The sequence below is a fragment of the Suricata suricatta genome, chromosome 13, assembly GCF_006229205.1.
Source record: "Suricata suricatta isolate VVHF042 chromosome 13, meerkat_22Aug2017_6uvM2_HiC, whole genome shotgun sequence".
NCBI lineage: Eukaryota > Metazoa > Chordata > Mammalia > Carnivora > Herpestidae > Suricata > Suricata suricatta.
In genome coordinates, this window is record NC_043712.1 from 18,593,220 (window position 1) to 18,665,308 (window position 72,089).

At 44.2% G+C, this 72,089-nt stretch overlaps 1 protein-coding gene across 3 annotated transcripts; it reads left to right on the forward strand.

The window, feature by feature from the left end:
• Positions 1 to 35,489: 35,489 nt before the first annotated feature.
• TNFSF15 (TNF superfamily member 15) lies at positions 35,490 to 52,635 on the forward strand. 3 transcript variants are annotated; one of them, XM_029921145.1, is made up of 5 exons: positions 35,490 to 35,936; positions 36,159 to 36,415; positions 48,094 to 48,136; positions 48,876 to 48,923; positions 52,139 to 52,635. In XM_029921145.1, exons 2-5 carry the CDS (start codon positions 36,194 to 36,196, stop codon positions 52,591 to 52,593), a joined length of 768 nt encoding a protein of 255 aa, XP_029777005.1. In that variant the 5' UTR covers positions 35,490 to 35,936; positions 36,159 to 36,193; the 3' UTR covers positions 52,594 to 52,635. The 3 variants fall into 3 exon arrangements, with proteins under 3 accessions (XP_029777005.1, XP_029777004.1, XP_029777003.1); XM_029921144.1 differs by having other exon boundaries at positions 35,490 to 35,587; XM_029921143.1 differs by lacking the exon at positions 35,490 to 35,936 and having other exon boundaries at positions 35,994 to 36,415.
• The last annotated feature ends 19,454 nt before the right edge of the window (positions 52,636 to 72,089 follow it).

The following is a 72,089-nucleotide window of genomic DNA, read 5'->3' on the forward strand; positions in this document are numbered from 1 at the left end:
TCCAGGAGAAGGGATTCAAATTTGTACAGAAACCCAGAGTGGCATTCACTGAGTCACATCTGTCTGAAATCTCTGTCAAGAGTGAGGATCCCAGTGAGAACCAAAGCCTGGTGGAAACTTCCAGTCAATTTAACTTGAGCCTTGGGAGGGCTGCAGTTCATTTCTGTGGTCGAAACCCAAAGAATAGTGTCTCTTACCTCTATGCCCAGCCCTTGACTGCCAACAATGTGCCAGGCAGGCTCTCTCCAAGAAGAGTCCTGGAGAGATTGGGAGAATTTCTGAAATCTCTGGCTGCCAACAATGGTCATTAACAAGTGCATTAACAATTCAAAGGTAATGACTGACAATCAAATCTGCCCATTTTTTTTAATATTAGTATATTGTCAGATTGGTTTCCATATAACACCCAATGCTTCTTCCCACAAGTGCCCCCCTCCATGACCATTAACCCCCTTTCTCCCCCCTCCGCCTTCAGCCCTCAGTTTCTTCTCATTATTCAATAGTCTCTCCTGATTCGTGTCCCTCTCTTTCTCCAACTCTCTTTCACCTGTCCCCTCCCTATGGTCCTCTGTTAGGTTTCTCCTGTTAGACCTATGAATGCAAACATATGGTATCTGTCCTTTTCCACCTGACTTATTTCGCTTAGCATGACACCCTCAAGGTCCATCCACTTTGCTACAAATGGCCAGATTTCATTCTTTCTCATTGCCATGTAGTACTCCATTGTGTATATAAACCACATCTTCTTGATCCATTCATCAGGTGATGGACATTTAGGCTCTTTCCATGATTTGGCTATTGTTGACAGTGTTGCTATGAACATTGGGATACATGTGCTCCTATGCATCAGCACTTCTGTATTCCTTGGGTAAATCCCTAGCAGCACTATTGCTGGGTCATAGGGGAGTTCTACTGATAGTTTTTTGAGAAATCTCCATACTGTTTTCCAGAGTGACTGCACCAGTTTACATACCCACCAACAGTGTAGGAGGGTGCCAGTTTCTCCACATCCTGGCCCGCATCTATAGTCTCTTGATTTATTCATTTTAGCCACTCTGACTAGTGTAAGGTGGTATCTCGTTTGGTTTTGATTTGTATTTCCCTGATGGTGAGTGACACTGAGCATCATTTCATGTGCCTGTAGGCCATCTGGATGTCCTCTTTGGAGAAGTGTCCGTTCAGGTCTTCTGCTCATTTCTTCACTAAATTATTCATTTTTCAGGTATGGAGTTTAGTGAGTTCCTTGTAGATTTTGGATACTAGTTCTTTATCTGATAGGCCATTTGCCACTATCTTTTCGCATTCTGTTGGTTGCCTATTAGTTTTTTTTTTTTATCCTTTCCTTTGCATTGCAGAAGCTTTTTATCTTGATGAGGTCCCAGTAGTTCATTTTTGTTCTTGATTCCCTTGCCTTTGGGGATGTGTCAAGGAGGAAATCGCTGCGATTGAGGTCAAGGAGGCTATTTCCTGCTTTCTCCTCTAGGGTTTTGATGGTTTCCTGTCTCACATTCAGGTCCTTTATCCATTTTGAGTTTATTTTTGTGTATGGTGTAAGAAAGTGGTCTAATTTTATTCTTCTACATGCTGTCCAGCTCTCCCAACATCACCTGTTGAAGAGGCTGTCTTTTTTCCATTGGATACTCTTTCCTGTTTTGTCAAAGATTAACTAGCTGTACACTTGTGGGTCCAGTTCTGGGCTCTCTCTTCTATTCCATTGGCCCATGTGTCTGTTTTTGTGCCAATACCATACTGTCTTGATGATGACAGTTTTGTAGTAGAGGCTAAAGTGTGGAATTGTGATGCCTCCCATTTTGGTTTTCTTCTTCAATATTACTTTGGCTATTCAGGTTTTTTTGTGGTTCCATATGAATTTTAAGGTAGTTTGTTCTAGCTTTGAGGAGAATGCTGATGCAACTTTGATGGGGATTGCACTGAATGGATAAATTGTTTTGGGTAATAATGACATTTTAACAATGTTTATTCTTCCGATCCATGAGCACAGAATGTTTTTCCATTTCTTTGTGTCTTCTTCAATTTCCTTCATAAGTTTTCTATAGTTTTCAGAAGAAGTCAAACTTTCACTTTTCACAGATGACATGATACGCTACACGGAAAACCTGATCAACTCCACCAGAAGCCTTCTAGAACTGATCAATGAATTCAGTAAAGTTGCAGGATACAAAATCAAGGTACAGAAATCAGTTGCATTCCTATACACCAATAATGAAGCAGCAGAAGTAGAAATCAAGAAACTGATCCCATTCACAATTGCACAAAAAAACCATAAAATACCTAGGAATAAACCAAATCTGCCTGTTTCTAAGCTCCAGCCAAGTCCTGTGCTATGTGGTCTGTGGTCTGCTAGCTTATCTCATTTCATCCTCCTAGCAATACTGTGCTGCAGGTCTATTATGTTGTTGTGGTTATTACTATCCCCACTTTAAGATGAACAAACTGAGGTTCACTGATGTCATTCAAACCCGGAAGGCTAGTGAGCGGCAGATCTGGGATTCTTGTCACCTCCCTGATCTCTCCTCTCTTGGTATACTCCTCCCATTCCAGATCTATTGTCTGGTCTGGCTGAGCTATTTGCAGTTTGCTGAAGGCACCAGGCATTTCTCCACCTCTGTGCCTTCATGGAAGCCATGGCCCCTGCTGGGGGAGCCCTGCCCCTCCCCTGCCCCCTTATTTGAGCCACTGTATTCCTACCCACCATTTAACACCAGCTGGGCAGTTACTGCATCCAGGAAAACCTCCTAAACCTCAGGCTCTTCAGGTTAAATTAAACACAGAGATATTTTTGCCCTTCTCTGAATGTGTTACAACCATACTTATTTCTATGTTTTATGAATATGGTTTTCCTTCTACCTAAAACATTTTCTACTCACACACATACACACACACATGTGCATGCACAAACATGTATATCCATGTACACTCACACACCTGCACACCAACACCTCTTTTCCCTAATCCTACTCATCCTTCAGATATCCTCGAGGTCAAGACTCTGAAAAACCTTCTTTGTTTGGTGCCCACAGCACTGCCACCCCTCACCCCACCCCTACAGAGCGTGGTGTCTCTGCTTTGTAGCCCCACACAAGGGCTTCCTTCCTATCACACTCTTCACACTGGTTTGTCATTTTTTCCACATCATGACTGAACTTTTTCAAGGTGGCATCTGTCTCATTGTCCCCAGTGTCAGAGTCAGTCATGTAACAGGTGCTCCGTAAGTCTTTGCTGAATCAGTGAATGCTCACCCTGCCTGCATCCTTCTCAGCCTCTGCCCCTAGAGTGTGGAAGTAGAGAATTATGTGTTCCAGCATCCGGTTTCAGCTTTGGTTGGTATTGTCATTGAAACCAGAGGCCCCATGCTTCTATGGTGGGAAATGGAGAATCCTGAAAAAGTCAAAAGAAATTCTTGCCAGGATTACTTTTGAGAATGAAACATTCTGGCTAGACATATCACGTTTCCAACAATTAAAAATAACTTGGGATGGAGGGAAGCATTATTCAAGAGGAGGAAAGAGGGGCGCCTGGGTGGCTCAGTCAGGTAAGTGTCCGACTTTGGCTCAGGTTATTATCTCAAGGTTTGTGGATTCGAGCCCCACGTTGGGCTCTGTGCTGCCAGCTCAGAGCCTGGAGCCTGTTTAGGATTCTGTGTCTCCCTCTCTCTCTGAACCCTGCCCCCCCATGCTCATGCTGTCTCTGTCTCTCAAAAATAAATAAAACATTAAACCAAATTATTTTTAAAGAGGAGGAAAGAAAGGTCTTTCCTGAAAATTAAAGTCCCAATACTATACAAAGTCATCATGAAAAGGAAAAAGTCATAAAAAGTCATCATTTACAGGAAAACGCCACATGAGCTACTCCCTCCACTGTGACAGTTCATCAGTCACCTTGATACTAAAACACTTGGTTTGCTTTGGAAAATTGTATTAATTCACCTTATATTTGTTAAGAGAAATTAAAATTATTTATCATGCATATAATAGTTAACTCATTGATTTACAATCTCACATACCTGGTCATATCTAATCCAAGAGGTTGTTAAAATGATAGAGATTCTCTTGGAATTAGGGAAAACATGGCTGTAAGTTTGTTCTTCTGTATATAGTTTATGTACCCTTGCAAATAACAATTTCCATCTGTGGTCTTCCTCCCCCAAACCTATAACTCTAGTCTAATTGTGAGGAAAATGTCAGACAAGCTCTGACTGAGGGGTATTCCACAAAACATTTGACCAATCCATCTCAAAACTGTCAAGTTCATCAAAAACAAGAAAGTCTGGAAAACTGTCATAGCCAATGGGAGCCTAGAAGACAGGATGACTAGGGGTGCCAGTATGGCTTTGTAGGTTGAATGTCCGTGTGACTCTTGATTTCAGCTCAGGTCATGATCTCATGCTTGGTGAGGTCAAACCCCACATCGGGATCTTCTCTCTCCCTCTCCCTATGCCCCTCCTCTGTGTTCTCTCTCTCGCTCGCTCGCTCGCTTGCTCCCTCTCTCAATATAAGTAAATAAACTTTAAAAAAAAAAAAGAAAAAGACAGGACAACTAAAGGTAATGGCACACCTGGGATAGGACCCAACCTCAAGGCCGAATCATAACTTCTTTCCATAATATGTACTTTTCCCCCCTAATCCAAAATGAATGCTGTCTTGTTTCTCCACTCTTTGTTCCTTTATCGTCCTCAAGCAACTCCTTCAAGTGACCATGTCAATAGCAGTAGGATGACAACTGGAGAATATAAATGGGAGATGGGTTGCATTAGTGATCCAGTTCTTCATTCACTCACATACCATGCCCTTTGTCATGTGCTTCTTAGTTTATTTCCCCATCCCTTGAATCTAGGTTGACCTAGTTACATGCTTTGGCTAAGGAGATGTTAGCAAATAGGATGCAATCGGAGGCTTGAGAAAAGACTTGAACATTTCAACTTTCGTCTTTTACATCTGCCATTACCATGTGATCTGGCCTGAGGTAATTTGCTGAAGGATGAAAGTCATGTGGAGCAGAGCAGAGCAGAGGCACCCAGCCTTGATCAACCAACAGTCAGCCTACTCCCAGACATGTGAGCAAGCTTATCCAAGATCAGCAGAGCTACTACCTAACTGAGTCACAGCTGACCACAAATGCATATACAAGCCCAGGCAAGATCAAGCCTAACCCAGATCATCTGAATCCTACTGACTCCTGAACTAAAGAAATATTTAATGGATAATTGTTACAAAGCATTTTTTGGCAATGGAAAACTGATAATGCCCAATTGATACACAAATATGGGTCCATCCCAGCTGGAAAGAAATTTCTTGGCAGGTACCCCTTCCTCCAGAAGAAAGGACCAATAAGACATCATGACTTGGCCTTTAATTACCAACTCTGGCTTCATCTCTGACCACTTCCAGTGTTTATCCTTACTCTTAGTGGTACTAAACACCCTAAATTTCCCTACCAGTATGGGAAGTCACTCTTGTATAGTGATTAAGCTTGTCAGATTCTGGTGTCAGACTGTGTGGGTTCAACTCACCACCACTGACTTGGTTGTGTGACCCTGGGCAAGTCACCTGATTAGCTCCTTCATCTATGAAATGGTGACAATGATAGTACATACTCATAGGGTTGTGAGGTTCAAAAGATGTGTAAATTAATTTTAACTGGGCCTGGTACATATAGTGTATACTCCGTAAATGTTAACTAGTAGTTTTTGTAGTAGTAGTGCTAGTTGTAATAGTACTTGTGGTGGTGGTGGTGGTGGTATTCTCAGACTAACTTGTCTACCTAGAATGTTGAAAGAACTCTTCTTCGTCTGGATAATTTCTAATCTTCCTTTAAGACTCTTGTTGTTGGGGAGCATCTGGGTGGCTCAGTTGGTTGAATGTCCAACTCTTGAGTTCAGCTCAGGTCATGATCTCACAGTTCATGGAATCAGTCTCCACACTATTATAGTGCAGAGCCTGCTTGTGTCCTCGCTTTGCACTATTATCCATTATACATAATTCATTAACTTCCCTCCTCTGCATCCATAATGGTGCTAGTAACGAACCACCCTTGGAAGAAATGATAAAATAGTTACTCAAATTATTTTCTGTGTTTTGTGGCTCACATGAGGCTCCCTGTTATGAAAGACTAGAATAGAGGGAGGCAGGACAAAGGGGCTTGATTAGTAGATACCTTGTATAAGAAGGAGAGTTTCTTGGATATTTGAGGCCTGGGAAAAAAAGAATGATCTAGGCCTTTAAATAGTACAAGACCCTTGTGATCTCTTCACATAAACCTCTCAAATGGTTTTTCCTCTCTCAGAAAATCACATCAAGTCCCAGCTTCATGAAGAACCAACCATGTAGACTTTTTTTTTTACCTTAATTCCAATTACAGACGTACATCACAGACTAATGCTATAGTGATTGAAAGAAGGCACTCATTATACAACTTTTTACTTATGCCAATAACCAAACTGCACTCCCTAGAGAGTTTGGTGAATGCCATGTAAGTCCACAATTGGAAAGAAGAGCCCAAGAAAAATTTTCAAATCTGATTTAGATTCCTTTGCCTCATTTCTAACTAACTATTACTATTAACTATAGTAACTATTACTAACTATTATTATCTCAGTAGGCATCCAAACCTTGCTTTGCTTTTGATCATTTCAGACTAATTATTTTCTTCCACCATCATATTGGTGATGGAATAAAATACATTGTGAAAGCATCACTTAATCTGTGACACTTCACAGGACAGGAGTTGAGGATGAAGAATGTCCTTTTCTTAGGGTAATTAGGGAATGGGTGGGTAAAGAACTTGCCTTATATTGGGACATACACAGCAAAACTTTTTATAAAGGCTATCTCATCTTACGAATGGCACAAATAATATTGCAATGTATTTTTGGTGTTACAAATTCTACGTTGTTAAATCTTTACATTGAAAATAACATGAGTTCTATGTTTTTGTTTTTTATAACTTTTTTAAATGTTTTATTTATTTGTGATACAGAGAGAGACAGAGCATGAGAGGGGGAGGGGCAGAGAGAGAAGGAGACACAGAACCAGAAGCAGGCTCCAGGCTCTGAGCTAGCTGTCAGCACAGAGCCTGACGCGGGGCTCGAACCCTCGAATGTGAGATCTGACCTGAGCTGAAGTGGGAAGCTTAACCGACTGAGTCACCCAGGCACCCCTATGTTTTTGTTTTTTAATATGTATTTAAACAGTAAGTTCCCCAGCATGTAAATAAAGCCTGCCCACACCAGCCCCTCTCCCCATACACGATACCCATTCTTCTTATCTTGCCTTTTTGCTTTCTCATTCACTCAAGCAACACTCTGTAAGCCCCTGCAATCCATACTGTCTTATTAGCTCACAAACATCAAAAGACAGATTGATCTCATGTTGCCACAAGTAAATAGCATGTGAAACAAATCCATTCCATAATATTGATCATCTTCATTAACCTTAGTTATTTCTTGTTCAAATTTTTTCTTGTAGAGTTGAGTCTTTTCTCTTGCTTTCTAAACCATGCTTCAATCAGGTTCCTTTCTCAACGTCTTGAATTTTCAGATAGCTCTCAGCATGACCAAAAATGGAAAGGCTGGAATGAGCCAGACATTGAAGGGGAATTCAGGATGCTGGGCCTGCCTTAGCAGCAATTTCATGCCAGAAGATAGCGAGAGAGAATGTGCAACAAGAGAACCTGGCCAGATATTTGGACATCACTTTAGGCAGTGGGAACCCACTGAATATTTTTTAGCTGATTGCAGATGTTTAAAAAAAAAATTACAGGCCATTTACCATAATGGTTAAGACTGAATACACATGGTCTTTGGAATCAGAAAAGGCATTACATTCAGACCTGGTTGCTTAGTAACTACGGGATCTTAGACATCTCACTTCCCATAAACTTCTGTTATTTGGGTGAACATAATAATATACACCTCAGAGAGTCATTAAGTGAATTTTAAAAGACAATGAGGAGTGCCTGGATGGCTCCGTTGGTTGAGCACCCTGACTTAGGCTCAGATTACAATCTCAAGGCTTGTGAATTCTGGCCCCACACTGGACTCTGTGCTGACAGCTTGGAGCCTGGAGCCTGCTTCAGATTCTGTGTCTCCCTCTCTCTTTGCCCCTCCCCTGCTCATGCTCTATGTCTCTCTCTTTCTCTCAAAAATTAATAAACAATAAAAAAATTTTAAATAAAGTAATAAAAAATAGAAGACAATGAATATAAAATGCTAGGCATAGAACCTGGCATATAATAGGTGCTCAATAAGTGGCTACTGTCAAGTCATGTTTGAGATAAATTAATGTTTGAAGTATAAGTATGCATGAGGGATGAGAGGCAGGAAGATGATTATAATATACAGGAAAGTTTGGATAATGGCTTGGAATCTTACAAAATTTGGTGATTAAGAGGACAAGACAGAAGATAGACTAAAGATGACCAAGATGGTTAGCCAGCTAACTATCTAAGGAGTGAATGCTAGTGCCTTCCAGGAGGACTGTTGGGACAGAGGGAGAAAAAAGGATAAAAGCACTAAAGATGGCCCAAGATAGCCCAGTTAAAGAGCTAGGCAAGTGAACTTTGACCCTATTCCAAAGAAATGTCAGGGTAGGGAGAAGAAAAGGATAAACTTGCTTTGAGACACATTGAGTTTAAAATGATCTTGGTGCAGCTAAGAACATGTTCACTAGGAAGTTGAAAACATGAAACTCCCAAGAGATAAGTCACAGTAAGAGAGACTTTGGGAAGGCTTCCATTGTCCACAAAGCGGGGAACACCTGAACCACATTCAGTCCATGGGGAAGGCACTCTTACACACTTGATTTTATTCTGACTTTATTTCCTTCCCCGATCAACTCAAAGCTCCCAGGGAACAGAGAGCCTGTAAATAGGAATGCTTAACACGGAATCTCCAAAGCCAAGCCTGGATCAAGCACAGACTAGGCTCTCCTGGAACATGTTCTTCTAATCCACCAGGCAGGAGACAATGAGAGACCACAGCAAGTTTAGGTTTATACTAAGAATTTTATATTCATTGTTTTTTTAATCCACTCATCAACTCTTTGAGCTGTATATCATTATGTTGTCATTATGTTTGCCTGAATAACAGCAGCTTACGTGGAATGAGACGCCCAAGATTTTGGAGTTATTAAGTAATGAACTTGCTGTGGTCAATCTGATTATCTCATCTCATGCACTTCGGAAACTCTAATCATCCCCTTTCACACCTTCAGTTCGTGCAAACTAGGAACATAAATTACTAGTAGAAAACATCTTTCAAAACAGAGTTTTGTCAGTCAGCAGAATTGTAGAATGGTAAGACCACCTCTGTTGGGGAAGAGATGGGAGGTGCTTGGGGGCAGGGCTTTCAAAGGAGAGGGGGTGGATGCAGTCAAAAGCAATGCAAAAGTCGAGAACTCTGGATGATAGAAAGGTGTGTGATTCCAGCTTGGGAAAACAGCACCATTTACCTGGGTTACCAAAGCAGGACGCTCTTTGGAGGGCTCTGTCAAAGAAGATCTAGCCCTACCCCTGATGGAAGAGAGAAGAAGGCAGCCAGAGTTGGAAGACCAGTTTGGCTCAGACTGCACCTGCTTGTGCAGCCCCTCCCTGCCAGGTTGGGACTCTCCTTGCTCACACCCCACCAGCTCTGCAGAGTGTTTTCCTCTGTTTTGTTTCCACACTACAAGCCTGCCATGTCCCAGGGCCCATGCCACTCTCATCATCCAACTGGAATGAATGCCATCCTCCAGGCATTCTTTTCAAGTAGAATCAACACTCATCTCTTTTTACAAATGACAAGAGGGAGAAAGAAGGCAACCATGAAAAGCCCAAAATTCAGATAACTGAAAGCCAACCACATCGGAACAAGCCTGTGGTCAGACGGGCTTTTCAAGACATTTCTACCACCATCATGATAGAGGGAATAAATAACTCTACCTGGTCTAAGAAAATCACACTATATAGATCAAAATGACTGAACCTCTTCTACCTGCCAAAAGAGTTCTATTGTCTATTTCCAAGGCCAAGTACAGGCTTTAGGACATATCCCACCTTAGGCATCCTGAGTATGGCTATAGTAAAGCATTCAGAATGACCTGACCTTCCCCTTGAAGAAGCATTAAAAAAAAAAAATCCCCAACTACTAGCACTTGTGATTGGCTGGTTTATAGTAGAGGTGACTGCCAAAACTAAGGATTTAAACCACAAACCAAAATAGAAAACCACAATTTGAGGAAACCATGTACATACCTCTCTCCTAATCCTCTTGCCCCGGAAGGGGAAACAATCTAACAATCTGTGGACAGAGTCCATGCCTACTTTTCCTTCTTTAAAGCAGTAGTGAATTTGACAGTTGGTGACCAATCTTGTTTTGCAAGAAGGAAGAGAAAATTCTTGCTAACCTCAGAGGCAGAGAATGCCAGGCCTGGGCAAGGCCTGCTGATGCAGGAGAATGCATGATTATCACCCAGTTTTCTGAATATAACCTTAGAGTATTGTCTGAGGATGCACTGGAAAAGTGCCATGTCGGTGTCTCCCCAAGCTTAACGTTGACCCCTTGATTGTCCATAAGCTCTCCGAAAGCAGGGATTTTATGTCTTGCCTACAAGCCTTGATTTGTAGCTTTTGCCAATTTCCATCGTGTAAATATTCTCCCTGTGGTCAATTTCAAGCTGCCAATATGAGGCCACCAAACACAGAATAGGAGACAAATAATAACACATCATTACATGGTATTTTCACCATTCTGATACGATAGCTGTAAATAATCTCAATATGATAGATATAGATAGTAAGGAAACTGTAGTAATAGTAAAATGTAACAAAATAATTAAGATGTGATGTCTTGGAGCACCTGGGTGGCTCAGTCAGTTGAGCATTCAACTTTGGCTCAGGTCATGATCTCACAGATCGTGGGTTCAAGCCTCGTGTTGGGCTCTGGGCTGATGGCTCAGAGCCTGGAGTCTGCTTCAGATTCTATGTCTCCCTTTATCTCTGCCCCTCCCCCCATGTGTGCTCTGTCTCTATCTCTATCTTTCAAAAATAAATAAACATTAAAAAAAGATTTGATGTCTGGAATATTTTTGTCTTTGCTTCCATCATAATTCATTTGACTGGAAGTTTATAGAATTTCCCATAATGGCTATATTTCACAACCAGCCTGCAAAATTCTTGAAAATTTCACAAATGAACTGATATGAGCAGGTTCCAGCACACTGCTGATTCTAGCTCCCTCTGCCCCCGGTGTCAGTATCATCAGAATGGACTGTGGCATATGCAGTATGCTTGGACATTAAAAGACTCCAATGTCTTAGATTTCAAGAAAACTTTCAAGGAGATAAATTCTCCTTTAAATTCCTCTAAAAACACCTCCAGGTGAAAGTAGCCCTCCTCTGGGGTCCTTCAATGAGATCATTCTGTTCTGGGGTGCCACGCAAGTCAGCACACAGGCATGCCAGATGCCTAACTTGTGAAATTGGAATGATGGCATGAGTTTTGGAGAAAAGAGCCATCTCTTGTCTCTGCCGCCATGTGACCCTGTGGCTTTGAGCAAGTGACTTTATCTCCCATAGCCTTGTTTTCATCATCTGCAGAATGGGGACAGCACCTACCTATACGTGTGGTTGGAAGATTGATGAGCTCACATTTTCCCACTGGCTTTGTGAACTGTGAAGCATCATAAAAATGTAAGGCATTGCTTCTATGTGGGGGATGAGAGAGAAACCTAGAGTCAGAAAGAGATGGGTGGGGAAGGAAGGAGGAAAGAGGTAGTCAGTTTCTAAGAGGACAATGAAAGAAACCAGGAAGAAGAGGTTTGGAGTAGGAGGAGGATAAGGGAAGTGGGCGAGAAAGGGCAGCGAGCAGCCCATTGCATTTGTGGGCATTGCCTCAGCATTTGTCCAGCCCTCTAGTCACACTGCAGGTGACTCTTCCTTATTTCTTAACAGTTCCTGTGTTCATCCTAGGAAAAAGCTTTTACACCATCCTTACCACCAAGAATAAATTCTGACTTTCTCAGCCTATACCCTATACTCTTCCTGCCTGTAGGGACTCCCAGTCACAACAGAGCCATTTCAACTGCACGGTTGGCCTTAGAATTATCTGGCTCCCAGAGCTCTGTTTTGAAAAAACAATCCTTTTTGAATTCAACCATCTTTCTGTCTCTGTCTGGCATGGAGCCTGGAATACTGCTGAGACTCAAATGGGAAAAAATGAAAATCAATTTTAATCAAGGCAATGGTTTGCTTATGTCATACCTGCATTAATCAGACTTTTAAATTATTTATTTATTTCTGTGCAAGGATTCTTATGAAGGTCTCTTTTAAAAGCCACCTTCTCTGATCAACGAGGGATAGAAATGGAACAGATGGGATGATGTTCAGTGCTGAGATTTTGTACCAATGGGCTATTCAGGAAGTGAATGTCTTCTCTTTACAGGAAGGACCCAGAAGAGGCTGGACAATCTTTTGGGGAGCATGTCATAGAGGTGTCAAAAACCCCCAAAACGTTGTTTCTCAAGTTTCTCTCAGCCCTGAGGCTTTCTTGCCACCATTCACGTACTCCCTTCCTCAGGTCCCATCCTTCAAACTGCACGGCAGAGTTGTTTCACCTTGTGACAAGTCCGTTGTTTTCACGCCCCCACCCAACACACCCAGCCAATAAAGTTACAGGGAGTCCACAAAATGGTATTCCTCATGAGGCCACTAATTTCCCAGCGTGTCCCCAAATCCCAGCCATAGTTACACTCCATAGTAAACTTTGAGACTATCGTAGAAACTTGGGTTCAGAAATATTTAACTTTATAGATGGGAGAATCTGAGGCCTGGAGGATTACCTCTTAGTGTTATTTGTATCTATCCCTCTATCCTATCTCGCTGGCCCCTACCTTAATTGTCTCTCAGCTGGATAAGCGCACTAAACTACCACTGGAGGCCCTATTACCAGCCTCTCTCACCTCCAACTCATCCCCTGCACAAGACTGGAATGATTGCTCTAGAATGCAAATGTGGCCATGTTTTTCCTCCGCCTACAATATTTCCATGGCTTATCACTGTCCACAGATACAGAAGTCTTGGTAAGCCTGGTTTACTGGGTCTTTATGATACATGCCCTACCTTCCTCCCTGCTTTCTTCTCCATACAGCCTATGTGAGAGCTGTGCAAAACACAGTTCATTGGCCAAAGACACAATGCTACCTCATGCCTCCATGCTTTGTGCAAGTGACTCTCTCCTTTGAGAACAGTGCCACCTAACCCAAATCGCTCTTACTCTACCCAGTAAAAATCTCCTCTCTTAATGCCCATCTCAAACACCATCTCCATTTGAATGCCTTCCCAGAACCACTAGAGCAGATTCTGGCCCTTCCCCTTTTACACTCCCATAGAATCCAGTACACCCTCCACCTTAGCAACCATCACACTCATCTTCATTTTACCTGTCTACTTCTCCCAGAGCCATGGGGACTGAATTAAATTCATCTCTATGTCCCAGGGGCATAAAAAAATGCATAGATCCTTTAGAATTGACTTGTCCAAGGTTACCCAACTAGAAAAGGTCAAGTGTGAATCAGCTTCTAATAAACTAATTTCCTCGCTTTCTTTCTCTCAGTCCCTCAGACCTGATTTTTTTGTTGTTGTTGACCTTTCCTCATTTTCCTTTCCACCTTTTTGTAACACCCTAAAAAGAGTTGACCTGAACACCCTAAAGTTTTGCCTTTAAGCTTTACAGATTGGTTCATCCAAAGCCTCTCCATTGGATTCTCAGCTATGATCCAAACCAAACATATCTGGAGATTTTCCCAGAGAGAGATTTCAAAGAATGAAATGATGATGAAAGCCATTTATTTTTCAAAATACTTTCATATTTATTCTTGAACTCAACCCTCTTCACATCCACTCATCCCACTTCATTTTACAGATGAGTCAGCAATTCAGAGGATGGGGAAGTTGCCCAAAGTTGCACAGTTGGCCATAAGCAAGGTGACACATGCCTTCAGAGTCCATCACCAGTCCACAAAGTTCTTGTCCATTCTCTAAGAATAGTGAACTCATGAAATCGTTCCTTCATTCACTTGCTGAATCCCTACCATAAACGGGGCAGTATTCTAGGTACTGAGAGGACTGCAGTAACAAAACAAAGTCTCTGCCCTTGTGAGGCTTATATTCTAGTTCCCACACTTATTTTTTATGGATCCATTTGAATCACAGGAAAGATTTATCTTTCAAAGAAGCCATGAGCACAATGAGTTTAGAATCAGGAAACCAAAATAAACCAAACTATTGTTTTAGGTCACACAATATACCCTGGTGTTTTATAAGGCATGACTCTGATTCCCAAGGAGAATTTCTCCAAGGGAGATACAGCTAACTGATTTGGCACAACTTTGGGATAAAAAGAGGCAGAACCTGGTTGTACAATTCCACATGGTAAAAGTCAAGGTTTGCAATGTAAAAATAACCAAGATGCTTTTCCCTCCCAAACCACACAACTTGATCTAAGAATGCACTAAATTTTAGCCCAGAAGAATCCAAACACAAGCTGGTCACTGTGCAGGTGCTTATTGCCTTTGAATGCCTTAGTCTTTTTAATTCCCTGATTGACTCAGCTCCTGCCAACCAGGGAAGAGCAAGAGAATAAGGTTAGATTTCGCTGTGACTAACCACACCAAGTCAGTCTTTGAAAACCTGTTGTACCAGGTTAGAGAAAATCTTATACCAGATGATATAAAATACTGCTGAGTCCCTGTGTCAAAATGGGAAGTACTTCCCTTTCCCAGGGCCCTAGTTTCTCTTGCTGAGACGAGGTGAATATCAGTCAAAGTGGGCTCTGTAGACTCTGATGAGTTAAACTCCTGGACTCTACATTCACTTATTCCATAGGCATTTGCTCTGCACTGGCTATCACCTGTTGCTGTGACTGAGGCAGACCCAATCCTTAGCTACAAGGCTGACTCTTAGACATTCTCTTTGAAGCACGCATTTCTCTCTTATGCATTTGTTCATTCTTCCTGTTCCTTAATGCAACAACTATTTATGAGTCTCTTCTGTACAGAGCATGGCCACAATGTACTGAAGGTTCAAAACTAAGCCTTTTATGAGGCCCCTTCCAAGATGCTCAGAGTAACAGGAGAACATATAGAGACACCCAACTCAATAGAACCAGGGTAAAAAGTGGTAAGTGGCTCAAAGAGATACAGTGAAAACATCACAAGAGATCATATCATAGGAGAGCAACTTAAGGTTCCACCATGATCTAGCAATGATCTACTTCACCCAAACTCGGCAGTGCTAAGTGCTTTTGTAGACATGATCTGTTTGGGTCTTCACAACAACCACATTGCTTTCCCTAGGTTACTGATAAGGAAACTGAGGCACAGAGAGTTTCAGTGTCACTGGCCCAAGACCAGAGAGCTACTAAGTCCCAGGATTCATCCCCAGGTCTGCCTGCCTCCATCACTCCTGCTTTTATGCCCATGAAGTTTCCCATTTTACCACCAGGTGCTTATTGGGGCCTACAGTTTGGGCATCACATGGATCTCTTACAGATAAAGAGCAACAAGGTAATTGGCTTCCAATCTCATCCATTCAGTCTGAAAAAAAAACCTTGATTCTGACCCAGCCAATTTTTCACACTTGCAGGCATGGCTTTGGAAAGAAGTTCACATCAGATGAAGATAAGGTTGTGCCAAGCAGGGGACAAGGACTGAGACAGTCCAGGAAACTGTAATTCTCAGGGGTGCAAAAGGAAGAGAGGCTGGCTGGGTGCTTTGGAAGCAGGCAGGCACAACTTTAATTAGATCTCACTGCAGTTTGGCTGAAGGCTAATCTCAAGTCTCTGAGGCTGTATTGGGCAGAAATGAAGAGGGCTGAACACAAGTTTGAATTAGGAATTCAATGGGGAAAAATCACAAATTGACTCCAGTATCCTCAAGGCTGACGTGAACTCAGATGGTCCTCAAGGCACCAACCTCTGGGACAAAAAGAGATCTACTCATTAAGATGAATATTGGTTTATTTTAGTCTCAAAAGGTGAAAAGCATGCCAAGGGGATGACTCTCATCTGAGAGTTTCTGATGCTTATCCTTGGCTTGGAGTAACAGAGCGGTGAGCAGAGCCAAGGGAGCAAAAGTGTCACCAAGATAAGAATGCAAATCTTGACACTGCCCTTCCTCACTGTTGGAGCCCCACAGAGTCCTTCATCCCTCTGTGCCTCGATTTCCTTGGTGAAAATAGGGGGGAAATAATACCTCCTTCATATCAGTTTTTACAAAATTAAGCGAAATTATGTATGTAAACTGACCTAGCAGTTTGCCAACATCCCGTTAGCACTTATAAATCATAGCTGACATTCAACTAACATGAGCAACTTGTGCAAAGAGGGAGACTGAGCAACTATTAGATACTCAGTGAGTACTTGGTGCTGCACAGACATTATTTTCTTTAATCCTCACTCTGGTTCTCCTAAGGAGGTATTAGCATCCTAATTCAGCATCCTGAGAAACTGAAGTTTACAGGGGGTTATGTTATGCCTAACCTTTTTCTTTCAGTGTCAGTTTTATCACACATAATCTGGAGCCCAGTTGCCTTGGGTACAACTCCTAGCTCCTACTTTAACCTTTGTTACTTAATGTAACTTTTGGTATCTTCAGCTGAAACTCAGTTTTCTCCAATAAACTGTAAACCCTTCTTCCCACAGTTGTGTTATAGAATGAATGAGATGGCATATGTAACATGACCATCCCCCAGTGACCATTCAGAAATGATGTTATCCTGGTGCTAAATTTGCATAGCAATGAAATTGTGAAGCTAGAATTTGAACCTATGTCCAAAGCCCAGGTTCTTTCCTCTAAATCACATGATGGGAAACAACCCCAGTGTGTAACTCTGTATGTACCCAATGATAGACTACATGACCTCCAAAGATGGGGAATTTCCCAAAAGGATCTAGCTGCTCCAAAAGGTTTTCTAAACCTATCTCAGTGCTTCAAATTCCTACTGTTAGTTTCATTTCACTGGGGTCAAGCTCAATTAAAAGCCAAATGTTTCCCTTGAGAGCTCAAGTGAGCATATTAGTTCTTGCTAACCTGTTATGGACCTACTTTTGCATCACACAGCTATCACCAAGCTGAAAGCAGGATATAGGAAGTAGAAAACAAAGATGTACATTCTAACAAAATAAACAGAAACATCAGGAAAAGACTATGATAAAGACTTTCACTAAGAGGTGAACAGACATGGGGGCAGGCTCCCAGAGTAAGAAAGCACAGAACAGGAGAGTGAATACCAGACTCCTAATGATGAGACTTGGGTTATAACTGAAACCGATAAATAAGCTCTGGAGATCTACTACACAGCATAGTGGCTATAGCTAATGATACTGTATTGCATACCTAAAATCTAAGAGGGAGATCGTATGTTAAGTGTTTTAACATTATTATTACGATGATGATTATAATGATAATAATAAAGGAGACGAAGGACACTTTGAGAAGTGATGGACATGTTTATGGCTTTGATGGTAGTTAGTGATGGCTCACCCCCTAACTCGTTGAGCTGATACATGAATATGTACAGTTTTATACATGTCGATCATACATCAAGAAGCCAGTTCTTAAAAGGAAAGGAAAACACTTGTGTCAATAAAGTCTTTTACTCTAACTAACGGGGTGATCTTTGCTAAGTCTGTTCCCTTTTCCAGACTTCAGTTTCCTCCTCTGAAACAAAGGACTCAGAACAAATATTTCTATGCACTTTCCAGCTCTGGCAGTGTAAGCTACTAGAAAGCAGCCAATGACTGGATGAGTTATGTCCTCCCTGGGGCATCCTGAGAAGCTCTAAAAAGAGAGCGGGGTTGGCCTGTAGAGACAAGCCTTCCTGAGCAAGCAGGGGCCTGAATCTCATTGCCTGACTGTAGATGACAGGCTATCGATCCCTATTCCAAGGTCTGAGCTCACCCCATTTTCCAGAACTTAGAAGTATCCAAAACATGTTGGACTTGCATTATTCTATTACTTTGGATGGGAAGAGAGGTCAAAGTGATTCCCCGAAGTTAAACATCCTGAACTTGAATTCATAGAGAACTCACAAAAAACATCTCCCATCATGGCAGAGCTGGAAATGAACTTCAAATCCACCCTTCATCCAGTGATTTCTGGCTTTACCAGATGGGCTCCAATTGTATTTCCTCTGAAGTAGTGGTTCTCCACCGAGGTCAATGTTGTCCCCACAGGCAACATCTGGCAAAGTCTGGAGATATTTTTGGTTGTCCCAGTTGAAGTGAGAGGAGTACTTTTGGCATCAAATGAGTAGAAAGAAGCCAGGAAGAGTGTTAAACACCCACAATGCATAGAGTAATTCCCACAACAAACACTCATCTGGCCCAAATTGTCAGTAACGCCACAGCTGAGAAATCCTTCTCTACAGCATACAAAGGCTAATCTGGCTTTTCAAATTACATCATCAGGGAGGCTCCTTAATAAATTCTCTTAGTGGTGAAGCTAAAAGTGATGTGCAGGTCATATGACTTCTGGTTCTTTGGCTCTCTCCACCCAACATTTATATGACAAACAACAACACAGGCTCTTTTGTCAGGTACAAAGATGGTCTCTTCTCTCTCTTAATGTCAAAGATAAAGTTACCTTGAGTCACGTTTCCACTGAACTGGATAATCTTCCTGTTGAATTCTTAGAGATTCAAGATGGCAAGAGGAGCCCCAGGGCTAGATTCAAGACTGGTCAGAGACTGTTCATATGTAAGTTTCTGTAACTCACTGCCTCAATTTCTTTACTGTTTCTCACTCCTACTCTAATTTATGCAACGTGGTGGATCATTCATTTATGCTATGAATATCTATGGTGACAAGGTCCACGCTAGGCACTGGGGATTGCAGAAAAGGCACACCTGCTACTTTAAAAAAAATTGGAGTGTGGTGGGGGAGGAAGACATGTTCACAGATGGTCACAGTCTTAGTGGGGAAGCCCCAGAAGGTGCTTGACTAGAGCTAGGAATAAGAGAAGATTTCCAATGGAGAATGAACTCTAAGCCAAGACTTGCTGGAATTATCTAGGCCAAAGCAAAAGTGGCAGTGTTTTAGACTAGATGAAAACATATTCAGATGGCTAAGAGAAAGGGGAGCATAGTGAGTGCCTCCCAGAAGTTCTAAGTGTTTCAGAATGGCCTAAAGGAAGAAAAATAAGGGAAGAGAAGCCCAAAATGAGGATGAAGAGAAGATGGAGCCCAGATGAGAAATGCTCCATTGCCAGCTAAGGAACTAGGCTTTCTCCGGGCAACAAGGAGGTAGAGACCTGGTCAGATACACAGCTGGCAAGGATCATTCTGGACACACTCTCTGGATAGATTGTGAAGGCAAGAGCTGAAGCAGAGAGCATCTTTCAGCATCCAGGAGAGAAGAGTGGTGGCCTGACCCACGGAAGGAAGAAAGGAGAGATACAAGCAAACGGTTGGCAAGTGTAGTGGATGGTGCCTGGTTACTGCTTGGCCACAGGAAGTGAGAAGGTGCAAGAAGTAAAAAATGACTCCCAAAGACCTGGCTTGGGTGACTGGGGTCACTGATAAAAGGTATACAATGTGGAGGAGATTGGGGGCAATATGACTGTTTTGGTTCTGGTTATGTTGAGCATTGGTTTTCCTACAAATCCCTCTCTCCACTGGTCTGGACCTTATAAGAGAGCCCTAGACACCCAGGACAGGGTAGGACAGGGATGAGGTGATACACTGTGGTATGAGGTTTTCATATGCCCCAGGAGCACTATGACTGCGGGGAAGGAATGAAAGAAATGTCAACCATGTTCATTGTTGTCTGGTGTGTTATTTAACTGGAGAAGAACCAGGTGTACCAGGTGTCCCTCTGCCCCATTTTGTGTTCCAACAACTTATAAGGTTTGTCTTACCCTCAATTTAACAATGCAAAACTGGTGCTCAGGAGGAGATGGTGACCAGATTATCAACATGGAGTTGATATTTCAAACAGGCGCACCTGTTTCCAAGTCCTGTGCTCTTGTTGAATAAACCATATTGCTTGCTCTTCAAAAGATCACCTTGTATGTATAAACTTTTAAAGTGGTGAAACATCACAGGGTCCAATGGTGGGAAAACACGGGTTCAAATCCCAACTCCATCATTTCTCAGTAGCTCAACAGCCTCATTTGCAAAGCAGAAGGCATTAATACCCATCTCATAAGGATATTAGGAAGACTCAATATGATTCAGACATGGAACTCTCTGAGCACTGTGGTTGGCATAAAAAAAAAAAAAAAAAAAGGACCCCAGGGGCACCTGGTGGCTCAGTCAGTTAAGCATCTGACTTCAGCTCAGGTCATGATCTCGCAGTTTGTGAGTTGGAGCCCCACATCAGGCTCTGTGATGACCACTCAGAGCCTGAAGCCTGCTTCGGATTCTGTGTCTCCCTCTTTCTCTCTGTCCCTCCCCAATCATACTCTGTCTCTCTGTCTCTCAAAGATAAATATATTTTTTTTAATTTTTAAAGTACTCAATAAATGGGATCAGCATTATTATGTTTAAGTACTCTTAAGTCAATGGTTCTCAGCCAAGGTGATTTGCTGCCCCAGCCCCAAGATATCTGGCAATGTCTGTAGCATTTTGGATTGTCCAAATTTGGGGGAGAGGTGTTGCTGGCATCTAGTGGGTAGAGGCCAGAGCTGATGCTACACATTCTAGAAGGCACAGGATAGGAAAGAGTGACCTGCCTATCATGCCACTTTAATCCTGCTTTAATGTAATACAAATTATCTAAACTTGGGTAGGATGAAATGCATTCGATTATGAATGATGGGATCTAATTCATGCACCTCACAGAAGAAAAAATGGAAAACAGAAGGGGAATGGGACTGATGTCCTGAAGAGGGATTGGATGGAGAGGCAGAAGGCACTGCAGATTGAGAGCTGGCCATCTAGAAGCTTCACTATGAGAATGTTTCCATACCTTTCCTTCAGTCCCATTTTGGGATAGTTTCTGGGGCAATTCCTTTCTGACCTCTTCCAAAGAAGAAAGAGTGTTCTAGCGAGGCCTTGGTTGGGAGTATCCTGGCTCAGTCACCCTGGCAACCACACCCCAATCCAGCAGTGTCTGGCCCAATTCAGGAGAGCAAAAAGTGCCCAGCACTTTGGAAGCCTCAGGTCATTTACTCTGCACAACATAAGGTCCTGTGGTTGTCATCTCATTATGGCTGATGAGGACACCGAGGCCTAAGAAGGCAACCTGGTTTGCCTAAGGTTGCACAACTGAGGGATGCTGTGGGGACTGGCAGCCGGGCAGTGGGGTTCCCAGGTCCACACGGACACATCTCTCAAACTGTCACCAGCGAGACCCCAGCCCAGCCTTCCAAACCCACCATCTCCTCTGTATTTATGGGAAGCAGAGCTAGCTTTTTCCAAATACATGAGCTGAGTGTCACTAAAATCACCCACTCAATAAGACTCGCCAGAAAGCACATCTCCCTGGAAAAGCCTCCTCTTTTGATACCCAGACTAGAACCATGGATTTAGATGGGTTCTCAGTCTACCTTGTGTTTTTATTTTTTCTGGAGATCAGAGGGGGGTTGAAAAGAGCCTGAGATCACACAGCAAGGTTGTGGCTGGTCTCCTGACTCCTGCCTGTTTCACATTTGGAAACAGCAAAGCAAAGGGGAAAACACCAACTCTGAATGTTGCCTTCTGGGAGTGGGCAGAGGCCTAACCTCCGGGCAGTTTCCTTCTGAGACAAGGACATTTGCATGAAGTGATTCCCCAAAAGACCTTGGAAAATAGCTTTTCTTGTCTCCTTCCTCTGCTAGCTAAAGCAAATGAGACTTTGGATTGTTAAAATAGCAACTTAAAAGGGGTAAGTACAACTGCAGAATGAAAAAGAAAAGCTTGCAGATTCCAAACCCAAACATCAGTTTCAATTCTGCAAAGTTTCAAGCCAGAACCTAAAGATCCACTTTCCTTTTTAAAGAAGGAAAGGGACATTTACTGGTTCCCCAATGTCCCTTTCATAGCTGCCATCTCTCAGTGAGAATGATGCTCATTCATTTATTTATCCATAGCTCCCTTCATCCCCAAAGATATTTTGAGGCAACAAACAAAAATACAACAATATGGGAGGCTTCGGGGGAGTAAGGGATCAAAGTCACGGGCAAATGAGTCAAATAGGAAGATGAGCCAGGGAACATCAGTAAGCAACAATGAACAGTTATAATGAGCTTCCTAGTAGTCAAGTCAAGGATGAAAATCAATCCATCACCAGACTCACCATGCCCATGAGAGAAAAACTATATTAGTTGTTCAGGAGGAAAAAAACAAACAAACAGATTTTTTCCTAACATGATGAAGAATTAACTTCTATCCTTTCAGACTCAGATTTGGGAAGGCTGCTGGTACAGCAACTAGCATTAATTCATGACAAATCCCCATCCCTCCACCACCCTGGCCACCCCTGACCCTTTGCAGGCATTCTGTTCAGTGTTGAATGAAGGAATGAGCACCACCTCTGTGTCAGGCTCTCGGATTCCGAGGTGGTGTCCTGTAATCTTCCTCTTAGGTCGGGATGTCACACCATTTATTCCTTAGACCAGTTTCTCAACCTTGGTCATACTGACATTTGAGACCAGAAAATTCTTGCAGGGAGCTGTCCCGTGCGTTGTAGGATGTTTAGCAACATCCCCGTCCTCTGTCCACAAGGTGCCTAATTAGCACCACCACCCCCTGTTGTGACAACCAAAACCGCTTCCAGCTGTTGCCAAGTGTCCCCCAGTTGAGAACCACTAGATCCTATGATCTAAAAGGACAAATTATATATCACTCTCTCCCAGCAATCCCTACCCCACCAACGCACACACCACACATCCAAGAGACAATGGGAGAACAGGGACAGGGTAGCCACGATCAACACACATGCTTAGAAAGAAGGGGGCACCCACAGGTCCTCCAGAAGGACTTCAGGATGGCTCCTGCTCTGAGTGAGGGACTGTGAATCTCCTCTCAGGGCAGCTCATGCTTGTCCATTGCTATGACCCTTGGGTCCACCCTTTTGGAGCCATGACCTTCCTTGGACATATATGAAGCAGGTATTTGATATTACACACTCCTCTTGAGTATACTTCCTTAGTTTATTTTCTATTCATGGAAGGTTGGTATCCCAAGGGTTGTTTTGAGCCCCAAAGATTTCCTAGAGCAGATTCATGGTGTCTTGACATTGTATTTCACTCGATAACATAACAGGTTTCTAATCTATCTGTAGTGACTGCGGCCAAAATTCTTTTTAAGATATAGTTCTTAGGGTGCCTGGGTGGCTCAGTCAGTTAAGTGTCCAGCTTTGGCTCAGGTCATGATTGTCATGGTTCTTGAGTTTGAGCCCCATGCCAGGCTCTGTGCTGACAGCTCAGGGCCTGGACCCTGCTTCAGATTCTGTGTCTCCCTCTGCCTGCACCTCCCTCGCTCACTCTCTCTCAAAAATAAACATAAAAAAAAGACTAAGAAAATTTTTTAAAAGATGTAGTGATATAGTTCTTAAATCTGTCTTTTTCCTTGATTTTTTACTTATTTACTTTTCTCTCTGTTAAGCTAATGGCACTTACTAAGAGACCATATGGAAAATTCAATGAAGAGGCTGCTTTTCTCATCTTATTCTTCCCTGCATCATTTTTCCAACTGATAGGGTCTCCTAGGCTTTTGCCACTTAAATCCTTCGTGAATCCTGTCACTTATTGTGTGGTCTTTAAAGCAGTATGCTATTTCAAGTTCAAGGCCTCACATTTATGGACTCTCTCTACTCTTCTAACTTCTGCTCACCATCCACCTAATAATTTCCTGAGCTCATCTCACTCCTGTAATTTCTCACCAAATGCAGCCATGTTATTTGAACACGCCAATCTTCTATTTTCCCACCTCTTGCCAGTGGGATGGTGAGTTCCATGAGGACAAGGTCTACCTTTCAAGTCATGCCAGGCAGCAACTTTGTAAATAACCTTGCTACCACCTCCCTGGGCCTCCATCTCTTCGGTGCCAGGTTCAGTTTCCCATTCCTTGTTCCCCAATCACTCAGCTAATGTCATACATCTGATGTTTTTGTTTCGGAGTCCACTTCTTGTCCCAATATCTGCATCAGAATAATGAACAGCAGCTATCAAAACAGACAAACCCTAAAATTTCAGTAGATCAATACCATCAAGGTTTATTGCTCACTTATTTAATATCCAATGAAGATAGGCTCCCCTTTTCCATTTTGGAGCTACAGAGGAGCTGATTGCTTCTAGATCTCAAGCAATAAAAGACATGATTTTTCAAAGGCATTGGAGGATAAAGACCCAGTAAAACCTTGGCCAAAAGATCAAAATGAAAATGTGTTGCCTCTCCCTCTCTCTCTTTTGTGGCCTTGGCAAACTTGGTGAACATATGGTTTATATGTAGCTGTAAGGTGGAGGGCCATTCATGGGTACAATCACCTGGTGCCCCCAAGAGCATCACCTCCCTCAACTTTCTTATCCAATACTGGCTCTCAAAGGTCCAGAGACATATCAATAAACTTGGGAGCTTCTGCATACAGGGGACTAGCTTAGCAAGAGTGCTGGAGATGTCAGTGTGGGAGAAACCAGTTCTGGGAGACTGGGTCATTGTTCACAAATATTCGATGCCCCTTCTTGGGTACAGAGTTCCCTTCCCCAACCTCTTGGACATAAGGCTGTAGCCAGTGCAACATGATGGTAGATGACACATGTTACTTCTGGTGGAAGCTTTCAAGACCAGCACATGGGGACTCACATTTTCTTTTTTCAGCCACCATGATCAGCCACATTTTAGACACAGCTGCTTCTCAGTCTGGTTTCCAGGGGAATGGAAATCAGAGTAGTGGTCCCAGCCTGCAATAGACATACAGAGTGAGTGAGTGACAAGGAGTCTGTCTTTGGCCAAAATCTACTCAGGCTTCTGTGAATTCTCTTCTCAACTAGGCTCAACTAGCTTTAGTGTTCTTCCCTACACTATCCTGTCTTAGCAAGAAACCTGCCCAAATCAGTTTAGCTAGAATCTTGCTTCCTCCATATCTGATCACTCTTGATGCCCAGTCAGGCTCTTCACCATCTCGTAGGTCACATCTGTTCACCCTGGCTTGCCTTCCATAAGAATCCCGTTAGGTCAGCCTAGACAGAATCCCCTTCATTCCTGCTATTTCTTCTTAGTAATTTGCCATCCACTGATCCCCAGCCTACTCCTGAGGTTATAGATTTTCCACTTGCCCATGCTGTCCTCAGAGCCAAGTGCAATGTCTGCGAGGCCCCAGTGAAGTGGTTCCTACATCCACCGTGATAACTCCTGTTGAATAAAGTCTGCCTTCCCGTCCTTTTGCAAGTGTCTTGAATAACTTTCTCTTGAACAGTTAGAATATTATTTTTTTCCCTCAGTACAAGAACTAAACCTTTGTTCCTGAGATTCTGGGATCATCTGTTATTAGGAAAGAACTGAGCCTGTGTTGCCACTAATCCCGGTGAAAGAACCACAGATGATTGCGAAGAAGAGAGAACACAGTGGGAACATCCATCACTCGAAGCCCTAAGTGGAAAAGCAGCACTACATCTTCTCATGTGTCGCTCCCAAACTAGAAGTCACAGGGAGGTAGTTCAGCCTGAGGAAGAAATTTCTGAGGGTCCATATGGAGCAGTTGGTCATTGGATGTAACTGCAGAGGGGCAAGCAGGGGAGAGGGGAGAGGATGGGATGATGGCTAAGATGCTCTTATAGAGAAAGTCTATATTGTAGGTGACCTTTCACCCCAGGATTTCCACCTGCTAGTCAGGAAAACACAGAAACTTAGGAACAGCCAGCACCTCAGCCAAGCCAAAGAACAAATCCTCCCAGGAAGGCCCACAGGGCCAGATGTAATTCTTCTCAGGGGGTTCACATGTATTTCTCCACTAGACACAGCTATCCATTGTGTGTTTATGCTACATCCCTCCTCCCTCTCTGTGTGTCTCTGGTTCTTTCTCTCACTACTGTGGTTTCCATGAGTCCCTGGATCTCCAGGATGTTATCTCTCTATGTCTCTGTGTCTTTGTGTTTTTCCTTTATTTTTGTGTCTTTCTGCCTCCATTTCTGTCTCTCTGTGTCTATGCATCTCTTTTCCTCTTTACCAGCCCCCCATCTCTCCCTCCCCTGAATGCATTGCCTCCATCAAGGTACCACTCAGATGTTTTCTGATGAAAAATGGCCCCCTCGACACCAGCCCTCACCACAGCTGGTACTAAAAGCATCCACTTGCTCAGCCACATCTTTAGTCTGATTCTTTATTACCATTTCCTTTTCATCTCTAGAGTAGAGCTCCTCCCCTAACCAGATATTACTCATCTACAGCCTCAAGGTCTCCAGCTAAAGCTTTGTGTTCAACCTCTTCCTTCTAAATTCCAAAATCTTCATCTCTGGCTCTGGTTCCAGGACACTGCCTTGCCCTCTTTTCCTGCCTGAGCCCTCTGTCCAGCTCCATAAACATTCACCAGAAAGGCCATGACAAGGGTGTGGCCACTGTGAACTTTATTGGGTACAAAGGGTGGAAGTTTAAAGACTCCAAATAGAATGTCCCTGGCCAAGGACACCCACCCTGGCCTAAGGAGCTGCCCAGCCCTCTGCCTCTCCCTCATTCCTGCTCCTCCCCCATGAAGTCCTCTGGATGCTTTTGATGGCTCCTGCCTCATGGCTTGGCTCTTACCCTGACCTCCACTGGCCACACCCTCTACGCATGGCAACATGACAGGAAGGCAGAGAAAACAGAGCACAGGCTCAGGAATGTGGGAGTCTGAGTTCAACATCAGATCCAGCTCTGCTACTCACTTTTTTGGGTAGTTTGTGTCACCCCCCTGTTGTCTGTTTCTTACTCTTAGGAACTGAAGTCATAGTGCCTACCTACTATGGTTGCATAAGAATCAAGTAAGAGCATGTATAGAAATCTCCAGATGCAGAACTGGAATAAAGATGATGACCATGTAACATGTATTCCATTCTCTCCCTTCATCCAAACCCCAAGCTCCTCCTCATCTTCCAGGCTGACCTGCAGCTAATAGGCACAGGGACAGAAGTACTTATCACCTGCCACCAGTCTCCTCTGATAGGTCAACAGACATGCAGTCGGTTGCTATTTACTTTGAATAGTCCCATCCCTCCATTACCACCCTTCCCACTCTCCTCCCTCCCTTCTCCATCCAGGAAGCCCACTCAAACCCCAAATGTAAGCACCCCCTCATCTCTGAACCTACCACCCCCCAACAGTGATACTCCGCCTCCACTATGAGTCCCACTCACTGGGCACTGATGACAAGGTATAATGCATAGTGATCCCCCAAACATTTATGTAGCATCTGCTCTATGCCCTGAATTTGAGAGATCTGGCAATGAAAAAGACATAGTCTCCACCCTTGAGATGTTCACAGGATAGTGGGCGGGAGAGCTATATAAATAAATCATGACAATGCAGTGTGATAAGACTTCAGTAATTGAGGTGTGGGCTGGACATACCGAGAGGCGAGAGCTCTACATTTGCCTGGGGCTGCTACTTCATAGCTTAGCCCTCTGCTCCTTTATTTTAAAAACCACTTGACTCAATTCAGCATTAAGAGTCCATTGTGTCTATGTTGAGAAGTATTGGCTACAACCATGGACCAAACAATAGAGGTCTTCAAGCCTTCAAGCTCCGATCTGGGTCACATCTGTATCTCCAGTTTCTGGTTGAGTCTGGGCCACAGAGTAGGTACCTGAGGAATGAGGGGATGGCCACTCTCACACCCAGACCTCAAACCCAGCAGCATTCTTGCTGGAAACTGAGTAATAATGTGAAGGCCAGAGAAGGGAGAAAGTAAAAAAAAAAAAACAGTCTGGTTGTTTGGCCAAGACTTCTTGGGCTCCATTTTGCTTGCTCTGAACCTGCAGGCATTCTGTCACTGCCTGAGATACCTTTCTGCCTTTGCACTTCCTCATTTCACTCCTGGACCTTGGCCAATCCTTTGTCCACCTGAGCACTCTTCTCCAAGCTGTAGAGTGCCATTTATCCAGGGACAGGTCTCTCTCTATATTTTTACCATAACCAAATGATTGACAAGCATACAAACATAATTTCAAGGCCTTTTTAAGGGAACACTTTATGAGCTCTAACAGTGGGGTCTGGTTCAAGGCCTTATTTATCTGGCAACAACAGCTGCCTGGACCAGAATTAAGAACTAAGGAAATAAATCAATAAGAACTTCTTTCTGTGAAGCCAAAACAGACACCCTGAAATCCGTGTACTGACACTCACCCACGTGGTTCATGAGAACATCTTGTCAGGACACGAAAAGCACCCACTGACACTGACTCTTATTTCTTGTTTGGTTTTGGATCTCAGAAGGAGAGAACTGGAATGGTCATACTCCTTGGATCCTGTCACACTGTCATTGTCCCATGCTTGGACTGCTTTTTATTTATTCAGTTAATTAGTTATAACATTATATGTATTATAAGTATATAACACTATCATGACATAAAGTGAAAGCCAGGATCTTGTGGGGTATCATGTGACACCCTTTGAAACCCCTCACAACCACTCCTAAACTGCCCCAGCTCAGGGAATCCATCCTCCCGAGTCCTGTATTTATCGTGGCTTTACTCTCCTTTGTAATTAGTTGTATCTGTACATATTTGTGTGTGCGTGCACACATGTGTGCAAACATGTATGACTTTTAACCTTGTATAACCTTTGCTGTGTATGGTCTTTGGGAACTCTTTTCCACTTTATATCATTTTGCTGAGACTCATCCTTCTTGAGGCCTGTTGTGTTTCTCTTTCCTTTGAACAACTGCGCAATGCTGACTTGATTCACCACCTTTCCCAGTGAAAGGAATCTGGTGCACATCCAGGGTTTTGTTACCATGGCAAGTGTTGCAAGGAAGGTCCTTGGAGGCACCTCCTGTTGAACGTTTGCTAGCTCTCCTCTTGGACATGTGCTTAAGAGGGGCTGGGTTGGTCCTAATCTGCGAGAGAATTTTGGTGAATCTAAAGGGCAGCTAGACCTAAGCAAAGCAGAGAGAAAGAGGGCAACTAGGAAAAAAGGAAAAGAAGAGAAGATTCTAAAAGCCTGACTTGAGGGCATACTTGATGTAAGAGCCATGCTGCTCTTTGTGATTCAATGGCTGCAGAGGACCCTGACTCAAACTTAGTGATGTTCACAGTGTAAACTGGAACTATCCAGACATGATTAAATCTATGTGCACACCCCACTAACATGAATGATGGCACTGTTTGGGGAAAATACCCAATCTTGGCAAAGATGAGGTGATCAGTGTTCCCACCTCTACAGAGGCTGGGCCTCAACTGTGTTCTCCTCTGTCCTAAGGATGCCCTTCCTGGGCCTCCATGCAAGACCCAAAATACAGCAACAACAAAACAATAACAAAGAACTATTTTGTTGATAAATTAATAAGAAACAATCCAAATGCATTCGCTGTGGGAGTTGTTCAAATGAACTCTAGTACTTCCATTTGAGAGAAGGTCTATGCCGCCCTGAACAATTTTCTTTCTGGAACGCTGCTATTCAGGGAGATGCACAGAAAAGAAATGGAGTGTATAAAGTGATGTCTTGTTTAAAAACTAGAAAGAGAAGAAAGGAAAGCATAGGGAATTAATTTGGAAAGAAATCCTCTTGTCAAAGGTCAATACTGGTTTCGAGACAGTTGAGAGCAGGGGTCAGAAAACTACTGCCCACAGGCTAAATCCAGCCAGCCCTGCCTTTGTATGGGCTGCACACTAATCTGTGTGAGAATTTTGGTCCTATTTGGGGGCACCTGGGTGGCTCAGTCAGTTGAGCGTCCGACTTCGGCTCAGGTCATGATCTCACCGTTCAGGTTCTGTGCTGATGCTCAGAGTCTGGAGCCTGCTCCGGATTCTGTGTCTCCCTCTCTCTGACCCTCCCCCGTTAACCTCTGTCTCTCTGTCTCTCTGTCTCTCTGTCTCTCTCTCTCTCTCTCTCTCGGGAATAAATAAGCGTTAAAAAGAGAAAAGAGAATGGTTTCTCATTTTCAAAAGGTTATATAAGCATCTATATGATAACTTCAATTTTGCTCCTCTGTTCATAAATTCTAAAATACTCACCATCTGACCCTCTACAGAAAAAAGTTGGCCAACCGCCAGTTTAGGGATTGTAGATAATTGTTTTCCTCCCTTTTCCTTTCTTTTGTTCCTAGAGTCAAACTATGTTACTTTTATAATCAGAGGGGAAAAACTGTTTTACAGCTGTAAATTATGTTTTAGAAAGCTTTCCATTCAAAATGGTTGCAATTTTTTAGGTTGTCCCTTAGAAGCTGTGTGTCAATCCCTGAAACATTCTTTTATCAGAGAGCTCATCTCCCAGGAGAACCAGAAAGGGGAGGCCGTGACACCATTCCAGGAAGGTGGAACTCTGCCCTGGAGGAACACTCTTTCAGGAAGCCTGTGGATGTTGCATAAATCAAAACACGCTTAGATGTCAAGAAGTAATTCCTGAAAAAATAACCACTTTTCCCAATTTGGAATCCAACAGGGACAATGTCTGCCTCCCCATCCAGCTGCCCATGCTAATTATTCATTGCACATCCTGGGAAAATTGCCATGGCACAGTCTGGAAAGAGGGTTACTCTGCAAACAAGGGTGGAGGGGAAAAAACCAGCGGACAAAGAAAAGACACAGAGAAGCATAGAAACCCTGAAAACAACCAGAAGCATCCTCAGCAATCACAAAGGTCAGCTCCTTGGTTCCATCCCATTTTACAGATGGGAAGAATGAGGTGTGAAGCTGGATACGATGTACAGTCATGTTTGTCTCAGTAAGACCAAGAGCTGTAAAAGACACCAACTCTCACCATCTCTCTAGTAAATGAATTTCCTCTAAAATATTCCCAAGAAGTGGTTGTTCAGGCCAGTGTGCACTCATGGGACAGACAGCTCCCACCTTTAGAAACATGTGTGATTAGTCATGGAATGGCATTGACATAGCCATAAGGTTAAGTTGAAATATGCCTCTCAGTACCTTCCACTCATTGGCCTATTTCAACTCTGCGTGCTGCACAATCCAAAATTCAAAAAGCTCTAAAAATCTGAAAGTTGTTATAACGCACTTGGCAGCAAAAGCTGACTTGAAAGGGTGTGTGTGTGTGTGTGTGTGTGTGTGTGTGTGTGTGTAGTCCTTACCTATCCCACTCAGTGTGAGTGTGTTGGGCTGCAGAAATATCTCTGTATTTGATTATAGGGCGCTATACCCTATAATTTCAAACCCCACTGGGAGTGTTATGTAATATAAGGCATGTGGAGGGTATTATTCAGGTGAACCACATGAAATTATTATTATTGTAGGTCAAAGCTGGTCAGCTAATGGTCAGGTATAGCTAAACTTAATGCTTTTCCAAAACCTGGCACCAAAAATTTTTAATTAAGAAATTAAGGACCTGTAATCAAGAGGAAGCTCCAGTTTAGCATAATAAGCGATCATTGCTCTGTCAAGAAAGATTCTCAAATTGATTTTCCACCCAAGCCTCTGCCTGAGACCTCAAACTTATCATCCACGGCCTCTTTGTAATGTAACCTCTGCTTAGTTGTCTAAAAAGCACTTTAAGTGGTGCACATCTTGATCTGAACTCTCATGCTTTTTCCCATCTCCACTAGTAGCATCTTAATCCTTCCAATGTTCCAACCAAGAACCTTGAGCCCAAACGTTTCTCTTCTCTTTCTCTCTTACCCTACATCCAACTGGATGAGAAGTTATGCTTACTCTACTTCAAAATATATATGGAATCTACCATTTCTTGTGACCCTTGCTGCCCCCACCTTGTCCGATCCACCATCTAACCTCACCTGGATTATTGCAATCGTTTCCAAACTGTTCTCCCTGAGTCCACCCTTCCTTTGGGCTACTCTTGACACAGCAGCCAGGAAGATTTTTATGAGACTAAATCAGAACCTGCCACTCCTCTGCCCTACATATTCCAGCACTTCCCCACCATACTGAATGAGAGCCAAGTCCTACCCATGCCCAGAAGCCCTGCATGGCCAGTCTCCTCTGATACTGCTCTGACCTCGTTTCTCCTGGTCTCCTCCCCACTCACTGCTCCAGTCTTCCCGGCCACCCTGATGCTCGTGAAACACAGCTGTTTCAAGGCCAGGAGAAGTCTGCTACAAGACATCCATGCCTTCCCTTCATCTGTGGTCTTTATTCAAGCATCTGGTCACTGCAAAGGAGGGTTTTTCTTGCCACCTTACAGTAAACTGTAACTAATGTAATTTCCTATCTCCCTTTCTGGTTTTTTTTTTTTTCTCTAAAGCTCCAAGGGCATTTAATATGCTTAACTTATTTCTGTTAATTACTGGCCATCTCACTCCACTAGAACATACGCTTTGTGACAACAAGGATTGCTGTCTGTTCTTATCGCAGCTTTATGCGTAGTACCCAGAACACTATCTTGCACATAGTTGGCACTCAAGGGCAATAACTCATTATTTCTCTATAAGCGATTTACCTTCTGCCTTGAAATCCACTGAGAGAGAATCAGGAAGGAAATGAGAAGTGATTTTCACAGCCAAACCAGATGTCTGTATCACTAAACAGGTTACAGAAGGCAAATGAGTGCATGAAAAGATGTTCAACATCGTTAGCCGTCAGGGAAATGCAAAGTAAAACCACAGCGAGATAGCACCAGACACCTACCAGAGTGGCTAAAAGGAGAAATCGTGATAACACCAACTGCTGGAGAGAGAATGCAGAGAAGGATGTTGGCTATTTCACGCATTGCTGGTGGGAAGCAAAACGATACCAACACTCTAGAAAAGAGGGTATGGCAGTTCCTTACAAAACTAAACAGGTGCCTACTGTTAGGACCCAGCAATTTCGCTCTGGGCATTTACACCAGATATGAGATGGAGCCACATTCATACAAAAACCTGTACACCAATATTAATAGCAGCTTTGTTAACAAATTAGTCCATCCTGGAAATAGCCCAAAAGTCCTTCAGTGGGTGACTGGATAAACAAACCAGGCTACATTCCTACCATGGAATACCATGTGGCCATCAAAAGAAATGAACCATGCATTGATCATACAGTGATTTGAATGGACCTCAAGAAAATTGTGCTGAGTGGAAAAAAAATCCCATCTCAAAAGTATACAGACTACATGATTCCATTTATATAACATTTGTGAAATAACATGATTATTGACTTGGAAGGCAGACTCGTGGCTGCCAGAGGGTAAAAGAGTAAGGAGAGTGGGAGCAGTGGCTATCCTTCATAACATGGGAGTCCTGGAGACGGTACTTTTCTGGGTCTTGACTGTGGTGACCATCACATACATCCGCACGTGTGACAAACTACACAGAAACTAAATATATCTAAACAAATGCATGGAATCTGAATATCAATGTCAATGTCAGTTTCCTGGTAGTGAGTGACGTTATGCTCTCCTTATGCAAGACGTTGCCTTTGGGGAAAACTGAGTCAAGGGCATGCAGGATCTCTCTGTTTTGTTTCTTGCCACTACATGTAAATCTACATCTAACCCACCTCAAACAGATATCCGTAGGTCCAGGCCCTAACACTCTTACTCTCTTCTGATAAGACATTCTCCAGGGCACAAACTCAGAATCCACTGAATTTTAATTTAAACAGACATATCACAAGCTTAGTTACCAGGTTCTGTAAATAGCCAGGTATAGTAAAGTGAGGCAGGTCTGCTAGAGTTCTCAAGGTCACACAACTGAGGGACTAAAACCCACACCTTCAGGGGCGCCTGGGTGGCTCAGTTGGTTAAGCCTCTAACTTCAGCTCAGGTCACCATCTCATGTCTGTGGGTTCGAGCCTTGCATTTGGCTCTGTGCTGACAGCTCAGAGCCTGGAGCCTGCTTCAGATTCTGTGTCACCCTCTCATTCTGACCCTCCCCTGCTCACACTGTCTCTCTCTGTCTCTCAAAAATAAATTTAAAAAACATTAAAAATTTTCTTAATAAATAAGTAAAAATAAATAAAATAAAATAAAATAAAACCCACACCTTCAGATCCCCGGTCTGGTGTTTTTAGTCTTCCTAACCCTCTCAGGGCTTTTGATCTTGTGGGTGAGAGTACATACTTCTTCCTGTGAACCCATACATTTAACACTTCTAAGACCCTGGTCTGATTAAGCGTACCACGTTTCTTAAAAACCAATACAGGAATAAGAACAAGTTGTAAACTCCTTCAAGATGGTCCCGTATTAAGTGTGATTGTGTGTTTGAAAGTTACAATGGGAAAGATTTAGGTTAGTCTCAAAGATAAGTTTTTTACTAGGTTTGTTAAGCCTAGAGTGGGTAACCAAGGGACATAAAAATCATCCTTTGCTGGGGTTCTTCGGAAATGTGTCAGATGTTTATGTCAATAGATGTCAGTTATGACCATTTTTACATTAGGAGCTACAGCCGTAGGGAAGGGATATGACTTAGGGCCTGCCTCCTACATCTGATGATCTAATGGGGGTGACTTAATAGGGGAAAAGAGGATGGTTATAGTTTACTATGACATATTCTATGATAAGAGAAGAATAGGAAGCTATAAAATCATAGATAAGCATCTCACCCAATCTTGGAAGCAAGGGATGCAGGAAAAGATTTTAATACAAAGTATAAAATTGGGGAGCATGGTAATAGGAAGGGACAAGATGGGAAGCTGTCACAGTGGAAGGAAGAGCATGTGCAGCAGTGTGTTAACCCATCACGCCTTTGGGAGAACTGCAGCTTGGGAAAATAGTAAGAGATGAGGCCGGACATGGGTGAGGGGTGATGGTAGGCAGGTCATGAAAGGCCTTTGCAAGTAGCAGTGAAATAAACAGAAGTAGCAACTGAAAGGAGGTGTGAGGCAGGCTGGTCTCCACCACTTGCCAAAGGACATTCTTAAGCTTTCCTATTTCTATTACTCATCTTTCTACAGATTTTTCTACTCTTCTCCAAAGTCATGTTTCCTAAGTTTCAAGTCCTAGTTCTAACACCAGCTCTTTCTCCAGGAAGCTTCCCCAACCCCTAACTGGAAGGATGGCCTCTTTCTGGGCACACTTCGGTGTGGGTGTCTGTGTACGTGCACCATACAGTCGCATGTGCCGTGCAGCGCCTTGATTACCACATTCCGGAGCCAGCCTACCTGAGTCCAATCCCAGGCTTCCATTTCCTTATCTGTCAAGTGGCAATCATAACATGACTACGTCAAAAGGTTATTTCAGGATCAAATCATTTCATTGATACCTTTAACTCCCTTAGAACAGTGACTGGCACAAAGGAAATGTTTAATAAATGTTCGTCTTTATTACATGTTGTGGTCCCGGTACACACCCAACTGTGGGCAAGGCCTATCACTTGTGTTCGATCAACTCAGAACTAATCAGGGAAGAGAGAAGTCAATGTCCTCTCCTGGCGGGCAGTCACCCTTTATGACCTCACACTCTTTGCTTAGATGAGACTCAGGCTAGGTATGCACTTTCCTTTCACAGGTGGATGTGGGGTAGAGGCCAGAACTCCAAATAATGAGGAACTAGACCATCTTTCCAGCTCCTCTGTCCTAATCCCTGGATGACCCAAAGCAAGTGCCTTCACTTTCCAGAACTTCGGTTTTCCTGACTGTGCAAGAAGAACGGGCCCCTGTGAAGCTCAGAACTGCAGAGCGCTTGGCAGCACTTTGCATGGTGGTGATGCAAACGCGATTTCTATTTCCCCCGGTCTGCAAGCCACACCACACATCTCCCCGGCCTTCACTTTCACTTCCAGGAGCGGCGCACTCCCCAGACTGGCATGGCTGGCTGGCCTCCAGCGCTGGGAACAGCTATATTTTAATTCACCCCGCCCACTGCCTTGATGGATTCTTTTTCTCCTCCTCCAGGGACTTTCCTCACTTCCTTCTGTAAACGAAGGAAGAAGCACATGAGCACACTGTATATAAATATGCTTGGGAAAGCTTTCTTCTTCTTCATCTTTTTTTTTTTTTTTCCTTAACCCAGACTTGGTTTCTGTTGTAGGCGGTGCATTCCCTAGCAGGGCGGGGCCCAGGGTGTTGTGGAAGGGGGAAGGGAGAGGCCAGGGGGTGGAGTAGGCAGTGATTAATGCACCCACTGTGAGAGCTAGTCTTCTATTTAATGGGGGGTCTCTCTGCCCAGGGGGAGTCTGAGCTGTCTCCAGGACGAGCAGGAGCATGGCAGAGAATCTGGGGCTGGGCTTCGGGGAAACAGCCAGCGTGGAAATGCTGCCTGAGGAAGATAGCTGCACGCCCAAGGTCAGAGCCAGCCTGGCAGCTGGGAGCAGCGCCCGCTGGCCTCTCACTTGCTGCCTAGTGTCGCTCCCCATCCTGGCAGGACTCACCACCTATCTGCTTGTGGGCCAGCTCCGGGCCCAAGGAGACACCTGTGTGGACCAGGTAAGCAGTCTCTCTCTACCCTCATCCGCTGACCTGCTGCATGCACCTGCCAGCCGTGGACAGACCCCCTTGACCCACCGCGCCCCCCACTTCCCCATGCAAAGGGTATAGCATGGGAGGGGCTGAGAGGTCCGATCAGGTGTCTATCCTCAATAATTCCAGGAGATGAATTGTCCCTCTTTATGTTTATATGGGAACAACCTCCAATAACAGTTTTAGATCATGATAGTCATAGTGTACTATGATGAATATTGGGGGAATATTCCTTTGCTTAAAAAAAAAACCCAAAACCTACTTAAACTGCATAACTAACACATGTCATTGAGAAAGTTAGAAGACATATATAAGGAAAAGAAGATAATTATCATTACCCATAGCCACATTGAGGTGACCACTACTGATGTTTTGGGGTATATGATTCTGTGGTTTTTAACAAGATGAGATTATTTTGAGTCTCTTAATATGTCATGATATTACTTATTGTTAGTAAATTCACAGCAGTATGATGATGTAGATGGTTGTGTTATATTCCTGTGTATGATATGTCTGTGCTATAATCTATTTAGTCAACTCCCTTTCTTGGGTTTAGAAATCTTTTTCAATGCTCAAGAAAGAACTTCTTTTTTTTTTAATGTTTATTTTTGAGAGAGAGACAGACAGACAGAGAGGGGAAAGAGAAGGAGCAGAGAGAGGGGAAGACACAATTGGAAGCAGGTTCCAGTCTCTAAGCTGTCAGCACAGAGCCTGACGTGGGGCTTGAACCCACGAACCGTGAGATCATGAGCTGAGCTGAAGTGCTGTGCTTAACTGACTGAGCCACCCAGGCGCCCCAAGAAAGAACCTCTTGCCTGCTTCTCTATCTCTCACCTCTTGCTGGGGGCTCAAGGTATAGGAGCTTAGTCAAAAATGAAGATAAGATGTGGGAAGAACGTTGGTGCCAAGTGGGGTGGGTACAGGTACCAAGGGGAAACTTACAACTCTGGACTAGAACATCAAAAACCTTAAAGACTAAAGAAAGTGCTATTCAAATCATACCCTTTTATAAAAATAATAATAATAAGTACTCCTGCACAATCTGTGATGGCTGATTTCATTTCAGTTGAAAGTATTATATTCCAGAGGAGAAAATAAGTTTTTCAATTTGTTGACCTGGAAATCTGTCTTCTAAGCAATGCTGGCTGACTTCAGGGCAGGAGCACCAGGAGAGAGCGAGCCATGGCTAATATGTAACTCTCCCTGCCCCCTCAGAGTCAGCAAACAGACCTTGACTCATACCGCAGGGCCCACAGTCACATGCCATCATTCAGAAAACATAGAAATATGCAGATGACCTGGAAATGGTGCTCGTGTTAGAGAAGACATTCAAGGCACAGGAGGTCAGGCGGTGACCCCTAAGCCACCACAGAGCTGATTCCTGCAAAGCCAAATCAGAGCATCTAGTCAGGATTCTGGGATCCTGTCCTTCTTTAGCCAGAAAGAGACAGTTGTTCTGGAAGGAGGCGTGGAGACACCTCCAATAACCCAAACTCTCCTGGGTTCTATAAGGAAACAGCCTCTGCCTAACACAATGTCTTGAGATCCCTTATTTTGGCAGATGCCAAAGAACATGGTTTTTTATCTAGAATTCTAGCACCTTGGGGTTAGCAACCATGGAAAGCCAGTCACCACCCCTTAATGACAGAATGCCAGGGTCAACAGAAGCCGGTGACTTGCTCCTTCAGGAAGAGAGCTTGAGACGCGAGCTGTCACTACCCAGAGAGGCCCCCAAGGGAAGGTGTGAGTGCCTGTCTTATCACTGGTGCCCTAGAAATGAAAAGGCTAGTATTGCATTCTGTGAGATTTAAACCAATCTCCCTGCAGAGCAGACATGCAGAGACGGTTAGCGCTGCGGTTTGGCCAGGCTCTCCAACTTTTCGGTGTGTCAGAAGAAGAGAAAAGGAAACAGGGGTGAGGCTGGGGCACATGTAGCAATCGGAGTCCTGAAAAGAAACACCCGGCCCATTCGAACAAGAGAGTTTAAAGAAGAATGTTTAAAGAGTTTGGAGAAGGTTCAAAGAAGAGTCTTGCTGATGAGAAGCAGAAGCACTGTGAGGTTAGCAACGGTGGGAAGCTGGTCATCGCCTCTTGGCCTCAAGGAGCAAATAGAGGGAGCAGTTTTAGGGGAACCCGAGGAGAGTGAAAATGTAGGAGAGGGCTGGATGGAGGAGCCAAGGGCTCAGTGGAGCCCGCTTTGCCAGACATCGGAGAGGGAGCAGGAAGAAGGGCAGGAGAACTGGTCGCTCTCTACTCCCTGCCGCCCATCCCACTGGCCAGACTGGAAATCAGGCTCAAAAGAGGCAGGAAGCAAGAGTGCCCAGAGGACAGCTTCGCAGGACCCAGGACAGGTGCAAGAAGGGCAAAGAGGTGATCCTCCTGAGCTGACGGAGAATAATCAGCTCAGGAAAGATGGAAGACAGGATTCAGAAGGGAAAACTAGGTCACCAGGGAGCACATGAGTGGGCAGAGCTGTGAAATGTCACGGATCCTAGACACCTGGCTTTGAATTCTAGCTCAGCCACCTCTGGCCAGGGAAGAATAGGAATGTGGTTTCATTATTTTGAACTTGTTTCCTTTTCTACCAAAAGAGAATGTGGATGTCAACCCTCTGGCAGCAGTAATAAGATGAGTGCAGGAATGTGGGGAGACCCACACACCCGTACTGTGGCGGTTGGTGGTGATCCCCACAACTATGCCAGGCACCTGGCAGCTCCCGAAAAGCGAGAGCGATGAGTGTAGGAATGCCCCAGGTTTTTATGAGTAGCGACAAAGACAGTTACCAAAACTGGTAAAATACATGTATTTTAAACCAGACTCTCCCTTAAGGGGCTATGTAAGGAAAGATTCAAAGTGACAAAACCCTTAACCCAGGTAAGGCTGCAGAGCAGAGATCCAAATCAGATTTGAAAAGTTCTGGGATAACTAACTTTAGGGGCTGTGTCCATAAATATAGCATCAGTGGTGTGCTCCGTGCAGGGAAAAAACTGCAGTTACCATTGTCTTTTAAAACGAAACATCTCAGGGCACCTGGCTGGCCCAGTCAGTTTAGCATCTGACTCAGGTCAGGATCTAAGGTTCGTGGTTTTGAGCCCCGTGTTGGGCTCTGTGCTGTCAGTTCGGAACCTAGAGCCTGTCTTCAGATTCTGTCTCTCTCCTTTTCTCTCTGCTCCTCCCCTGCTGGCACTCTTTTTCTCAAAAACAAATACACATTTTAAAAATTAAAAGACAAATGAGATATCTCTCTAGATGTAAGGATGGAGAATTTCTCCAACATATATCATTAAAGGGGGATGGATGTACATAACAGTATTTAGAATGGAAACACTCATTTTCAGAAAATACATATAGTTATATTTATGAGTATGTTTATAAGTGTATAGACCCTCTCAGGAAAAGGACAAACAAGAGTCTAGTAGCTCTGGGGTGCCTGGGTGGCTGAGTTGGTTGAGCATCCGACTTCAACTCAGGTCATGATCTCACAGTTCGTGGGTTCGAGCCCCATGTCAGGTTCTGTGCTGACTGCTAGCTCAGAGCCTGGAACCTCCTTCAGATTCTGTGTCTCCCTCTCTCTCTCTGTCCCTCCCCTGTTCATGCTCTGTCTCTCTGTCTCTCAAAAATAAATAAATTAAAAAAGAAAATTAAAAAAAAAAAAGAGTCCAGTAGCTTTTACACCATCTAGCTTGGGGACCTGGGTGACTGGGCAACAAGTGAAAGAGAGAAGCGTTTTTAAACTTAAACGCTTTTGTACAAAATGCATATGTTACATGTAAATAAAATAGAAAGATAGTAAAACGTTTTAAGGTCATTAGATGCCTGGAAAATTCCAGGTAGACTTGCACCTTGGAAAAACCCAGTCTAAATTCTTGCTTAGACACTTCTTGGCCACATTACCTAATCTCCTTGGGTCTCAGGCTCCATATGTGTGGCATGGAGCACATAGAAATAAAGTATTTAAGGTGTCTGGCAGGAGGTGAGAGATTAGTAAATGATAGCAAGTATTATTATTATTTTATGACCAGGGAACTTCCTGCTCATGGAAATTATATCATCCAGGGCCACTTCCCTGCCCGCTCTGGAATCTGCCATCACCAGGCCAGAGAGCAGGGTTTTGACCCTGGAGGAACCTTCTTGTTCTCTGATGTTTGCGAGCTATCTCTCTGCCACCTTCTCCACCCTGGCCTTGCCCCCTCAACCCACACTCCAACCCATTCTTTACTTGGCTGCCTTGGATCGTGCCTGGCTTCCTTGGGGCCTTTAGTGGCCTCCATTGCCCTCAAGCTGGGTCTGTGAGCCCCCATGCTGGCCCACAGGTGCCCGGAGGCCAGGCCTCCCTCTTCCCCAGCCACCGCTCTGGCCCCCACAGGGTCTGTACCCCAGGCCTGGCAGAACGTGCCATGCGGGCTCAGCCCCAGCCCCAGCCCAGGGGGCACACAAAACTCTGCAATAAATTGTCAGGGATGCCATAGAGGCATTGCTTCTTTGGACTGCACCTCTGCCCTATCCCTGTCCTTCCCCTCTTGGTCCTCTTCTGGAATCCCCACCCTCTCCCCACATTCTTCTTGTTTCCCTACAATCTCCCTTCCATCCCTTCCTGAAAACCCCTGCAAAACACCTAGCCCTTTTTCTCTGCTCACCTCACCCCTCCATGCTTGCCTCTGAGACACGCCCCAGCCCTGGTCTCCGTCCAGACCCACCGGACTCCACAGTGAGGCCACTGAAACCTCAGAGTTTCATGGGCTTGAGGGAAGGCCGTGGTCCCACCACATCACATATGGGACCCTCTAACAACTTATGATGCACCAGACACCATCCTAAGCGTCTTCACATCTCAGGTTTTGAGAAGAGTAAATGAGGTCTTGCCTATAAAGCCCTTAGCCTGCTGTCGGCATGACTCCTCTATGAGGCGTTTGCTATTATTACTAAGTGTATCATATCAGTTAGTCCTTGAGACCACACAGTGAGGAAAGAATGTGCTACTATTATCTCCATTTTAGAGATGATGAAATGGAGGCTGAGACAGTCTAAGCCACAGGCCCATTGGGATTCAGATTCACCACACACATTCCTCCTAAGCACCATGCTGCTCTACCTGTGGTGTAAACTCAAGAACTCACTCACTTCACGGCATGGTCAGGAGGATGTGACAAGGATTCCCTAAAAAGTACCTGTCACATAGTAAGTGCTCAATAAATGCTAGTCTCCTTCTTTCCCCAGGAGGCTCCTAGCTGTGGCACACAGAAGGCACGCACAAAGTGTTTGCTGGGTAGAAAGAGAGGGAAAGGGATGCATAAGGTTCCTGACCTCCCTAAGTCATCCACTCCCGGGCTGTAACATGGGGAGGTAAACACACCCTGAACGTAGCCCTGAAGTGAGAATTCACAAGAGGATGTCGGGAAGCTGCTGCCTGATGTTCACCAGACATGATTTCCCTGCTCGCTTTGCCTTGAGCATGAGCCTTTTTGTCTCACTCTGGCTCCTTCCTCTTTGGAAACGAGGCCAGTAACGACAATTCCCTTTCAGTGTGGTCTAGAGAAAACAAACAGATGGTCGAGGTAAAAGTGCTCTGGGACTTGCAAAACAGGGAACAGCCAGTGGCCCTGCTTCTCTTGTGGCCTCACCAAGTCCTGGCAGACCTGGAAGAGAAGCCCAACTCCCTCCCAGGGTCAGGCTGTGAACGTCAGGCAGAGAGATCACAGGGAAAGAGGGGACCCAGCCACGGGTGTGAATCCCAAATATGCACAGCAGCCCCGGATCTGGTGACTCCAGGATCCTTCCGTTCACCTGCTAAAACCAACACACACATCACTCCAGGCGTGTGTCAGGAGCTCCCATGTCCCCACCTGACAGACCACACAATGTCCAGCTATAACAGGTCCCCTCCCAGCCTGGTCTCCTTAATGAGGCCCAGCCGCCCACAGCAGTAACAAGCATGGGTTTTGAAGTGGGGGGAGAGGGGCGGGTATACTCCATTCCCTCAAGCCCTTTGCACCGGAAGGGACAGAAGTCCATAAGGCAGCTGTGGATGGAGGAAACCTCTTCTGTTAGGAGAAGGAGGAGGCCTTCCAGAGGTCTTAGCGGGTCCAACTCTCCTGCTGGTCATAAAGAGACACAAGGCTAGCTTCTGGGTTATCACTGAAGCGATAAAACTAAGAGGAAGTTATGCAGAACCAACAACATGTACCACAAATTTTACTGAGCCCAAAGAAAGAAGGAAGAGGAATTGGAAATCCACTTTATGTGTGTGGTCTTTCTTGGACATCACGGTGCTTCTGGGAGGAAAGAATCATTGCCTGCCTTCATGGAGGGGGACACCGGGTCTTGCCGAGGTTGGGTGACATACCAAGGTCAGACCGCTGTGAAACACTAGCGCTGAGATCTCCCCACTTGCTTAGCGGCAAACACCACATTCTCAGCTGTGTGCCGCTCTGAATGTGTGTGTAAAGCCCAGACCAGTGTGCCTTGGAGGATAAGGAATTGAAAGAGCCTTGGAATAAAACATTCTCCAGGTTGGATGTATCCCCCCCCCCATCCCGTGCAAGTACAAACAGAGAGACAAGCAAACGCAAAAGGCAAGGAGGCAACTGCCTGTATATTTCTCCCAGAAGTGCTGGGAGGATGCTATGGGCCATAGAACATTTATGTGTTTTTGCAATCACAGCATTTATGACAACAAGCACCAGATATCTCTTCCTGTTTATGAGTATACTAGACAGTCGGTTTGGGACACGGGAGAAAGGCTAAATGGGTCATTAGTTAAAATACACTCAAGGGATTTTTCTGGGGAAATGCCAATAAGAGAATTTCAAAGACCCATCTATCTTCAGGTTCCATTGTCTGTGGTGTGTACTCAGCTAATGTTGAAGGGCTCCTGATTCATGCCAGGGTCTGCACTTGGTCTACAAGTTCAGATCCCAGTCCCTCCATTTACTCTTTGACCTTTGGCTTACAAAAGTTATAAAAAAAAGTAATGTCCTGGGGTGCCTGGGTGGCTCAGTAGGTTAAGTGTCCAACTTTAGCCCAGGTCATGATCTCACAGTTCGTGAGTTCGAGCCCCGCATCAAGCTCTGTGGTCACAGCTTAAGGCCTGGAGCCTGCTTCGGATTCTGTGTCTCCTTCTCTCTCTGCTCCTCCCCTACTCGCACTCTATCTCTCTCTCTCTCAGAAATAAATAAGCATTAAAAATATTTTTAAAAAAAGTAACACCCTTCTTTGAGAGTAACTGGAGTGGTAGACAAGTTGCACACGTAAACACCAATTAGGACCTCCATCCCAGAGCACTCAACTAGAAAGTCATCTCCTTTCCTCCATCCTTCTTCTCTCCCTGGTTGGAGTATTAGAATAATTCCAAAAATGCTTATAGCAATAGGTCATGGTTAGTTTGTGTCAGGGATTACCAATCAGCATACAAAGAAAAAAAAGTGAGGATAAGAAGAAAAGAAAGAAAATCAAATGAAGGGGGGAAATCCACTGACCTATAGGAACTAAGGAGTGAAAAGCACCAGCTTGCTTTGCTTGGGGTCATAAATGCTGGTGGCCACAAAGTGTCCCACATTTCATTAATACGAATCCCCAAGGGCAAACACATTTGCCTTTTCTGCCTCTGACTCCTGGCCAAAACCCACAACCTTCAACACACACTTCTGGAGCCATGACCGTGCTGCCAGCAGAGCATGATGGAAACCTTCAGAGGCTCCAAGACTAAAAGATGGTGGCCACCCAATTCTTGAACTCAAACCTTGGCATGTGTTCTAAAATAAAAGGGTCTCTTTCTTAGTTTTTTGGATTGCAAAACTCAGGCTAAAGTCACAAAACCTAAACCTTGCTCCATCTCTTGGCTCTCTTTTCTTCCCCTCTTTCTGATGTCTGACCAACAGCATATTTTGCCCTTTGGCTAATCCAGCGGAAGTGGCAGGCACTGTCTGAGGCACCAGAAATCTGGTGGTGAGCAAGAGACAGATGGAGCAGGTCATTGCCCACAGACAGCTGGAATTGCACTGGAGAGCAAAAAGCAATTAACACGCAAATAATAATATCACTTCAGGGAGTGATAAACGCTTAGGAAGAGAAAGCAATGGGGTCCTGGTCCTCAGCCAGTGGTGTGAGAAGGCATTTATGAGAGAATAAATCACATTCCCCTGGGATGCTCTTGGACTCTGTGCCTATCCAGATTTGGAAGATAATGATGCCTCCCTCGGAAGCTAATGTCTCCCTGGTGTCCCGGAGTAACCTAGAAGTGATGGAGACAAGTCAGGGTTGGAGGACACTAGGGAATTATCTGGGTCTGGTGTTGTGGGCAGCCATCTTGAGATCCCGCATGGAACCAGCTTAGATGCACAAACCTTTTCCCAAATGACCTTCCAGTTCTTTGTCGCAAATCTCCTCTTCATTTATTCCTGCTTCCCATCACAAAAAAATCTTTCTCCCGTGATAGCGTTACTAGTAAGAGAAGCAGCAGTGGAAGGCTTTAGGTGTTGTTCTTGGAAAAAGAGTCACAGCTAATGTTTTTGGAGACTCTTGGACTGTCGAGGTCTTCAACATCTGCCAACTGGCCCTGTCACAGGCTCCAGATGGACAGCGGATTCTAGGCCACTGAAACCCAACCACATTCAGCCATCCATGAGAATAAACATGTGCCCAAGTTCTAGAAATCCAGCAGAGCCAATAGGGAAATGCATTCACATTGCAGATACAGGCTGAAGGCAATGAGACTCTGAGCCAAAAGGAATGTTCCAATCTCTTTGCAGAGCATCTGCTTAGACAAAAATAAGCAGATGTTCAGGAAGATTTCTCAGCGGAGAACTGAATGAAACAGAAGACCACCCAGGGCAGTATCATTTCATATACAAGAGGATGCAACCGCGCTCTCCCCAATTCTGTCTGAGTTCACCTTCAGTTTTCTGCGTCGTCAGAGACCAATTCTTTATCAGCTCTGACAACAGCAAATAAGGAAACAGGCTACAGATGAGCTCATTTCTAGGCTGCCTCTCTGCTCCCCCACCCCAGCCCATCAAAGTTATTAATGCCAGACAAGTAGTCACATCAACTGGGTTTAGGTTTTCCAAAGCTACTCTCCTCACACTTCTATGCTAAATGCATATAATAGGTTCATTTGGCAGCAAAAATCCTTGTAGCTTCCCAGCTGCTCCCATGCTCTGCTGGGCCTCCTTACTCTCGCACAAGCTGTTGGCCTCTTCTGGAATGGTCATTACTTTTTATCACCTGGCTACTACCTGTGGGACCTGTAACACTTATTTCAGACGTAATTTCCCCTGATTGCCCCACTTCTGGGCCAGGTTCCTGTTTTCTGAACTCCATGCTTCCCCTAGTCTCACAGTGCATGGAACTGCTGGTACTTATCCACCCACCTCACCAGAGGGGGACCTTGTCCGGAAGTGGGAAGGTGCAACAGTCTAGGGCTAGGGATTCTGGAGTTGATTGGCCTAGGTTAAAATCCTACTTCTCCACTTTCCAGGTGTGGGGCACTGGGGGAGTTACTTAACCTGAATGAGCCCCATTTTCAAATAAGGACACGAATAGCATCTACCTTAAGAGTCATTGCAAAGTGGAAGAAGATAATGTGTGTGAAGGGCTAAGCATCGTTCCATGCCACTAGTCATCCAACAGGGAGTGGCTACACTTACTGCATTGTTCAGGCCCTTTCAGTCACTCACTGTGGCTGCCTCCCATGGCCGGAGCACAGAGGACTTGGAGAGGAGTAAAGAGCGGGTCACAAGAATGGAGGGGTCAACTAGGACCTTGAATGCCAAGAGAAGTAGTTGGGCCTGTGTCTTGAAGACCATGGGGAGCCCCTGAAAATGTCTGAACAGAATTGTGTCCCAATACAGTGATGCTTTAGAAAGATGCTTGCCTGAGAGCAGGCAAGGTAATTTTGAGAAGACGAGAATCACGTGCAAATGGACCAGTTAAGAGGCTCATGGGAGAATCCAGGAGAATAACATGTTAAGGCCTGGAGGGGTGGCACAAGTGAGACACACTGCAAGATAGAGGTGGCAGCTTGGGTTTGCTGGAAGAAGAAAGCAGCAAATTTCAAGGTTGGTAATAGGGGAAGCAGTCACAGTGCCACTGTCAGAATTAGGAAGCAGACCATGGAGAAACAATAGATTCAGTTATTCAAAGACAGGATCTCTGTCCTCAAGAAGCCTTCCAGCAGAGGTCAGGTAGTATGGCTTGGGGATAAAAAGAGCCTGCAGTCTGGGCTCTAACAAGGTCACTGTTATCACAAACCTGCTCAAAGACCTGTTCAGCAATCACACAGCTACACCCACATGACCACATACATGTGTGCACATTGCACCGTGCCAGAGCCACATGGAGACACACAAAACACAACTGCTCCTACCCTCCCCCGCTGCTGGAGCCATCTTCCGTTACACCCACTCAGACCCACGATTCTTTGTTCACAAGTCCAATCTCACACACGTGCAGATTCTCAGATGTAAACCTGGTTACACAAGGCTCTCTGTCCATGGGGACTATGTAGCTACAAGAACCCAATCAGAAGACTCCAAGGTGAGTCAATATCATGTCAGAGAAAGTTTTTTGGAAACTGTAAAATGTAAAATGCTGATTTTTTTCCTTAAGCCAAGGACTTAATTTTGCCCCTGAGCTTAAGGTTCAGAGACGAGAGCTGTGATTCCTTCATTTACCATGCATTCTTTGCTCTGGTTCCTACACTTTCTGATTTGGTCCTCACCTCCAACCTGGGAGTAATCTGAGGCTGGGAATGTTATTATTCCCATTTTACCAATGGGGACACCAGAGCTCAGAAAGGAAAGATCATATGTTTGAGATCAGATTGTTAATCAGTGTTGACTGTTGATTCAAGTTCAGGTCTGTCTGCCTCCAAAGCAGTTACTCTTTCACTCCCACGTGGTATCTGAAATGGCTGACAAACTATGATCACAAGGATGCAAATTTCTTTGAGTAATTTGGAAATGGGGCTGATGGCAAGGAGAATAGAGCCCTTATTTCTTTTCTAGATCATTTTTTAAAAATAGTTCCAATTTTGGGGGTGCCTGGGTGGTTCAGTTGGTTAAGCGTCTGATGCTTGATTTCAGCTCAGGTCATGATGTCACAGTTCATGAGTTTGAGCCCCACATCGGGCTTGCACTGACAGTATGGAGCCTGCTTGGGATTCTACTTCTCTCTCTCTGTCTACCCTTACCCCACTCATTCTTTCTCTCACTCTCTCTCACTTGCTTTCTCACTCTCTCTCTCTGTCTCTCTCTCTCTCAAAATAGATTTAAAAAACTTTAAAAAATTTTAAAATAGTTCCAACTTTTAGATCATGGTGGAAGACAGAAAATGAAACAAGTGTCACCATTTGTTCAAATAATATAAGCCAAGACAGATGTCAGAGTGTCCTAGACTAGAACAGGGAAAGCTCTCAGAACAGAACTTCAAAGTGGTAGGAGACAGGAGGTCATCAGGCTGCTAGAGGAGGAAAGGGGGGCGCTTGGCCACAAGATTCTCATCAATCAAGTGTTCCCATTGCCTTGTCCCTTATCCCAGAGTGCCCAGGCTGGGTGGCAGCAGCATCTTAACCATGACCTTGCTATGGGCAGCCGTTGGGAGACAAAAGGATCACAAGTGGTCTGAATCATATTTTTCTTTCCCAATAGATTCCAAAAGGGCAGGAGTTTGGACCTTCACATCAGCGAGCTTGTAAGTGTGTTCATATCTGATGCCTTTTCTTGTGGAAAATGGGGCTTTATCTAGTAGTTTGGATATGTAAGAGGTTCAAAGGGATGTAAACCTAGAGGAGAAGTGAGGTTCCTCCCTGGTTACTAAAAAGGCAAAATGGTGCTGTGGCCAAGTTCATGGCCTTTGGAGTCCATAGCCTTTGGAGTTAATGGCCTCTGCCTCAGTTTACTCATCTATAAACATGGTTAAAATGGTACCTACCTTGTCAGGTTAGTGTGGATTAAATCAGTAATTTGTTATAAAAGTGTTAGAACAATGTCCCACCCACTCCCTATTCCATTTGTTAGGACACCCATCAATGGGTATGCTTAAAGGGACCTTGCATAAGGTCCACTTGCTCCCCCTAAAGTGGTAGCAGAGAGGAAAGAGCCGTGTGAGTTTGCTGAGCCTCGACAGTGTGCCAGGAATCATGCTCAGCACTCTCCATTCATGATAGGAATTGATGTGCCCATCTTACAGATGAGGAAACAGAGTCTTGGGCAGGTTAGAAAATTGCCCAAAGTTATGAGCCAAGATTCATTTGTGTTCAAGACTCTTTCTCCTGAGGCCTCTCTGTCCCTGGAGAAACAACAAGAATCTACAATGGGCCAAGCTGCGGGAGAGTAATGTTTCTCTCCAGTGGCAGCACCATGCAACTCCAAAAGTCTTCACTCCGGTCACCCTCTGACTCACACAAAGCATCTTTCTCCTTTCCTTACAGATGCATTTCCTGGAGCTGGTGGGGACAAGCCAAGGGCACACCTGACAGGTATTTTTCCAGGGGATCATGCATGAGTCATGGGCCCAAGATTTCTTTCAGAGGGCTTGCCAAAAGTCATTCTAGGAGCTTCAAACCCAAAACCACACATGTTGGTCACAGACTTCTCCTCTCGGTTGAGGGTTTTCAGATGTCTTGTCCCTTAAGAGGTCCAAAGGTCCATGCCCCTTTGGCATTTTCTTTCAGATTCTGTCAGCCCTCTTCCTTTTTGTTCTGTCTTTCTTTCATTCACGCCCTCAGTCACTCAAAAATGGCTTCCCTCAGACTCAGAGATTCACATAATTTTGTATCTGGTCAAAGATAAAAGATCCTCTGAGTTGTATAACTTATCAAGACTATCTTTACCCTATTCAAGATGAAGTGATTGGCCATTTACATTCAAGGAAGATGTTTCCAAAGAACTTTTGTTGATGTGAAGAGATTAACAACAGCCTCATAATATCACCAATATCAGTTTCCCAATCCTAGTGTTGAAATTGCTGGCATCCGATGCCCAGAGTTGCATATACCTCAAAGACTCCAGGAAAAAGAACAAGACCAGGCACAAATATGTATAAAAACCCCATTGAAAAACTAGAGAATTAAAAGCAAGTGTACTCTCCTGACCTATAAGAAAAATTTGCAACCCACAGGGGGATATCCCTATGGCCCAAGACATGTATCTTACTGTTTGCCCAAGAGGAAAGTGTTTGTGGTGAGTTCTCAGTGAGGATTAGGACCAGAGAGATGCCAAGTCACCAGTCACTTACCACTGGCCTTTCAGAATGGGACAGTTTCAACAAACTGAGCAGGATTTTCCTAACAGCAGAGTGTGGACATGTCACCACTCTTCCTACTGAATGGGGGATCAGGGGAATGCGGGGAGAGGTAACTAAGTTCTACCAAGCTCCTAATGTATACTAGGCACTGTGGTAGGCATTTTACACCATGATCTCATTTGATCTTCATTTCAGCCCAATGAGGGGGGCACTGAGGCTCTGACAAGAAAAATCACTTGTCCCAAGTCACAGGCATGACTAGTAAAAGCTGCCATTCGAGTTTGACTCTTAGACCTGCACTGTCTGCATTACAACGTACCTCCCCCCACCCAGCTCCCACTTGCTGCCATATTGATGTAGCTAATTGCATACCATTTTAACAAAACATGCTTTGTCTAGAGACTAAATGATTTTTGTCTCTGCATCATCCGAGAGGACTTTTTTTAATCTGCTGTATCACCCACAGTGGGAAGGCAGATGACCAGAAGTGAGTAATAAAAATGCCTTTGACAGAGTTTACACAGAGGTGACCAAATTCTCTAGGGACCATTGAGTGCAGGAGCCAGAAAGAACTCACACATCCTGAACATGTGTCGTTGTACAAAACAAACCACAGTCCAGTCAGCATCGGAGAAAGGGCTTTAGAAAAATCCAGGGACCAAATTTCTAGTCAGCCACTGGGTGTGAAAGTTGCTAAATATTTCCTTAAACATAACCTATCCCCAAGCTGCTCATAGCACACATTGGTGGTTGTTACGGATTTCAAAAACACTCATAGGAAATTAAACTATGTCTTTATTTTTCTAAAAAGTATTCATTTTAAAGAGATCATTTTATTTGAAATCAATGACTTGGTCCTATCTCTTTTGTGTGTGTGTGTGCTGTGCACATACTTCCTAAAAGCATTCATTTATATGTCTGAGGATATCATGTGTACTTGTAAGTAATGCAAACATAAGAACATGTCAAAATATATAAGGTGTATGGAATAAGCTTATTATTTAATCTGTCAAAATAGAAGATACTTGTTTATTTGAGGAAAGAAAATAAGTAAGTGTTGAGTACTTGCCCTATCCAGCCACAGGGAGAAAAACGGCCATGTCTCTTTTGTTCACTTGATCTTCCAAACAAGGCACTGAAGGGGCTTTATCTCCAGTTCGCAGACAGGAAATCAAGACTCAGAGAGAAGGGACCTACATGACTGATAAATAACTTCACGTGCCGTAGAGCCAGAACTGGAACTGAGTTCCGTGGCCCAAAGCCCTGGCCCCTTCCACTCCACCAGTCAATTATGTCGGCTTATATTTTGGCCCTGCTGGTGTCTGAGAAACATTTCCAAAATGTTCTGGATCTCTCGTTCCAATATCTGCCCTGCATGTTAATTTTTTATTAATCACTGCCCACATCTCATGTAACTTTGGACCATAGCATTGCAGGGGAGCTGTAGGGAGCACCTGCCTCTCCAAAATGCCCTCTCTGTGGGACAGTAGGTCTGACACAAAATCAATGTGAAAGCAGTTTAGAGCGTATTGCTAAAAGCTAGGTATTTTATCCATGCCGTCCCTTTTTATCCTTTTCACAGGTGTTTTTATGTCCTTTTTTTTTTTTAAAGGAAAGAGATGTCAAGTGAAAAAGCAATCCTTAGTAAGGAGAGAGTTTGTGCCAAAAGATTATTGCAGGGATTGGAGAAGGGAGAGGGAAGATCACTCTCAATAAGGAGAATGCTCTGGCCATAAGGCCTGCAAGTGTCTCGGGTTAAGTGGAAAGGGGTTTTCTTTAACAGAAAAGAGTAAACAAAGCTAGAACCAACCACGTGTGAGGAAGTGGAATGAAGGCTGGCGTGTGTCCGAGAAGGTTTATCCCGAGGGCAGCCTAGTCTCAGGAAAGACTATATGCTGGCCCAGGCTGAGGGCTGGGCCAAAGCTCAGGGACCTGGAGGAAGGAGAGAAGCGTAACCAAAGTTTGGTTAACAAGCATTATGTTCCAGTGGATCAGTGGGGACAAAGCAGTTGAGCTAATCATTTATGAGACAGAGAGTAAGGATTTGGAGGACCTAGAGTCTGGGCTTGTCAGAGATGCACATGGGGGTACTCACCAGTTTTATCTCAGCCATTTGGAGAAGTTCTTTGCAAGGAGACGGTTTTCCGAAACCCAAAAGAGTGGGGTTTCTTAACCTTCACCGTTTTCCAGGATTATGGGGCTCAGGTAAAATTCTACATTATCAGGAAAGAAAACTCGGGTGCAGAGAGTCAAAGTAACGTGCCCTGAGATGCTCTTCTCTGTACAAAAGTCTATCCACTTACATCTCCTCCCCTCGTCCCACCTGAAGGAGCTTGCTAGCCATCGGTTTTGTTCAATCACTATACTCTGCAAATAATAGGAGACTCTTTCTGGCAAAGCCCACAAGTTCTGACACAAGCAAATTAAACCTCTTTTTTGCCTCTGCAGTTGTGAGACAAAGTCCCACACAGCCCTTGAAAAATCAGTTCCCAGCTCTGCACTGGGAACATGAACTTGGTTTGGCCTTCACCAAGAACCGGATGAACTATACAAATAAATTCCTGGTGATCCCAGAGTCTGGAGACTACTTTGTTTACTCCCAGGTCACGTTCCGAGGGACCACGTCTGAGTGTGGTGAAATCCGCCAAGGGACTCGACTGAACAAGCCAGACTCCATCATCGTGGTAATCACCAAGGTAACAGACAGCTACCCAGAGCCGACCCAGCTCCTAATGGGGACCAAGTCAGTGTGCGAAGTAGGTAGCAACTGGTTCCAGCCCATCTACCTAGGGGCCATGTTTTCCCTGCAGGAAGGGGACAAGCTGATGGTCAACGTCAGTGACATCTCTTTGGTGGATTACACAAAAGAAGATAAAACTTTCTTTGGAGCCTTCTTGATATAGGGGCAAGGCACACATCCTTGGGTGAAGGTCCTCTGCCTCCAAGTTCCCAATTTTCTTTCCTTATATGTAATTATTTTTTTAAAAAAAGAGGTGGTTTTTTTGGAACATTCCACAGAAAGAATGGTTTAGCTATGAAATCTGAGGCCTGAAATTTCCTACTTTTATATGCCTAATGGGTGAAAATCACAATGAGAAAAAGATAGAGTAGAAGAGACGTGATCATGATTGCCTGGAAAAATGAGTTTCTAAACATTGGAACACCGATCACCCAATGAATGGAGATCTCAGAACATTTCCACTCCTTCATACTACACATTTGTCCCCAGTGGGTCCAATCATTGTGTGATTTGATCATGAAACATTTGCTTCAGTTCAGGAACCATGAACAAAATCCAAAGCCCTAGAAAAGCAAGTATGAGTTCCGCATGCATACCAAAAATTCAACAATAGCATTTATTTGGCACAGTTTTCTTAAGCACCTTTCCTGTTCTGGGCACTCCCTGAACCCAGAAGATACTATGAAAAACCAGACAGACTCTACTGGAAACTTGAATGATTACCAGTACATGGCTCCAGGTCCGATACCACTCAACATGCTCCAAGGAGTAACTCCAAGGCCTGACACTGTATGTAAGATTTCTGGACTCTCCTGACTATGTAAGATATCCAGCTGATTAGGTCACTCCGGAAACTTGAAAACAGATGTCTTGCCAACTAGACCAACTATGCAACAAGTGTGTTGGACGCCAAGAGACAGAAGACTTATTCTCTGGAACTTAAAATGCCAATCGCCAAATCTAGACAAGTTCACTTAGATCTCCCTTGAGGTTTGATTCACAATTTGATAAGCAGAGTGTTATATGGGTGTTTTTCTCTCTGAATGGTCAAGGGATTTAAATACGGGATTAGCTAATCAGCCCAGCCCAGGCTTCTCTCCTGGAAGAGAGGCTGGACATTAAAAAGGTCCTTCCTGCCCCTCAGTGGTCCCTACCCTCAAAACTCTAGGATTTTCCTGCACTAATATGCTGAGGCTAGGAGAAGCCTTTCTGCTCTCTTAGCCTCAGTCGACTTGTCTGTCAAACAGGCATCTACCAGTTTGTCTCCCAGGATCAGATGAGCTCATGGGGATCCAACACACGAGTTCCATCACTCTGTGAAGTGTGAGTATGACCCGGGGAGCCACCTCCAGCACCTTGGTCCCTGGTGTAAATGCTGCCTATTGTAGGACGAGTCATGAATAGATATAAAAGGAAACTTGGCACCAAAATCATTCTCACCCTTCTTGCCAGGAAACTACAGAGGCACTGAGATGTGTGATGGGGTTTCTGAGCAGGATGAGTGGTGTGGCAGTACTCGATCAATATTGGTCAAGTTATAATTAAATAAACATTGATTTTTGGTTTCTCAGTTGGAAGATTGAGGCTCTAAAGGCTTCAGTTTCCCACAACCACAGGCACAGAACCCAGCGGAGCAGAGGGAAGGGTGTGGTCATCTCCACCTGATTCAAAAGAGCCTTCATGAAGGAAGTGAAGCCTGAGAGTCCTAAAAGAGAGTGGGTGGGGACAACAGATGGCCTCAGGGAAAGGGCATCTCAGAGGGAGGAATTACCCTTTACTTAAAGCAGAAAGGAAAGGTTTCTCAGTAACTGCAAAACTAGCTTGATGAGACGAAGCTTCGTCAACCTACCCCGAGAACAATGTTAGCTGGCAGATCAAGATAATGGTCTCAATAACTCTAGTCTGGCTCCAAGATCAGAACTCACACCCCATGGAGAAAATAAAATGCCCTGCCAGCATTTGCAGGAGTGCCCAAGCAATGTGGGGTGCAGGAGGGGATTTGCATGGAAAAGGCCAGAATGGACCTTCTTCTCCACTAAAAGGAATCCTTGTTACCCAGGATCTTCAGTCCTGCTCAGGGCACCTTAGGAGATCTGGTGCATTTGGAAGTTCATCCAAGAAATAGAAGTTTCCTACTATTCAAAAGACTTAACTGCTTCTGCTCAAAATCCCTGTCACGTATCTGTTTTTATGCCTGTCATAAGCTTGTTTGTTAAAGAGTGTATTGTGCTGAAGTTTTCACTGCTGAATTTGTTAAATCCCTATATTTTGTACCGCTCAGAAAGGCCCCGCTGACCATTTCTAGTAGGACTCAAGTCAAAACTTCTGTTTCCTAGGCATTAACTCCGTGGCAGAAATTAATGCACTAGTTTTAAAAATGAGGTGAAAGAATGCTTAAGAACATGAGATGATCCCCTAAAAAGAGTAAATGGGATGCATTCAGAGATTTGTAAGGGAAGAAGGCACATGCTACGTGCTTTAGAAAATAGTTAATTTGGAGGAAAATGCTTTGTTGGTTCATTGTGTCTCAAAAGGCTGAATTCAAATCAATTCCACATTTACTGAGTGCCTACTCACCTAGGGACACAAAGAGAAATTATTTTAGTCTCAGACGTGTTCATTCTAACTGCTCAGCACCTCCATTGTCTGCAGACCTTTTCATTTATTCATTTATATTGGCAGTATTAGCTAATTAATTAGCTGACTTTAGGCACGTGGATATTTTCTCATTAGGAAAATGGGTGCCATCTGATGAAGGATGATCATTAACAAAATGATTTGTGTTTACACTGTTTTTTTTAATAGCTTCTCAAAGAGAGTTTTCTGTTAATAAACGGAGACAAAATGAAGATACCATTTTCCTCTGGTAGATTCCATGATAAGGCATACGTGGAGAGAGGTTATCATCTGCCGGACTTGAGTTTCGCCATCAACATCCTTGAAAATATTAGAACGTATGGACGAGCCAGGGGTGCTTTGAAAAGACTGTGTGCTTCCAAAAATACAGGATCCATGCTCAGAATGCATGGGATCCCTAGCATTTTGGCCCTAGCATGGTTTAGATATATTTGGCAGAACGACATTGCATAAGCTACTCAAATTCCTAAACGTTTTGACTAAGGTACAGTGGGACTTTCACATCCTGAAAACTGTCTGGTTCAGTTCAATAACAGGGCATACCAGGGCCCTTGGCTCCATTTCAATTCAAGCTACGTCATCCCAGAGGAAGTCCGCCTCCATGCTCGTCAATAACCCCTCTGGATTATAAAAGTTTGGCTCGCTCCGTGTGCACGAGGCATGTCCACTGCCAACATTCTCCTGCAAGGTATTTTCCCCAGTCCTTTCCCAATCATGTTCCCATGATTGCGACACTGGGAGTTAATTCTTCAGGACAGGATTGCTTGTTTTACTCTGCACCTTGCAAAACACATGCAGTAGTCTCTCTTGCCTCACGATGTCTTGCTCTCCTAGGGCTCAGAGTCTTGAAATTGTTTTGCCACGTTTAACAGAATTTATTTTTCTTAAGCATGCACCACTGTCCTGGATAGTAACAGCTATTGCATTATATTGGCAGCTGGGTCTGGGGAGGATTCAGCCGACTGTTAACCCCTGGATCCTTTTGCTCTAATGGTGAAAGAGAGTGTGGAGCAGAGCAGTCACATCTCTGCCCTGCCCCAGGCTAACAACCACATTTACAGCTTCTGAGCTCTAAAAATAATTTGCCCCCCACCCCTTCCATCACCCCATTTTAAGAAGAAAATATCGTACCAGACAGAAGTTATTTGTTCAGGGTCACACCGTAAGTTCATGGTAGAAACCATCGCTGGCTTCTGTCTTCCTGAACCATAATCCCGGGCTCATCCAGTTACCATCTGCTCTTAGCAAATAGGAAGTGTTTTACTAACTGGAGGAGAAATTATTGGAAGACAAGAGAAATATTATCAAATACAGTAGGTGATGTAGAAATGATGGGGGGGGGTGTCTTTGTCCCTGTATCCTTAAAGGAAAAAGCTAGGGCTAAGAAATTGCAGTTTACAGACTCATCATTTCTGGCTGGATACCCAAAGAAACTATCTACCCCCAAAATAGAATGTCCCCAAATAGTGATTTCTCAGATCCTAGATGTATTCAACCAAGGGGCTTATCTCAAAGGTTTTGTAGAAACCACTTCCATCATCGAGGTGGGAAGAGGGATCCAACCAAAGGATGTCTGAAGTCTTTTCCAAATCTATGATTATGTGGCCGTTTGTATTTTTTTTAACCTGGCCATTTTTAGACTGACTTCTGTGTGTTCTGTTGGATCATTAGGAACCTGGCAGGCCTTGTCAAGAGTTCAGTGGCTCCCAGCCTACAAGTGGCTGCCATTTCCCACTTGTTCAGAGAGTGTCCAACACAAAGTGACTGTTTGATCGTCTTGACCAATAGAGAATGCCATGGAATTGTAGAAGAAAGGGAATCTGCAGAGTTTATCTACTCCAAGTGGCATCATTTTAGTAAAGAAGAAACACAGGCTCAGGACAGTGACATAAATGGCCCAAAGTCAGACAATAACCAGTAGCAGTGCTGAAGTAGAATTCACAGCTCCTGACACCCAGCCCAACAGCCTTTCCATTTCATCCAAGAATCAGTTGTTTTTTGTTTTTCGCTTTTTGGTTTTCTGTTGTTGGTTTTTTTTTTCTTTTGAGCATTTGTCACATGACAGTGTGACAGAGCAAGACAAGAGGGAACATGATAGGCAAGTGCCACTCTCCTGTTGCAAGGCTTCAGGAGGAAGGAGAAACATGATATGGAGCTAATAAAGTACCTGAACGTAATCAAATGACTTTATTCCCAAAGTCATTAAAACACGTAACTTCCCCCACTTTTGTTCCAGGGGCATACAGATTGAACAGATGCACATATTTATGTGGTTTTACTGATAAACCCCATGTGCTTTCACTGATTTTATGTTTTATGTTAAAACGTCACAATCCCAATGTAAAGTGCATATTGTATGTCGTTGGACACGTACTTAACTGGTAAGCATCTTATGTCTCCCGGCACTACTGTGCAAATTCTAATCACTGTGAATGCCATGTTGTATGTGTTAATGTATTTAATAGATGTAACTTAATAAATTGGTATTGAAAGCTGCAGAATCTTAATAATTAGATCGATCGATGTTAACCTGTTCATTTAATTCTCTTTCTAGATTAAGATCTAAGGTTAACCTCTTGGGATCTTTAAAATGCATCTAATGCTCTGTATACTTGAAGGCAACGTAGCAACTGATTTGTTGCAAGTTATGATGACTCTTACAAAAAACGGTGAAGTCCCCAAAATGTGCCACTCTGGTCAAATGAGGGAACGGGAGACAAGGAGGGATCTACTGAGCATCTTCCATGAATTAGGAGACTCTGCGGTTAAGTGGCATATCCAACATTCCTGAAAAAGAGAGTGAAGCCAAAGAGACCTGTGTTAGTGCTTGACAGAGCCAGAATTTGGACCCAGGACTCTCTGACACTGTACCTCACTGCCTCTCACAAAAATAGAAATTGGCAAGAATTAAAAGTGTTCAACTCAGCCTCTCCATTTTCCAGAGAGTTAGGCTGAGGTCATATTATCAAAAATGGTCACACAGAATATGATGTTTCCCGCTAAAGGTCACAGGGAAAATCAGACATGGATTACAGAAGGATAAGGCTCTCCTCCAAAATTCCGGACTCAAAATTTCCCTCCCAGCGGGAACCCTGTGGATGTACCAGTGCCCTTCTGCATTCTCCTCACATTCAGTGGGCACTCATTCCAGGCAGTGGAGGAAAAAACATTTTTTACATTTACAGAGAGAAATTAATTATTGACCCTAAACTTATTTAAACCAAATATAGGGGTGCCTGGGTGGCTCAGTTGGTTGAGTGTCTGACTTTGGCTCAGGTCATGATCTCACATTTCGTGGGTTCAAGCCCTGCATCAGGCTCTGTGCTGACAGCTCAGAGCCTGGAGCCTGTCTTAAGATTTTGTCTCTCTCTCTCTCTCTCTCTCTGACCCTCTCCTGCTCACACACACACACTCTCTCTCTCAAAAACAAATAAAACATTTAAAAAATTAGAAAAAAAACAACAACAAAGATCTACAAAAGTCACAATGGCAGAGGAGAAACAAGTCGTCTAACCTAGCTCACCAAAGACATTTTCGATAAGCTCTCAAAAGGACTCTCCATCTCTAGGAACTTGGGAGCAAAAAGACAAAACTAACCAATTTTTAGGTATTTTGACTAACATCCCTGTTTACATTGCTCACATTCACCTCCACAAACATAATAATAATAATAACAACAACAACAATAACAATAACAAAAACAACAGCCAAGGGTAGAATTGTAGGAACAGTGGATCCAGAGTCAACAGACTTGTGCTCCAGGCCCATGTCTGCAACCTGGAAAATTCCAAGGCCTTGGGCCAACAAACCACTTCATTTCTGTGGGTCTCAGTTTCTTCCTCTGAGAGTCCTGAGCAGAGGTGGACGGAGGAAGCTAAAATCCCTTCCATAAGCAGTTTACAAACAGGTGTCAATAATTCTGTGTTTATAATGCCTGAGTCTTCAATGAGCTTCCCTTTTCCAGGAGATAAGAGAGTTTCTCCAAAAGAAAGCAAAATTCCCCTAGTACCTTATGCTACAAAACTGTCCAGCCAGCATGCGGGGATTTTCACCCCATCAGTACAAGACATAGAAAGGTAACTAGAGTTGAGATGTAAAGTCTGGGGTCGCTGAATACTGTTCTATTTGGACAGCAATCTCCATCCCTGCTCTGCTCACCAGACCCCTCTGGCTCATAATCAGGCTTGGGGCTCACACTTGCCATCCCACATAGCCCAGATTTCAACACCCGTCTTGGGGTAGTAGCCATTTCCCATGCTCTTACCTTCTGTCAGACACTTGAGCTCAATTTCCTTCACAATATGGTGGGATTGTACTAAGAGCCCATTTTACAGATAAGGGAAAGTCCAAAATTACTGAGCTAAGCCAGCATTTGAACCCAGGCTGGATAAAAGTGTTCAATACTCTATGTCTGTTGTTAGCTAACATGCATTGGGCCTTCCAAGTCCTGAACACATCACCTGCACCTTCTCATTCAGTCCTTTATCAGAGCCTGGTTCCTGAGCCTCAAGTCAGTAAATCTCATCTTCTCCCACAGACATTGGCATTCCCGGGAACGGACCTCCCAATCCTCAGAAGATAACTCAGTCTTCCATTCAATGCAATAAGCATAGATTGAACGACTACTTTTACCCCAGCAGGGATCCAAGGATGTGGTCTCTTCCCGAATGCCAGGTGTCACATGATGTGTTATTCCTGGTACAATAGGAACACTGATGCAGCCACCGTCCTATCAACCCAACCTTGCCAAAGCAGAGGTGCCCTAACCCTGACCACACACAGACCTCAAGTCAGCCACCCTTCCCCTACCAGCTACCAACCACAGGATCACTTGAGTTCCTTCTCCACTGGCCCCAGGTCCTTTGTAATGCTACCACCTACCCAGGATGACCTCTTGGGCACCATTTTGCCTTTGTCTATATTCTCTATTCTGCTTTAGTCAACCACAGAAAGATTTGAGCACCTACCCTGTGCCAAGCACTATGCTAAGCACGTCACAAACACAATTTCCCTTGCACTCACAGAACCCCAGAGAGTAGATACAGCATCCAGATGAAGAACTGGAGGCTCAGTGAGGTATGGTGACTTTCCAGAGCCACACCGCCAGAGTGATAAATCTGGAGCTGGACCCATCAGTCAGTCTACTTCTCATTCACTGTCTTGGTCTGTGTCTCTGCCTCTTGCTCACTGTGTGGGCTTGGGCAAGTTGTCTAACTTCTTTGGACCTCAGTGAGAATCTCTAAGTTCACCCCCAGCCCTAAGACTCTAAGATCCCAGCTAGGCAATGCCATACTGCAGATGAGTAACATCAAGTCTCGCCTTTTAGGGAGACGTCCTACCAAGAGCCCTCTGCTCTCTGGAGTATGTGTTAATCCCAGGAGGCCATGATGCCTCATCATCAAAGCCTTTCCCAGCAAGCCCTGCTGAAGTCACCCCCGAACAAAGCTGCCTGACTGGCTCCATGTTTATCTCATCCTTTTCAGAGCAATGATTTTCAATTTTGGCCACACATTGGTGGGTGTAGGAAGTGGGTATAGATTTAATTGTCCCAATGCCCCAAGTCAGAATTAAATCAGAATCCTCAACAGTGGGAGAAAAGTAACCATGTTTTTTTAAATGTTTATTATTTATTTTTAAGAGAGAGAGAGAGACAGACAGAGTACGAGCAGGGGAGGGAAAGAGAGAGAGGAAGACATAGAATCCGAAGCAGGCTCCAGGCTGGGAGGAGTCAGCACAGAGCCCAACACGAGGCTCGAACTCACAAACTGTGAGATCATGACCTGAGCTGAAGTTGGACACCTAACCAACTGAGCAACCCAGGCACCTGCAACCATATTTTTTTAACTCCCAGGTAGTCACATATACTGTCGGACTTGAGAACCAGAATTTTCAAAGCACTGGCATATGAAGCCCAAAAGCAGGACCCTGAAGCTAAAGCAATTCAGGTGTTGAATTCTCGATACTGCGACACTCCAGCTGTGACACCTCAGTGGAGCTAGTCTCACTGAGCCTTCCTTTCTTCATTTGCCAAATGGGAATAACAGTGAAGCATGCCAGCTAGCACCCTTGTGAGGGTAAATGAGATAATGCCCATGAAGGCACATGACCCCTGGTCAGTGCTCGGTAAATGGCCACTGTCATTCTGTCAGAAAGCAACCTATTGTTTCTATTCTCTTTCTTCCCTTCCACATTTAAGGGAACCAAACCAAAGTATAGAAATTGTAAGACCGTAATAAAATAGGGCAGGGTAAACGCTGGGCTGGAGTCTTGGTTAATTCATGTAAGAACTGATATTTAATAAGCAACCTCAATGAGTTGGGACCCTGCTGAGTAAAACAGACATGGCTATTGGGCTCACCAGGCTTCCACACCATTGAGCTGAGACTGTGAGCAGATACAGTGAAGAAATGAACAAATAAAAACACATTTGAAATTAACAAATAGAAACACATTTTATTAAGTGCTCTTAAAGGAAACAAAAAGCAAAGGGGCTCACATTCCATAGGGGTGATTCCTTGTGTTTGGTTTAGTTAACATTTGGACCTGGGACCCCACAACACAATCACAGGCTGATAGCAAGTGTGACTCACTCAGTAGGGACTGCTAATTACTTCAGGGGCAAAGAACAAGCTATCTGAGCACTAGCCAGCTGCCAGCTCTCCAGGAGCCAATCTCAAATGAGTCGCACCTTGGACTGGTCTGGCATGGTTGGTGACAACTATCCCACCAATCCCTTGCACTCCATGCCCTCAGATGGGAAACATTCCTCCTGCAGCCACTGTGAGGGACCCAGAATCCCTCTTGGCACTCCCTGCTGTTTTTCAGGAATGACACCTACCTAGACTTTGCTTCCCTCCATGCTCGGAAACTCCCGCAGTTTTCACCCCTGCACTGGGGAAAACAATCTGACATTGCTGGAAAAATCACTGGCATGTGTCCCTTCTCTCAAGAGTTCCATGGGGAAGAGAATAAGATGTGGGTGACAATACCCATTTTACAGATAAGTAAACTGAAGGTCAGGGAAGAGACCATCATGCCCAAGGAATCATCAGAATAAAGGAGCCAGGTCTGATCTACCCCAGTACTATGTTCCCACTAGAAGATGCAGTCCATGGGCAAAAGGTCAGAGAAATCCAGCTTTATACAGCAAAAGTAAATCTCTGTAAGTGCTTGTGGATTTGATGCAGGCAGGAACAGAAGAATAAGAGCCCAATGCAGGGGAAAGTCCTCATGTCTCCAGGACTTTCTCCCTGCCCACCAACACTTCAGAGCCATCGCTGAGGGCTGCCCACCAACTTCGAGATGGTGACCTGAGCCAAAATCGAGAGTCAGGCACTTAACCGACGGAGCCACGAGGGTGCCCCCCCCTGATAATTTAATTTTTAATCCTGGCTGTGTTTAATGACTGGCTCCCAAAATTTCTGAAAAGTTAATCCAGCGCTTGCAAACGGTGCACACACCAGGCTCTGCACCACCGCTTAAGGCACTGTTTTTTCTCATTTCTTGGTCCACTTTTCACCCTGGGCAGAGTGCCTGTCCTGCCCCCAGTCTCAGGAGGAAGACTCAGCTCAAATGTCACTTGCTCTGTGGCGCCTTCCCTGGATGACCCATGCAGGGGCTCCCTCAGAGACCACCCCCGCCCTGCCCCCATCACGGCTTATTGTTTTTCTGTCCCTACCCCCATTAGATGGTGTCTTACTCCCTCTTCAGAACAACATCAAGTAGAGCTACTTTTGTGGAGCAGACTATTCCATGGCCTTCCAGCATCCAATGGGAGATGATTTACTGTTTTAATATTATTTGTTACTCTTTATTATACCGTATTCACTTTTGTTATTAATTTTTATTATTATTCTTTACTTCCAATCAGAAATGATTATCCAATTCTGTCTAGGATCTTGCCCAGAATGAAAACAAGCTTTATGTGGGGGCAGAAAGCAGGTTGGGGAAAGGCAGGGGTGAGGGTAGAGAGATCATTTCCAACAAAAATCCACAAAATAAATTTTGATCATTTATGTTTTGGCAGAAATAATAGTTCAGACGGCACCCTCATCGCCACTCCAGACCAGCGTTCCCCAACAAGAAGAAAGGGGAGAAAGTCAGACAGGAGGAAGCTAGACCAACCAAGCAGCTCATCCCAGAGCGTGTTCTAGAACTGGCCCAGAATGAACTGAGAGAGAACTGGAGCACGACCAGAGCAGACTCGGGTGCTTTCCGTTGACTCCATTTTCATTCAATTTGCAAAATAGTATCAACCCAGAATTATTACCTCCACCTCACAACTGAATAAACTAAGGCTGGGGGCGCCTGAGCGGCTCAGTTGGTTAAACAACAGACTCGATCTCTGCTCAGGTCATGATCTCACGGTTTGTGAGTTCAAGCCCTGCATCAGCTCTGTGCTGACAGTGCAGAGCCTGCTTGGGATTCTCTCTCCCCCGTCTCTCTGCCATCTTTCTCTCTCTCTCCCTCTCTCTCTCTCTCTCTCTCTCTCTCTCTCTCTCTCTCTCTCTCTCTCTCTCATACACACACAGCACACACACACATACACAATAAATAAGTAAACTTAAAAAAAAATTTTTTTTAAGCTAAGACTTGAAGAGGTGACTCTTCTAAAGTGTTACACACTTGAGCTTGGGAGCCAAGATTTGAACTGAGGGCTGACTGATTTCAAAAACCGTGTTCTACAGATTTTTGTGATTCAATCACATCTCAGGGAAGCAGTTTTTATTAAGAGCTCTGTATTATTATAACAAAGCATACTGCCCGTTTCAACCCTTTCTTCTGGAAGGAAGGAAAGAAGGAAGGAAGGAAGGAAGGAAGGAAGGAAGGAAGGAAGGAAGGAAGGAAGGAAGGAAGGAAGGAAAAGGAAAAGAGGGGGGCAAGGAGGAAGGAAGAGACTGAAGGATGAAAGAAGAGAAGAAGGAAGGGAGAGAGGGAAGGAGGGAAGGAACATTTACCATTATTAAGAACTTCCCCCAAGGCAGGTACCACACTAGGAGTTTCACCCTTGTTAACTCACTAACCTTACCTAGAAGATAGGTATTATTACTTCTATTTTACACACAAGGAAACTGAGGCCTAGAGAGCTTAAGAAAATTGACCAGGGCTGCACGTCTCAGAAGCAGGATTCAGCCTCCAAAGGCCTTCTTCCCTCCACACCCCACCATTCCGACCTGACAGTCTCCCAACCCTACTTCTGCCTGTGGCCGTTCCCAGGAAATGGCTTCAATAGAAATCAATATCTCAGCATCAGCTTAAAAGAATGTAAATCAATAGACAGTTGCTCCAGAAGGACCAGGCCCAGCATTAGGACTATTCGAGAAGACAGGAAAGTAGCCCATGGTTGCATCAGATACTCCAAGCAGCGTTCCGTGGCTTGGTGAAATGAAGAAGGAAGTCAGGAAGACAGTACTGAAAAACACTGGACATTTTCCTGTGCTTCCCCGCTAGGCCCCTCAAATGAATCCTGAAAGGTTAAATGTGGTTTCATCACAAGTGTGGGTGTCAATTTCATAAAGGAGAGAAGAAGAAGTCGATCGTAGGGAACTTGAGCCTTCTTTCCACAAAGGTACGTTGCATGAATTCTGGGCCCCAGTGCAGAACCACGGAGGAAAAATGAAGCCCCACCCAATACAGCATAGAAAAGTCCAGACCAAAAAGCCAGAGAGACACAGGCTCTACATGCTGCCTTACCACATGTTCCTAGCCAGGTCACAGAATAAAATCATTGTGCATTCATTCAACTAACAGCAGCACTTAGTTCCAAGCTATACTCTGAGCTCAGAGAAACTAAAGGTAAAGACCTTGGGGCTACCAGCTCTACCATGCAGAATAACAGCTAATGGACTTAGCTTGTTGTCACCATGGCTATAAAACTTGACAACATATATGGTGCAGCTGCCCTGGGGTGTTGGTCAATAGACAGCATAGGGCTGTGGTCTTCGAGATCAGGGAAATAGGTGAGATGCACTCTACACCCCACTCAGCTTCCTGCCTGTGCAAATGGTGGCTGGGGAAAGTGGAATCCAAAGACTGTAGCCATCTTACAAGGTAGAGCAAACAGATGTCAGGCTTTGGGTCTGCTGGGGTAGCTAGAATTTGTAGGGAAGGCTGCAGAAAAGAAGGATGCTATGCGGAGAAGCTAAAAGCTGTGGAAATATTCCTGCAGGTCCCTTTGGTTGGATATTAAACTGTGCAGGTGCACAATCATTGCACTGGGCTCACATGGGTTCTGGCCAGCCAGAGTAGAAACATACAGGCAATGCGCTGAGACCCCAGAAAGCCATTTCTAGGAGTAGGCTACACCACACTCCATGAGTCTCATCCTAAAAAGCCCTTAGAACAAGCCTTGACCAAGGGCACCTGAGTGGCTCAGTCAGTTAAGCATCTGACTCTTGGTTTTGGCTCAGGTCATGATCTTATAGCTCCTATGTTTCAGCCCCACATCGGGCTCTGCACTGACAATATGGAGCCTGTTTAGGACTCTCTCTATCCCTTTCTCTCTGACCCCCCCCTGCTTGCTCACTCTCTTTCTCTCTCAAAATAAATAAGTATTTTTAAAAAGAAAAAGAAAAACATATTTAAAGAACAAATTTTGATAAGATCAAGCCTACCTGGGAAAAAAAACATAACAACAAAATTCAACACCTTTCAAAGGAATACAACAGAAATCCAGGCTCTCAACAACAGTGCATCCACATATCCAGCATATCATAAAAAATTACTACCCATGGACAAAAATCAGGAAAAATGTGACACAAATCAGAAAGAGAAAGAAATCATTAGAAACATATCCAGAGATGGCAGAACTGTTGAGATCAGAAGGCAATGTCTTTAAAATAGGTATTATAGATATGTTCACAATTTCCTTTAAGAGAAAGAGAGAGCACTAGCAGGGGAGGAGGACAGTGGGAGGGGGAGGGAGAGAGAGAGATTGAGAGAAGGAGAGAATCTTAAGCAGGCTCCATGCCCCACACAGATCGCAATGCAGGGCTCGATCCCACAACCATGATATCATGACCTGAACCGAAATCAAGAGTTGGATGCTAGCTCCTCCATGTTCACAATTTTAAATGAAAACAATGGCCACCTGGGTGACTCAGTCCATTGAGCATCTAACTTCAGCTCAGGTCAGGATCTCCCAGCTTGTGAGCCCCCGTTGGGCTCTGTGCTGACAGCTCGGAGCCTGGAGCCTGCCTCAGATTCTGTGTCTCCCTCTCTCTCTGACCCTCCCCCACTCACATTCTCTCTCTCTCTCTCTCTCTCTCTCTCTCTCTCTCTCTCTCAAAAAAAAATAAACATTAAAAATATTTTAATGAAAACAATGCACATAAAAAGCTAACATCTAGGGACTCTCAGTAAATAACTGGAAGCTTTGGAAACAAAAGCAAATTCTAGCAACAAAAAACACCATATCAGAAATTTTTTAATTCGTTGCATGGACTTAACAGCATAATGTGCATTGCAGAAGGAGAAAAAAAGAAAAAAAGAAGTAATGATGAATTCAAAGTCAGGCCAATAAAAATGATCCAGAGAAAATAAAATACTGAAGCAGGACCTCAGGGACCTAGCGACCAAATCCCTAGGTCCAACATATGTTTCATTAGAGTCCCAGAAAGAGAGAAAAAAGAATCTGAAGCTGAAAAGATACATAGAGAAATAACAGCCAAAATTTTCCAAGCTTGATTTAAAAAATATCCCCAATGGACCCAAGAAATTCAATAAGACACAAACAGGATACTGGTTTCTAAAAAATAATAATAATAATAATAATAAAGAAGGAAAAATGAACAAAGGCTTATCATATTCAACAGAACAAAGAAAAGAAAAATCTTAAAAGCAGTCAGAGAAAAAAGGCACATGACATTCAGGCAAACAATGACTGTTGTATACAGTTTCTTGACAGAAACAAGACAATAGAATAAAGCCTTCAAACTACTGAAGGAAAAAATAGATCAACACACAATTCTATGTTGAGTGAAACTCTCAGAAATGAAGGCAAAATAGAGACGAATATGGCAGCACCAGAGACAGGAGGCCAGTGCAGTAGTCTAGGCTTGTCGGAGGATGAAATAAATCGTGACCCTCCAATCCATCCCCTGACACCTCGGGGAGTAAGAGAGAGGATGATGATTTTACCAACCACCCCATCTTAAGGGCAGTTTCTTCTTGTTACTCATCCAGAAATAGCTTTTTGCTTGCCAAAAAGTTCTGAAAACTTTTTCTGGGGGAAGAAAGTTTCTTTGGGAGTCTTAACAAAAGATAGACAAAAAGGCATATTTCTTGGAGGGGAGGGTGATGAACGAAGAGAGAATGCACGGGAAACTTCCTATCAGTCAATGTTCCACCTCCTGAAGGTGTGGAATAAATCTGGACAGGGTTTTCATGGAACCAGTAAAGTCAATGGGATACTGTCTCCAAGATCAGAAAGCATTGTGTGAACTGAGTAAATAGGATTCCCTGTTTAAAATACCCCAGAGAATTTCAGGAGAGGAATTTCCCTGTGATTGACAACATACATCAACAAAAGGACCTGTGGACCTGATGTCATTTTAGGAGGCCAGTGCATTCGGTTCATTCATTCACCCAGCATTTGGTGAGCATGTACCTTGAGACAGCTTGTGTTCTCTCTGCATGAGACTACACCCATTAGGAACACAACAGTCATGCTAAGCAAAATAAGTCAGACGGAGAAGAACAGATACCATATGTTTGCACTCATAGGTCTAACAGGAGAAACCTAATGGAGGACCATGGGGAGGGGAAGGGGGAAAGAAAGTTGGGGCGAGAGAGGGACACAAAACCTGAGAGACTATTGAATACTGAAAATGAACCTGAGGGTTGAAGGGGGAGCAAAAGAAGGAAGGGAGGTGATGTTCATGGAGGAGGGCACTTGTGGGGAAGAGCACTGGGTGTTATATGGAAACCAATTGACAATAAACTATTAAAAAAAGGAACACAAGTAAGGTCTCTGCTCTCAGGAATCTTACATTCTAGTGGGGTAGGGGTGGAGGATTTCTTTAAAACATGATTTGGGGTAATGTACATGCTACGTTTGGGCAATAGGAGCAATGGAGAGAGTAATGGGGATGGGGACCACACCCCTCAACAGGGAGATGATGATCCTAAAATAAATGAAAAAAAAAGGGATCCAGTGGAAAGGATGTTGGTTGCAAAGGTTTTAATTGTACCTCTAAGAGTCATCAAATCTCCTGAACTGAAGTAGTAGAGCATCTGGAGCCCAGCAGTAACCCCCCGACATGGATTAGAGCCCCGTAACTAATTCTATAGCTAATTAGGCACTAGTGGAAGAACTTTAAAATCCTGACACGTGGAATCTGGATGCCTGGAACAAGGTGGTCTGGATTCCTTACAGTTTGGCAATCTGGTATTCAGGCACCAGTGGACTCGTAGAAGATACAGTAGAGGGGCACCTGGGTGTCTCAATCGGTTAAGCATCCAACCCTCTGCTTCGGCTCAGGTCATGATCTCTCAGTTCATGGGTTTGAGCCCCACATCGGGCTCCATGCTGCCAGTGCAGAACCTACTTGGGATTCTCTCCCTCTCTCTCTGCCCCTCCTGTGCTCATTCTCTTTCTCTCTCTTTCTCTCTCTCTCAAATAAATAAATAAAACTTAAAAAATACCATAGGCCCATAGACCATAGTTACATACCAACAGCAGACCCTTCTGGGCAGCAATGTACTAACAAGTCAGCACTAAAGCAGCTGGCCTGCATCCATACGCAGTCGCTCCAGTTCAGAAGAGAAACTAAGACTGAATGAAGGAAAACTGGATCCCTGTTGAGACCCACCCCCCACACTTTTATCAATAGTTACAAAAAGGCATACAACACATTGATGGCCTCCTCCATGAAGCCTTTCCTAATGGCTCTACGTAGAACCCCACATCTCCTCCCATTCCTTCATATGCCTTGTGTGGTCTATTTTTATAAAAAATATTTATTTTTGAGAGAGAGAGATACACGCAGAGTGAGTAGGGGAGGGGCAGAGAGAGAGGGGAGAAAACTGAATCCGAAGCAGGCTCCAGGCTTTGAGCTGTCAGGACAGAGCCCCACATGGGGCTCGAACTCACAAACTATAAGGTGGTGACCTGAGCCGGAGTCGGATTCTTAACTGACTCAGGCCCCCTAGGCACCCTTATTTTTATGTGTTTACAAGGCAGCAGCCATGTCTGCCCACCTAGCACAGTGCTTGGAAGGTAGCGGCTACATAATGAAAATGTGTTGAACGAAGGAATTCAACTGGGAATTCACTCACTGAAAGGGAAGAAATTCAGGATTACACATCCTTAAATAGTTGTTGCACTGAGTAGTCTTATAGTGCTTAATTATAGAGAGTCAGAGACTTTACATTTTAAGTCAAAATTGAAGTATAACAACATAAACATTCTACAAAGGATATGAATTCTATTCCTGAGGCATACTAAATATTGCAGCTTAATCATCCTCATAAAAAAAGTCCTTAATATAAGATTTAATAGATGGAGGCAGAGACGAGAGGAAAGAAAGAGACCAAGTTATGGAGCCAAGAAAGCCTTTATTGAGATCTGCAACTCCCAGGCAAGGTTCCGTGACTCGGGGCCTGGGGAGTCAGGGAAGTCGTGCCTGGTAAGGGAGGGCGAGGTATTTTATGGGTGAAAGAGTTCCAGGTTAGGTCTTGGAGAGCAGATTACCAAATAAGGGCATTTTAGAGCCATGGCAGGTTGGGATAGGTTGCCTCCTTTGTCGGGGTGATGGGAAGCTGGAGCTTCATGATTGGCTGTTTTCAAATGGCAGGGACATTCCAGGTCTGCAGGGTGGGGGTTGTCAGTGCAGAGAGTTCTTCTCCAACCCAAAGCAAAATGGCCACTCAGTCACCATCTTAAGGTAACTCTTACACTTAAAACCTGAATACATCTACACTTATTCCTTAATATAAAGTGCCCCATATGCTGAACTTAAGCACACATGAATTTTATTTTGGTAATCTCAAAATTTAAATTTTCATCTAACTGAATAACTCCACTTGGGTAATAGTTATAGAAAAGAGCTAAACCAAGAGCAGAGGAATATGATGTTTTGAGAAGAAAGCAAACCTCAGCTTTTGCAAAGCCTTGGTTAAGATGAACAGAACAAAGAGGGTGTTCATATAGAACACAGGAGACCCAGGACAAAAGAAATGCAGAGTTTCTCAACATGTGTAAACATTCAGAGAGAAGACCAATACAGGCACACACATACAACGTGCACACACAGACACGTGCACACACACACAGGAGCCTCTTGGGGTGTACGTTATCACATCAGCCAGATTTGCAAAGTTTACAGGCATTCCAAAACCAAAATCTCCAAAAAATGAGGGTCTTCAAGGGTTTCTCTGTAAACAAAAGTCTCCACGGTAGTCCATTATAAAGCAAAGACATAGCATCTTTCCAAAGGAAACTTCCTTGTGATGGTAAATCTTAAAAACTGTTCAACAAAGAAAACACCTCGGGAGGTCGTGTTGACCCACTAGGCGACTAGGAATGCAAGGCCTGAAATTAACTACTGGAGTTGTGTCCCCCATTGTGCTCCAGACTTGCTGTGGGCACCGATGTAGGGCTTTGAAGTTCTACCAGCGACACAAACACGGGCCTCACTCCTTCCTTTAGCAAAATGAGGATGAAGATAATTACACCGCGTCATTCATTCATGAGCATTTAATGAGACCCTTCTATAAATTGCTTAGCGCCCTCTCCATTCTCCATGGAATGTTATCTATTACTATTACTTTTATCTCAGACTTCTATTTCCATGGGCTGAACACCACCTAATGTTTTCTGCAAAAAAAAAAATATATTCAAGAAGGGAAAGCCAGAATCCTCTTGGGGGATATCAGCTCACTAACAGTTGGAGTCAGCTGTTGTGAGCTGGCCTGCGGCCATGTTTGTTTATTTTATTTTTTTTCCTTTTCTGCTAATGTGAGCACATTTCTATCTTGTGTAATCTGCCATTTGGACTGGAGACCATCAAAGCAAGTTAATTTAAATGTTACTACAAAGGTGAAACAAGAATCTTGGGGAGAGTGAGATAAGCAGCTTCCCTAGCCTAAAACACTAGCTTTGTGAAATCAGTATTAACCCCTTCGCTCCTACAGGGAAGTGAGACTTCAGGAAAGGTGTTGGTAATTGTGTCATGGTGGAGCAGGCTTCTCGCACAGGCTCAAGATGCGAGGTTTTTCTTTCCAGGAAACAAGTTTATTCTTGCCAGCATGGCTCTATTGGGTTCATACCCGAAGAACTGAGCCCCGAACACCACGTGGCATAGTTTTCTTAAAAAGATATTTTCTACTTCCTCTCCCATCTATGGTAACACACAAACATGTAGTCTGATTAAGTGGTCTCATGTTACAAGGTCGTGAGGGATGTTGTCATGTATGGGTATAGACAGGTTGCCTTGAGGTTTCTTTTTTCCTTCGAGAGTGTACCCTCCCACAATGGTGTTGGCCCCCAGGCTCAGGCCCACAGCAGGCATACACGCACACAACAACTCACCCCCATGCACACAGACATGTACACACATTCTCACACAACTTGGTCCCACGTGTGCCTATATATACATTCACACGCATGCATGCACACACCCCCACATGCACACACACCCCATTCTTGAACACACACACCCCTACACGTGTGTATACACTTTCACACATACATTCAACACCCTGTTTTGGGTGTGCACACACACATACACAGAGACTTCGGGTCCCTTCGCTCTTCCTGACAGGGGGCCAATCCCACAGCCCAATGGTCTTGCATTTGGAGAGGGGGCAGAAGGACCCCCACCTAGCCAGTCTTGTTGCAATTGCCCTTGCTTTGGGGGCTCGAAGTGTGCCACAGGGTGGTCCCCATCAAGTGGAAGAATGAAACTAATTTGAAAGTTGGATCTAAGGGTTATTGTCCTCAATCACAGCAGTTCTGATATAGTAGAACCCAGAGTCAGAATGGAGGGGTACAGCACTTGGTCTCCCAGAGCCCTGTGTACG

What these genes read in the sequence shown, in the direction of transcription:
- TNFSF15 (XM_029921145.1), top strand. Translation starts at nt 36,194, where the DNA reads ATGGCAGAGAATCTGGGGCTGGGCTTCGGGGAAACAGCCAGCGTGGAA. An exon ending in GAGACACCTGTGTGGACCAG is followed by an intron (nt 36,416 to 48,093) that starts GTAAGCAGTCTC and finishes CTTTCCCAATAG; the next exon opens with ATTCCAAAAGGGCAGGAGTT. An exon ending in GCCAAGGGCACACCTGACAG is followed by an intron (nt 48,924 to 52,138) that starts GTATTTTTCCAG and finishes TTGCCTCTGCAG; the next exon opens with TTGTGAGACAAAGTCCCACA.